General features: G+C 44.1%; 1 protein-coding gene across 1 annotated transcript; it reads right to left on the reverse strand.

Moving 5' to 3' along the window:
• Nucleotides 1-10,960: 10,960 nt before the first annotated feature.
• On the reverse strand, nt 10,961-55,371 carry setbp1 (SET binding protein 1). The gene is made up of 4 exons (XM_028996692.1): nt 55,295-55,371; nt 47,590-48,258; nt 19,533-22,797; nt 10,961-14,836 (listed from the first exon to the last, which is right to left on the reverse strand). Exons 2-4 carry the CDS (start codon nt 48,067-48,069, stop codon nt 14,328-14,330), a joined length of 4,254 nt encoding a protein of 1,417 aa, XP_028852525.1. The 5' UTR covers nt 48,070-48,258; nt 55,295-55,371; the 3' UTR covers nt 10,961-14,327.
• Between the last annotated feature and the right edge of the window lie 5,577 nt (nt 55,372-60,948).

A 60,948-nucleotide genomic window follows, 5' to 3' on the forward strand; every position in this document is an offset into this window, starting at 1 on the left:
GCATATCTGTCATATTCATTATTGGAATCTTTGAGGTTTGGCTGACCGGGGGATCCTTAACCTGATCAAGATGAAAACTGGCACCATCTTTAGTCTACAAAAAATTTATGCTAGCCTCAATGTTAATCTCATTCATTATCTTTCCCCTCGTCATTAAAGGCGTCTTGGGTCGTTTGGGCCAAACGTGAAAAGCACCCAGTTGCAGCTCTGTACCAACCCTGTCTTCACATTCCACGGCCAATAGGTTGGCTTTATATGGCCAACTGTCTTGCTCACACTGGGATGCAGACAAGCAAAACAGCAGAAGTGGTTTCCAGATGTTGACACAGACAGACAGTAAAGAGTTTGTGATGGCTTCCAGCTGCCATGGAGCGCAGCCAGTGAATTCTCAAAGGGAGAGAACGCTCTGTGCCATAACTCACACTGAAAGGTTTGCAATAATAATAATAACATTCTCCGCAGTCCTGTAAGGAAAAATCGTCTTTGTGATTGCAATAATTGGATTTTTTTTCTGTTGTCCTCTCTCATTGAGTAAAAAAATGTGACAAAATGTGCCATATTGCAGAATTTTAAGATTAATTTGATTTTAATGCATGCTTGTTATTAATACTTTGATGATATGTGACTCATTAATGTCTTTTACTTATCATTTACGGTGCGTTGGCAATACTGAGATCTGATGACATCCACATCTGTCTTGATTATTAATATAATGTAGACATAAATACAGTGCCTGGCAGGGGACACTGATGTCACCAGAGGACTGTCTGCTGCAAGAAACTACATCACCCTGGGGTCTGTTCAATCACCAGATGTCTGTTTACTGCAAGTGACTACATTACCCATGAGACACTGCTTCCTGAAAGACCAGCTGGAGCTGCAGAGAACTCTCAGGCCAGGCCTGTATGGCGATTTATCTGCAATGTGCACTTTTTCCGGCACAATTTGCTGAATCTACTTTCTGCAGTCGGCTTGGATTTCTGCTAATAAAGTTTGTGTTTAGCCTCCTGTCATGTGTGTTTGTCCGTTTCCAGCCCTGCTGACAGGCAAGGTCTCTCGGGTCTCTTAGGTAACAGCACCAGTCCTTCATAAGCCTTTTCACTTGCCTCACTGATACTTCCACCTCAAGCACCTTCAATAAACTGCAGCCCACCGTCACCAGCAAAAGCTCCTTTTAAGGACATTTTAATATATAAAAACTGGGTAATAAGTGAAATTATGTTTTTTTCATGCTCTTGTTTGCAGATGCTGCACTATAGAGAATTCAATGGACTCTAGGACTTTGTTGGATGGTGGCCCTCAACCAGTCTGCAAATTTCCCTTCTTTCATTCTGAAATTTTCATTCTATCGTTAGTGCAGATTGACACAATCTGCATTTTTCATAATAGACCATGCTTGCTTTAACTGAAGAGTGACAATAAATGACATATACCACATTTAATCAATTTAATGACTTCCCCTTTCTGATAAATCTGCAGTCTTGGCCAGAAGTTTTGAGAATGACACAACTACTGGTTTTCACAAGGTTTGCTGCTTCAGTGTTTTTAGATCTTTTTTTGTCAGTTGTTTGAAGTATAATTAAAACCATTTTATACGTTTCAAATCCTTTTATTGACAATTACATAAAGTTTATGCAAAGAGTCAATATTTGCAGTGTTGGCTCTTTTTTCAAGACCTCTGCAATTCACCCTGGCGTGCAACTTTTGGACCAAATTCTGACTGATGGCAAGCCATTCCTTCATAATCAGTGCTTGGGGTTTGTCAGAATTTGTGTTTTTTTTTTTTTTGTCTACCCGCCTCTTGAGGATCGACCTCAAGTTCTCAATTGGATTAAGCTCTGGGAGTTTTCTGGCCATGGACCCAAAATTTCAATATTTTGTTCCCCGAGCCACTTATTTCTCACTTTGGCCTTATGGTACAATGCTCCATCATGCTGGAAAGGTAACTGTTATTGGATGGTTGGGAGAAGTTGCTGTTGGAGGATGTTTTGGTATGTTGGAGGATGTTTCTTTATTCATGCCTGTGTTTATAGGTGAAATTGTGAGTGAGCCCACTCCCTTGGATGAGAAGCAGCCCCACACATGAATGGTCTCAGGATGCTTTATTGTTGGCACGAGAAACTTCATCAGAGAAATCAGAGATTTTACCCCAGTCCCCTGTACTTTTTGCAGAATATCAGTCTGTCCTTGAAGTTTTTCTTGGAGAGAAGTGGTTTCTTTGCTGCCTTTCTTGACACCAGGCCATCCTTCAAAAGTCTTCACTTCACTGTACGTGCAGATGTACTCACACCTGCCTGCTGCCGTTCCTGAGCAAGCTCTACACTGGTGGTACCCCGATCCTGCAGATGAATCATCTTTTGTTTCTGGTGCTTGCGGGACTTTCTTGGGCACCCTGAAGCCTTCTTCACAACACTTGATCCTCACTCCTTGTAGTTTTTGATGATCTGATAAATGGTTGATTTCGGAACAGCAATATCCTTCCCTGTGAAGAACTTTTTATGCAGCACAATGATGACTGCATGTGTTTCCTTGCAGGTAACCATGGTGAACAGAGGAAGAACAAGGATTTCAAGCATCACCCTCCTTTTAAAGCATCCAGTCTGCTATTCTAACTCAGCATGACAGAATGATCTCCAGCCTTGTGCTCCTGAACACTCTCACTTGTGTAGAGGATCACTGAAAAAATGTCAGCAGGTCCTTCTGTGGCAGGACTGAAATGCAGTGGAAATGTTTTTTGGGGGGAGGATTAAGTTCATTTTCATGGCAAAGAGGGACTTTGTAATTCATCTGATCACTCTTCATAACATTCTGGAGTATATGCTAATTTCCATAATAAAGACAGCACACTATGTGAAAAACAGTATTTGTAAATGTGCTTGTTTTAGCGCCACCAACTGGTGGACTTAACATTTTGGACTGTGGGAGTATGTGGACTATTCGTAATAGGTGTTCCACACAATGTCAAGGTAAGGACAAAAACAGAACTAAAAATCTAATTATAACCATAAAATGCATAAATTCCATTTATTTCCAGAAATTATAATAATATCTGGAGTACAAATCTCAGCATGTTTTGAAATATAGAAGTACACTTTCGGTGTGGGAATTCGACCTAGCCAACATCACCAAACCAAACCAAGTTCTTGTAACACTTGTGGCAAAACGGCGTTTTTGGATTTGCCCCGTAATTGCCGTTTGGGGACCCTGACCCCATTTCCCTCGCATCACAAACACTTTCATTGACGTTTTCTGGAGCCCACAAGGAAAACACAGAGTGTCACAAGTGTGCTCTTGGGTTTCCCTCTAGTGGGCTATAGGATGTCTGTCTTGAGACACATGACTCTCAACAGGGATCGCCGCAGAACATGATACCAGTTGTGGGTAAAGTGCTGTGGGTTTACCATGTGGACGACCACTGGCCTGTCACTTGTCAGCCCTTCAGAGTGCCCTCAACTTAGCCCTCCTAACGTTTAAAAAAAACATTCCATACTTGCCAGAGGGTCTTTTAAATGCCTGCTTTAGGATCATTTGGAAAAAAGGGGGCCCATTATTAATGCTACACCTTTGATTAATCACAGCAAATCTGCTTTATATCCAGTTGCTGACAGCTGAGTCCAGTTGGGTAGCCGCGTCTCGGAACCCTCGCCTGACACAGAACAGATGTTGGCAAAGTCCCCAGTTCTGCTCTAAATGAAACGGAGGCAAACAGCCAACGACCTGAACTGCTTTCGCTATGAAATTATATGTTTACAATAATGTGCTGGGGCTCGGGCGCACTTTCTGATGGGGGTGGGTGGCAGGGTTTCAGCTGAAAAACGTGAAAACACTCATAGACACTTTAGCTACAGAAAAAGAAAAAAAAAAACCTGCGGTTTTCTTGTCTTTATTAACATTACCTTTTTAGGTTACAGTTTTATTAATATTATTCATTATTGTGTATGTTTTTTTGACACATTGGCTTCTTGGTGGTGCCAAAGTGTGACTGTGGAAAAATAACTTACATAATCCAAAAAAAAAAAAAAAGAAAAGAGAAACATCATCTCTGCAGATGAAGAACACTCCCGATTCTCCACGGACAATAGGACTGGGTGACTCATCACGTAAATGGTCATTTACTGTGTGTACAAGTGAGGGTGGCAACGATGATGAAATACACACCACCCCCACCACACTTGCAAAGCTCTATGAAATTACCAGTTATACAATCCCAGGCCTGAACGAGCGTCAGGTTTCTCGGGGGCCTGAGGGGAAGAATAAAGTGTGTGAAAAGAAACAAATTTAAGGAACAACTGCGGTTTTGGAGAAATCTATTAAGGCCCGTTTTTTTTTTTTTTTTATTCTATCAATAATGCTAGTAAGGCAGGGCCCAGAAGAATAAATACTTTTTTAATACAGTGTACATACATAACTACAACCACCGGTATGAATGTAGGAGATTAATACACCATGCACTCAAATTGTTCAAATACAATTGCTGAAATACATTAATATACCAAAATGGAACTAGATTTGGGTCTAACGGTTTACTGTAATCTTTGGCATTTGCTTTATTTTGCCTGTGCACTAGTGTGTGAGTGTGTGTAATCTCGGTTGTAATCTAACATGTATACAGTATTAACCCCCCCAGGAACCTTTATTTTACCTTTTTGCTTTACACCATGCAATATGCATTAAAACCTGGACATAATAACTAGCCATTGGTATGTTTTTAATAAAATTAGACAAAGCATACTTGTGCGTGGGTGTGTGTGTGTGTGCGTGTGTGTGTGTGTGTGTGTGTGTATTTTTCAATGCGAACGATGACTCAGTGGATGCTGAGGCGAATGTGGAACACACTCTACCCATAAATGACACTGTACCCACTTAGCCAGCAGCGTGCCTGTCATGGGCTGTCAGGGTTGTACAGAGAAAAAGGGACGGACTGACCAGAGGTATAAAAAAAAAGTAAAAGTTGGAAGAGCAATTACTGCTTCTGCTTCGTCTGCGGTGTTTTTACAGCGAGAGGATCTGACTTCAGCGTCTGAGGGCTGCTCTCCTGCTCCCGCTCCCTGTTTGGAGAAACAGCTTTGCGTGCGCACATCAGGCCCTGGGTTAGGCTCACTAATTGCGAGGAATAAAAGCGCCTTTTTATTCTGCAGAAACCCGAGAGGGCTGCTGGGAAGAGTTTCCTGTAAGTAGCTCTCGGGAGCAGCAATCAAAGACTTGGTGAATAAAACACATTTCTGGGGGAAGACAGGCAAGTGGAGAAAATGTGCCACTCAAGGGAAACTTTCATATTTTTTTTACTTCCTCAAAGTGTAAGTTTTTAAAGTTTAATGAGTAAAAATTGATGTGTGTGCAAAAATGATGCTCATGTTACCCTCCTGTTGGACTAGGACTGGTCAGGGGAGAGACCAAGATGGGAGTACTGGGGCAGCAGGAGGACGGGGGCAAGCAACAAAAAAAAGTCTGGAGAAAAGTGTCCATTTATTGTTTTATCATGGAAACACTGGGCGTCGCCAAAGGAAGGAAAGAAACCTGGCGTATGCGTACCTGTCCCTCTAAAACATACAAGGGTTGGCGCCCGGCCACTACTCCAGTATAACAGTGGCGAGAACATCTCTCTTCTAGACACCGCTGCCAGACGCCACCAAGGACGATAGACAGAGATACCATAACCCCGCCCACTTGCCTGTGATAGGTCCTCATTATCGTAACGTCTAGCAGGTGCAAAGCTGCGGCACATGAAATGGGTAACACCCATCTTTCAGTGTACAGTACTGGCCAAAAGTTTGGACACACCTTCTCATTCAATGTTTCTTTATTTTCATGACCATTTACATTTGTAGATTCTCACTGAAGGCATCAAAACTATGAATGAACACATGTGGAGTTATGTAACAAAAAGTGGAGACCTGACCTCCACAGTCACCGGACCTGAACCCAATCGAAATGGTTTGGGGTGAGCTGGACCACAGAGTGAAGGCAAAGGGGCCAACAAGTGCTAAACACTTCTGGGAACTCCTTCAAGACTGTTGGAAAAGCATTTCAGGTGACGACCTCTTGAAGCTCATCGAGAGAATGACAAGAGTGTGCAAAGCAGTAATCAGAGCAAAGGGTGGATATTTTGAAGAAACTAAAATATAAAATATTTTTTCAGTCATTTCACCTTTTTTTTGTTAAGTACATAACTCCACATGTGTTCATTCAAAGTTTTGATGCCTTCAGTGAGAATCTACCAATGTAAATGGTCATGAAAAAAAAAAAACACATTGAATGAGAAGGTGTGTCCAAACGTTTGCCCTGTACTGTACATTGAATGCTTATTAGTTAACAGCTTAAACATCTAAAACATGTTTTCAATAGTTTAATAAGTGAAGTATACTAAAATGTAAAAATTATTGTGGTATTAGATGATTTAGCTGGGTGGACCACCAGATTCACCATTATAGTCTTGTTTACACCTACTGGCTCCTTGGTGTTGTTTTAATGCTAAATATTATCTATAAGCCCCATGGATACTGTGCTTCATGTTTATATGTTGTTGACATTTGTCATGTTTGCTGAGGTGTTGTGACCAAAGACACTGTAGGGAATGGGAATGGAGATGGGATTCGAACTGGCAACCTCCTGGTTACGGGGCGCTTCCTTAAAAGCTAGGCCACCACAGCACCTGCGTTTTTAAAGATTTTTTCAGCCAGTCTTACCAATACAATGAAAATCTTATATGTGACACGTGTCAAACACATGAGTGCCACAATTAGTAGATAAATACATCAATAAGGAAATAATAAAATGTCATGAATTATTTAAAATGGGAATTTAAAACATCATTAGTTAATTCCATATTTCATGAATTCTAAAAACTGGAAATAAAAACAGTATCAATTGATTAAATGTGTCATATTTAAATATTTCTATAACAGGTGTGAAGTGAAACACTGCAGCACAGCACACGGTGACACAACGAAATGTGTCCTCTGCTTTTAACCAGCACCCTTGGTGAGCAGTGGGCAGCCATGACAGGCGCCCGGGGAGCAGTGTGTGGGGATGGTGCTTTGCCCAGTGGCACCTCAGTGGCGACCTTCCGTTTTCGGGTCTGTTTCCTTACCCACTAGGCCAACCAAATAGTTCCAATATAGTTTAGTCAGTTTTGTTTGTGCTGTACATTTTTTAAATAGTTTTCTCTTAAACAATCTTGTATGTGTCAACACTGCTTGCGCTACCATTTGTGCGTGTTACATATTGACTTGAGCAGGCTTACACAGGCCCTTCCCTTTTTATACTTTGGTGTTTTAGAAAAAAATCCTGGGTGGGTAGTTCATCCTCTCCAAGATACAGAGAACAGACCCAGAGTCTCTTTTTATTTGTCTGTTTCTTGTTTTGATTTAGATTTAATTCTGTGACTAATTCCAATGATTTAGAAAGATTCTCAGATTGTTTCATTACTCTTTCAACATAGCCTAGTAAGTAACACACTTGTCTATGAACCAGAAGACCCACTTACTACCATTGTGTCCCTGAGCAAGACACTTAACCCTGTCCCCTGTAACTACTGACTGTAAGGTGTCTGATAAATGCCGTAAATGAACATTTAATTTTGTTTGCTCTCTATTAAAAAGTCTGGTCTGGAAGAAGCTATACAAATGCTGTAAAAAATGTAAAATGAAACACATAAACATTCTTATAATGCTCAGTGTTTGACTCTTAAAATGGACACATCAGTGTGCGGCTTTACAGCAGCTCTCAAAAGTGTTTCCCTATGTGAATTGTGGGTGTCGCCTTCAACTCTTCATCTCCTGGGCCACTTTGATCCCCAACTACCGTAAGCTCTGTTAACAGCCTGGTCTTTCTGTGCTCTTCCCGTGGCCTTTCGGCTGAAAGGGCTGGCGTGTCATCTTGTGACAGCTGGGCGGCAGGAGAGGCGCTGGAGCTGCCGTGAAATCATGTCTTGCCTACGGGTCACAGCCAATCTGTCCATAGCATGGGTGCAATTTGCTTTGCTTGTTTGCATGGACTTGCCACATGGATACAGAAAATGCAGAAATGCCATCACCGCTGAAAAGAAAAGTCATATGCACCCGTTTAAATTGTGACAAAATTGCATTTTAAAAACAATTTACTGAAATGCTTCCCTGGGCTAAATATGCGCTGTGCATTTTATATATACTGAACGCTATTTATTACTTGACAGCTGGAGTTACATCATCCATCAGCTCAAATTATAACTCTCTGGATGCATAAATTAATGCCACATTGTAGCAGCACCCAGCGCTGTTCACCACCCGCCAAGCCTCTCAGCCCCTGGGTGTCTGTGTGTCTAATGAGGGCACATTATGGCCCCCGCTGCAAAAGGAGGAGGCGGCGGCTGACAGGCTCCTGGGAAGCGAGTTTTTAAAAAACATATCACGCAGCCCCGCTCGGCTAACAGCTCCATTCACCAATCAAATTGCCATGAGTCAGGCCGTCGCCTTGGCAACAGCGGTTCCCACTCCAACAGTTACTCCATCTCCATAAAGAACAGAATCCTTCACATCCCCAGACATATATGCAGATTGATTGCTCAGGGTTGCCAAAATAGTAAGTGGTGCTTTGTGGGCAGGGGGCTGCTGGGTGAGAGCAGGAGTAATTGACGGGTGCTGGGTGTTGGTGAAGGGGGCCTGGGGAAGGTGGGTGGGTGGGTGGGGGTACAATTCAGTGTGGAATTTTTGCTCTTTCTGAAGTGATGCTTTGCGATACTCGTGTGCAGGTGTGACGGCCATGGCTGCCTAATGTGATGCTATATTTTAAGTCAGGCGCTCACAAAAAAAATGGTCCCAGACTAATTAATTAGTACACTTATTGCACTGTGATAACAACCTAATTGACTGCAGCACAGCTTGTTTTTGCACACACCAGAAAAGTACAACTTCACCTATGTTATTATATGTTATTTTAGGACAGTTAATGAAATGTTCATTTTAACAGGACAAGTACCTCATATAATTATCATTCTTGATAAGGGCAGTAGTGGCCTAACGGGTAAGGAAGCGGACTCGGACTAAAGGGTTGAGCGGACTGAAGGGTTGCGGGTTCAAAACTCGAGCAAGGTACCGTGCCCGCACACTGCTCCCCGGGGGCCTTTCATGGCTGCCCACTGCTCATGAAGTGATGGGTTAAGTGCAGAGGACACATTTCATTGCGTGGACTGTGTGATGTGCTGTATATCACTTTCACTTCACTTTTATAAGAATGTCTGGTAAATAAATCCTGTTTTTTTTTTTTTTAAGTAGCAGATTCCTCCCGACATTCAGAGAACAAAAATGGAGCTTTGCAGATTGCATGTAAAAAATATGCCGTTATTAAGTCGCCTGGGGTTTATAACATAAGCAACAGTTATGCAACAGTTATGTCACTACATATTAACTCATAACTAAAATGGAACAGCTTGTGCATGACGAAGTAAAGTAAATATTTGACTTTGAACTGTAGTGGGGGTTAATGTAAAAAATCTCCAGTAAAGTACAGATACAAGTACAGAATGTACAGAAAACTACTCCAGTACAGCAGCAAATTACATTTACTTTGTTACTGTCCACCACTGCATATAATGCATGTATGTTTTTGGCTAATTATTGCTGTACATAGGATACATAGGGAGATCAATGCAACCTTTTTTCATCATCTTCAATCAGAGACACAGGAAGAAGACGTTCTTGGACCAGTTCACTCCTGCACCTGAAAGGATTTTGAGAAGGCGATTCACCGGCCACTACACAAACTGAACACAATTAGAAGTATTTATACACTTAGAAGTTTAATTATAAATGAATTTACGAATAAAACTGGAAAAATCATATTGTAGTTCTTAGTCAAGGAAGAAATTCCACCACACAGAGGAAGGTTTCTGTATTATGCATTCTGTATTATGCATCACCTGTATAGCGCCTGTGTACAGTGGGGATCCACCCAAACCACATGGTGATGACCCATACTGAACAAAAAGACACCTTTCCAGCATCCAAGCCATTTCAGGAGGATGGACAAAGCATTTGCAAAATTAGAGGTCATCTGGCAGTAAGACAGCCATACTGACCTAAATCAATCTATCAGTGCCACCTTTTTCTGCACATTGTGGCTATTTTTGCCCTCATCCTAATGTATGCCCTTATACATACATTTTCTAGAAAGTTTTTTTTTTTTTTAAGAACATCTGACCTCACACAGCAACATAACTCACTGAATGGATGGAGGTCAATAAAAAGACCACAGAAGGTAGATATTACACAGAAGAGTTTGCTTGTAAAGTAAAGAGCATCGATCAGAGTGAGTCCCTCTCTATTTATTGTGGCTCTGGGGCAAAACCCCACACCACTACAGTCACGTCTGCCCTTTTTGGCAGATTATTGTGCTATTATGCAGATTTTACCCATTAAGCCTTTACACAATGCTGCAAATGAGGTGCACAATTAGGTCCCTGAGCCTTTTCAAACGTTTAAGATTTTTTTAGAACGCAAAGCAGACCTGTCCATTCAGATGGGAAGGGCCAGAGAAATCACGTATCAGTGGCCCAGTTGCACGAACCCAGTTGGAGCTAAGGTCCCCCCCCCCCCCCTTCTCCTCTCCATCAGCCATGCAGCGCGGCACACTGAAATATTTGGGCAGTTCACACAGCTGCCATGGCAACAGGAATTTTACAGGCGGCACGGGCCTATGGCAAAGCACTTCTCACTTGGCCTCCGCCAACCAACGCCTTGGATGTGATTCAATCCATTTATCAGGAGCACACACTGTTAGACTAATACAATAAATGAGAATATATGAGGGGGACAGGGAGGGGGGCTTCCCTCCTGTTACTGTGATGCGTTGATATAAATTCCATCAGCAGAGGCCAGATGCTGTCTTCAGATAGCACTTGATTTCTGTTTATTGTACATGATTTTCCAGAAAATGCTCTTCCTTATCAGCCTTCCAAAATAATAATAAAAAAGAATGAAAAACGTTTGCCTTCGATAAATTCATTTATTAATTTTTTCCCAACAATGACAAGAACAAAAAACAGCTTTTTAAGTGCTCAATACCGCTAGGCTGGGATGGTAGCAAAAGGGCGAGCTTTTCAATCAAGAGAAAAGAGAAATAAAAAAATAAAAGTACTAGATCCTGATCAACAAACATGACCAAACATGCCAGCATACAGTACATGTATATACATATGTACAGTATACGTCTATATAAACATGTGTGCGTGTTCACAGACACACCAAATATGGGTATATATTCAATATACAATATATGTATATGCATGTGTACCGCTTTCTTTGATTCATTTTGTTATCTGTCCAATATTCGGAGTTTGTACAAAAATGCTTTGCGAATTAAAAATTCATTACAAAAGAAAACATATGAAACATTGTACAAGTTTTCCAAATCTGATTTGAAATTCAACATTTCTGCTCGTCTAAAATATTTATGCATACAATCATATAGGGCAGGGGTGGCCAGTCACGGCCCCCAGGGGCCACATTCCTGCTGCTTTTCACTCCAGCTGCACGCATTGGCTACCTTTCTTTACTTAGGACTAAGTACAGAGTAACTGTGCTAGTACAGAGTGCCAGGCGTGAGCATGCAGGCAGGGCCCAGCTGAAGGGCGGGTACATCTGCAGGACTGTGGCCCCGGGGGCCCCACCAGGCAGCCCCGATGAAAGGCATGCAGATACAGGAAAAATAAAAAAAAATAAAAATAAAAAAAAACACTTTTAAAAAGGTCAAATACACAACCTATTCAAAGGAAAATATACAAACACAGCTATGTGCTCCTGCAAAGTACATTTAATAGATTTTATATGCAATACTGATCTTGCACAGTTTTTTAAATATCAGTATAGCTTAAAACTTTAGGATAAGTACTGTACATTTTGTATAAGCTAAAGATGTTTTTTTTTTAAATGTTACACCCAAATACATCACTATTATGTAACACTTTGGGCAAAAACACATCCATGAAATACTGCAGGTTTCAATGTAAGACCTCTTATTGTCTCATAGTCATAAAGAGCCTGTAAAAAAAAATAATCTTGACTTTAGAAGGCACCATTTTTTTATCCGCTGGTAGTGATAATGTATGTACATGGTGTGTTAAACCAAAAAAAAATTTAGCTGCCATATCTTGGTGCTAAATCCTCCACAGAAAACATCAAATTAATCAAGCCTAAATAAAATGGTTTTATTTTGGTTTTTCAAGAAAGAAAAAAAAAGAACTTTCAGATTCAGCTTCAGAGTTAGATCCGCTTTGGTTGGCAAAGCATTAAATACTGATAATCTGATTTCATATTTGGCATTGTGTTCTGGTGATTTTCACAGCCGCTTCCAAAATTTGAGACGTCCTACAGCCCATGTTTTAGTCCCACTGGCTAAAGGGAATAGCTGCCAGCCAATGCAAATGATTTCCCCTGGTGAGTGGAGTGTGGTCCTACTCGAGCACACTCAACCCCCCTTCCTCGACTCAACGGTGGCGCATTTCACCCCCACGCTGGACATGTTCACACACGTAAAACACAGTTTACTCCCATGCAATGTGATCTAACGTACAGTAGTTACACTATTTACAGAGAAAGTTTTGCGGAATATTCTTTTTATTTTCAATTTAAGGCTCAGCTTCTGTTAAGACAAACAATTGCAATTCAATGATAGTCACTTTTTTTTAAGCATCGTTTACAGAGCACTGGTATCGTTGATTAACACGGATTATGGTTGGAATATTGAAAAGACCACTGTGATAGGCTGGACCCTGACCCAGAGCATGTGACATAAAGGTTTGTATCTCGAAAGTCACGAGGCCTGTCAGTGGATGAACAGGTACAGCCTGATGCATAGAACAGAAAGCGGCTAAGGGTGCTCTGTACTACAACGCCCAGGGTAAATGGACTTTTTGCAGGCTGCGCAGTAAATACGGACATTCACCATTCCTAGGGCGTCGGTTATATTTAATCTGGCTGCTCGTGGGGTCCCTGCAAATCAAACAGTATGGATTGAGAAGGAAACATAAGGCACAAGTGAAGCTACTGAGAAATCAACCATAGATCTAATTAATAAAAAAAAGCCTTTCAGATCACACACAGACCAGAGTTGTCTTGATAATTCCAAGTGTTGATTGTTAACCTCTGTGCATTTCCGATTATTATCAATAAGAGACATCAATTCTAAATACAAACAAAATAATTGCACTACGGCCTCAATTCAAGTGCCACCGGATATCGGCATCCTGGCTGGAATTGAGTTTTAGTCCTAATTTTTCATTGATTTTCATTAAATAAAACTGAAATAAAAAAAAGAACATACTGTTAATAGTGACCAGATTATGCTCTACAGAACACATTCAAGAACACAAACCATCGAGATTGCAGGAAACTTTGGTTTCATTTACATCTTAAATTGATGGTTATTTTATTACTATTATTATTTTTTTCTACATGCTGCACTACAGATTTAATATTATCAATAGGCACATCATTGAGACGGATCTAGACAAGGGCAGTTACACCCACTATTATCTGCCCTCCCTGTTCTTGCTTGCATTATGTATTTCAATTTAAAATTTAATTAACCATATACTTTTCAAAAAACATTTTAATATTTATTGCGTCCTAGTCCATGATCTACATTTTTTCTTTACCCATGATGGCAAAATAAAGTTCAAATAAATACAGAAAAATCTACAATGAAAGTTTGTATAAGTGCTGAATGTTATAAAACAGTTAAGCATGTAAGTTAATATCGAAGACAAACACTTCATGTTGCATCCACGTTCCTACGCACATATGCTGTTTGTATGTATGCATGAATTGTGTTAAATGAGGCATATCTATATAAAAACTATAGAAAAAAAAAACATTCGGACTACTGTGCCTTCTGCTCTGATATAAGTCATTACTTCATATGAAAGGTAATCCATTTGCACAGGTTGTGTGTCTGGGATTGACGTTGATGTTCCGTAAGCTCGTATTTACAGTTCCTGCAACAGGTGCCTCTCCCACATATTGCCTTTAATTTCTTTATGCCCAGGACAGGCCTGAACGCTGGGAGTGCGGGTCACTGCCAATCACATGGAGAGTAAATATGCCAATGCTTCCACTCCAGCAATCTCACTTCCCACAGAGTTGCGCAGTAGCTGCTCAGCGAAGTGCCACATTTACTTGAGCCAAAACAGCAACACCTTCTGAAGTTCAGCACAATCAGGAAATACTGTTCTACATGCCCAGCTATGTCTGGAGACACATTCTTTATCGAGAATTGTGGAAAAAATGCCCATATGCGTAAAAAAAAGTTAGAAAGTATTGATGATTGGAGAGTGTCCGTTGCACTGTGTTTGGCTAATGGCCCGCCGAACTGCCGTTGTCTTTCCTGTTTCCCCGACCCCTCCTCGAGCGCTCTACACCCTCAAAAGGTGAATTCTGCCAGGGCTTGTCAGCCTGCTCGGACTGTGGCTTGGGCTGCACCCGGGCCATGTGTATCACTGACTCGATGGCGGCCGAGATGGAGTCATGGTTGGCGAACTCCAGTGGCTCTGGGGCCATCAAGCTGCTGTGGAGGCTTCGCTTCCCTGGGAGGTCCACACATTTCTCCAGGACCGGCATCTGAATGCACAACCCATCCTCCTCTGGCAGTGGCTGCTTCCTTGGCCTCCCCCGTCGCCTCTTCACAATGTTGTTCCCGGTCTTTGACTGACGCTGAAGTCGCTTCACTTTAAGGATTTTGTTGACGTGGTCCAGGTTCTTCTTGGTGGAGAGGATTTTGGAGAAGGTGTGCATCTTGCGCACCTCACTCTGGATCTCCTCAATCTCCTTGCGCTTGTACCTCCTCTTCAGTGATGAGCCGGGTTCTGTAACACAACATGTGCAAACATTACACGGGCAGCCGAGAAATCATGGAGTAATTCCAAAATTGCAGATATTTGCAAGGAAGGGTCCATAAAAGTGATCTCAGGCAAAAGAAGACCACCACTTTTTCCAAAAGAAATATATTATACACAATGGAGCCACATTGCAACAACCTACATACGTTAATGTCAAAAAATTGAATACAGTCTATATTAAAAAGATAGTTTTCAGACATTATACTCATCAAGATAAAACCAATAAAAAATTCACTTCACAAATAACTATTAAATGGACACAAAAATATTTTTTATTTTTTTATTATTAAATATGCACTACTATACGAGTATTGTATCCATTGTACTTCTCAGCCATATAAAACATACTAAAAAGATCATGCTACCATCCTCAATTGATTGATATTTGCATGCTAGTAAAATTATGTTATGTTAGAAATGCAGCTTGCACTGAAAAAAGTGAACACTAGATAAACTTAAACTTAAAGATTTAAGTAATGTCACTTAACATTGCTGTAATGTGAATAAACCAAACTGAATTATTGCAAAGTAAAAAAACAATTTTAGTTTTAAAGAGCAAACTAATATTTTTTAACTACTGTGATGACAAAAATCACATAAAACAATCAACTACAGCTACAATTTACTTGTTTCAGTACATTTGGTAAGAGTTACAAACATACAGGACACTTATCAATGAGGTGGGGGGGCTTTAACTATATTCACAAACATGATCAGGGAACAAGGGAGCTCCCTTTTCATCTGTCTACTTGTAAATGCGCTGTGCTCTGTGCTCCCCTCTAGATCTTGAGTAGATGCGCCTGTCGATGCGAGCAATAAACCACAAGGCCTGAGATACATCAGAGATTAATTTACTGCGTCTCCACTTCTCGTCTCAGCCTTGGATGGCAGCCCAGACCAGGGGAAATGTTGGGTTTCTGGCAGCCTCATTTGAAATGAGTTCAGACAGCCTAGAGCTGCCCAAAAAATGTTTTCTTCTGAGATCTTCACTGCACCTAACATTTCTCCAGAGAACAACGTTCCTGTGATTGGTGCACCATATGGTAAGGTTTCTCAGAAAATAAACAAGAATCATAATTGTGGAGGATTTCTCTGGCTGCAATGGAAGAGAGAGGAGGGTCACAGGTCAACTAACAACAAACAGCTCAGTGGTTTGGATACGTCATCTGTGGTATCAGAACTAAAGGTTTGAATTAGAGTCTAAATTAAGTCTCTGGAATGAGACTTCTTTTGTATTTTCATGTCACCAGAAAAAAAACAAAATCAAAACAAAACGTAATTATTACCAGATAACAACTCAGACAAAACAGAATTCCATTCCAAGTCCATTTCCTATACAAAATGGTTGTACTTATTGAAGTCATATTTATAATTTTTTTTAATGAGCATAATAATATGCTAATGTTAACATGCTTGCATGCAAACCTCAATAACTGTAATTGGATTGTGCTAATGTTAACATGTAGTGATGGGATTTAACGCAATTAATTTTTTTCAGTGATGGGTAGTCTAACCAATTACTATTTCCATTGTTACAGTGTAATAGTGTATACGTAAAATGTACATTATGCCCTGGAAGCCTTTATCCACGTTGGTAACGAGCAATTCAAAGCTCCGCTAAAAAGGAGGAGACGGAGCCACACCATCCACATCTTTGACATATTTGAATATATTAATTTACTTTCCCTGGTAACTAGTTACTTTGATAATGCTGTAACTTTTTGAAGTAGCAACTATAACTAATTGTTATAGTGATGTACCCAACACTGTTACCATGGTAGCATACTAACTTAACACCACCAGTGGTCACTTGAAAAAATTGTCCTAAACTTGCATTTGCATTCATGAAAAAAAGAAAATCTAAAATAATGTAAAACATATCGCCCATATGGTTATACTATATATGAATTAATATAAAGGCTGTGTTCAGCTTATCCTCTTATTTCCCAATGTGCTCATGAATACAGTGTTGAAGCTTTTAAATACTATAAAGAATAACATCAACGTTAATTGTCTTTCGCTGGAGTCAGGAACACTCCTGATTACTGTTTTTAGGTTGATTCTCAAGAAGAAATATTATAAATGAATGCTGTCAGTTGTTGAAGTTGCCCTTCAAAATGACTGAATGTTGGCACGATTAGTGTTATGGTATCATGCACATACACACACCCAACCACATTTTACAGCATAATCAGAAATAAAGATAAATGTTAGGTAAGAGCTATTTAACAAGAGAAAATCACCAACAGTTTCACGCAAGTCACCAGATTCATGCCTCTACTCATTTGGTCTTAATCAGGCTATATTTGTTTCTGTCCAAACAAGGCTTTGCTTTCCCCCCTCTTTAGCTGGCCAGTTAATCACTGAGAAACTTCCTAAGTGCCAACAAATCACTGGAAAGAGACGTTCATTTTCAAAGGGCTTGTCACAACTAATTCGTTCTCCGAAATCTCTACCTGCATCCTGTACATAATGTTTTCATTAGCGACCCCAATTTATGGACTTGCCTCTGTGTCGTCCACAACTCTACCCTTACATGTGGAGGCCTACTTCCTGCTGTCATGGCAACCAAATTCCACAGTTCAGAGGCAAAATATTCTCCAAATTCTGAGGTGTTGCAGATTTTGTGCATGAGTTGTGTTTAAAAAGGTCACAGGACACTGAAATAAGAATTATGGATGCAAAACGGCAAAATCAAATGCACTATGCAAATATTTTGATTTAGATGTGAAAATAAACTTGGTTAAAATTATTGAACACTGTACCATATAATATTTAAGCACATCCTAAGATATATTCATTCTGTTTTTCTGTGTTAAAAACAGTATATATGAAACTTTTTCATTGCCTTTACCTCCTGATGGGAATATTTTATAAATGTAAATTTCATACTGTGCTAAATTGAAAAATCCATGTGAAATTTAAATTGGCCCTAGTCTGGTCTTTGAAGCACAGTAAGTCACGGAGGTAGCAAGGGTTAGGCAAAATGTGAGTCATCTTCTGTCTCTCCCAGGGGAATGGAAATGTAATCTGACTGAGCCCAGGGCTTCCAATCCCCCCTCAGTGAAGTAGACTGGATTCATTAAACCTCTGGCTGCTCTCCAGTTCTTTTAACACAAGCAGACTTTTTTATTGCATGTCTGTAGAAAATAAATCAAAATGTGTGAATAATATATCTCCACGAAAAACCATTGGCAGGCAAAGGAGAAAAGGGAGGAAGAAAGAAAATTTGTGAATTATAGTCAGCACCGTCCATGCACTACATTTTCTTCCACAGATGCACTGGCCTTATTTACACATTACTTTGTAAAAAAAATGAAAGATTATGTTTATATGTTAATTTGTGTCTATGTTTCAAGATATAGTTATTAACAACAAAAGCATATATGTATTTAAAGCATATATGTATTTAAAATTCTGAAACTTTTTTGTCTCCACAAATATAAATTCCATAGTATAGTGTACATGTAGTTCCTGAGGTTTTGAGGATTTCCTGATTTACACGATTCTTTACAGTGGAGGGTTGGTGCTGACCAAAACAACCTTGTGGTATTATGAATATTCATTAAAACTAAAGTGAATAAAGTTTGTGGGGGAAAGTCACCATGACTTCATTTTCCTAAGCAAACTGCAACTTTGCTTTTCAGACTCACCCAATAAATCCAAGAGCAACAGAACTGACTGAAGATCAGGCGATAAATGCTGGGCCAAATGAAACCAGCTGCGTACTACTAAATCCTCTCTTCTAAGGCACCTGAATATAATGCTTATAGCAGAAAACTAGCCCAGAACGTACAATAATATACAGTCTCAAGTTGGACATGAAGATATGAAGTTACAGCAAATGTCCGTGGCATTAAACCCTTGGAGGCTCCACTTTGGAGGCTCCCCTCCAAATGACTTGGGAATTACTTCTTTGGCCTTCAGCTATTTCAAAGTTTCAAAGTGAAGTGATTGTCACATGTGATACACAGCAGCACAGCACACGGTGCACACAGTGAAATGTGTCCTCTGCATTTAACCCCCCACCCTGAGTGAGCAGTGGGCAGCCATGACAGGCGCCCGGGGAGCAGTGTGTGGGGACGGTGCTTTGCTCAGTGGCACCTCAGTGGCACCTTGGCGGATCGGGATTCGAACCGGCAACCTTCTGATTACGGGGCCGCTTCCTTAACCGCTAGGCCACCACTGCCCCTTTCAGTTACAAAAACTGAAAAAATGCCAGTTTGAGTTTGAAGTGGCTTGATGATGGTGACATTAGGGTCAGGGAGCTGGTTCTTGCTAGTGAATTGCGAATCTCTTTTAGAATCTAAATTATTTTTTTTGTCTTGTATCGAAAAATCGTTTACAAAAACCACATGAACTTGAATGTGGTTAAAAAGAGGGTGGAGCCTGCAGGCATGATTGAAATCTTTCATGCACCCTACTCCCCACTGCGGTTAACACATGCACAGTCATTTCTCATGTTCCCTGTGCTCATAATAACTCTTGCTTTAGTGGACATCATGAGCACTACAAAACCAAGCATGCATTTAGATTATCAGCACTTTATTTGAAGCATTCTGATTTGACACTCCTTAACCAATACTCTTTACTTCTATTGGGTGAGGACTGAAAAAATAAACTATCCTCAAACACATGTCCCTGTTTAAACGTTTGAACAAACCTGCTGAAGTGGGATCTGAAAACATCTGCTTTGTGTTCTCCTTTCTTGCATCCTGGAATGGCATGGTGCTTCCTGCTCCATAGCTACCAAAGCCATCTAGGCTGTGTCTTCGGCTTCGGAAACCAGACTGCTCGCTGTACACCTGTTGTTGTGAGAACAGGTCCAGTGACCGGTTTTGGTTGGGCCTTGCACGATCATGAGACTGACGAATGCAAGCATTACGGAAGCTGTCCGTAGGCTCTCCTCGAGCGTGTTTGCAGTGTTGCCCATCAGATAGAGATAGTGTAGAAAGTGGTTCAACTTCGAAAAAGCTCCGGGGGTTTCTTGAAAGAGTGTCTGTGCTTTGCTGATGCCTCTGCTTGTCTTTAAGTTTCCCTAATGAGGAGTCCTTCTCCACTCTCTCATTTAGAAGGTTGACTGTAGGATTGCTTGTTCCACTGAAAAGACCACCGAGGTCTTCACGCTGTGAGATGGAATACTGTTCCTCCTTGTGTTTGTGCTTGTGCTTATGTTTGCGTTTATGGAGACAGACGCTTGCCATGTTGCTGTTGCCACCTTTGAAAGCCACATATGCAGGTTGGGCGTCACTCCTCCCAGTTGAGGGCATCACATGAGGCATGCTTTTTGTCCTGTGTCTGGTTGGAGCCATGAGTTTGCTGTGTGTACTCGAATGGAACTTGGGTGGTGGGATTTGAGGCCTCATGAAGGGAGAGGTCGCACTTCCCAAGCCATGTGGCAGATAAAATGGAGGCGGATACTGGCCGTAATAACCCATGTTCATCATACTAGTGGCAAGAGGCATGGATGTGTAAGGCATTGTGTAGGGTGCATAGTAATTGCCACTAGGGACTGGGTAGCCAAACCCTTGAATAAAAGGCATCTTCATCATTGGCTCATTTGATTTGGCTGGTCTGCCACGCCTTCTCTTTGATTTATCAGAATTTCTGTGAAGATAGTGCACAGGATCATAAGGAAAGTATGGCATAGGGTAATAGTGGTCAAAGTTAATGCGAAAAATGCTGGGGTAGGAATTCTCTCTGTAAAAGTTGTAGCTGCGATGAGAGATTCGGAAGACCTGGAACTTGCTAATCAGTTCTTCAAGGTTGGCAAGGAACTGCAGGTCATCCCGGCTCTGGACGCCCTTGCGCTTTCGACGATGTTTCTGCTTCTTAATGCTTTCCTGAGCAAGAAAATTCCCCACAGCTGCCGTTGCTATGTGTTTTGGGTAGTGCCCTCTTGTTGCTTTGCTGGTCGCATCGAGTGCACCAGCTTCAGTCGCTTCAAAGCTGCAGAAGTCAAAAGAGTACCTGCGACGAGATGCTGAACCTTTCTCAGCCTGATCTGATGTGCTGTTGTTGTCAGTGCCAATTCCGCTATCGCTTGGGATTGTCTCTTCACTGTGGGACTCACTGACTGGGGACAGGGTGACTTCCTTGATGGACGCCACTTCTGAAAGATGAGATGGCGAGTTGGCCATAAGTCTAGGTGGGGACAACTTCCAGTTACTGCTGAGCATGCCCTTCAGGGCTTTTGTGGGCAATGCACTAATAGGCTGTAGATTTGGCATGGTTTTCAGGTCTTGCTGGTTGGTATCGGTGGCAGCAGGGTAAAGCATCCCACCTGCCCCTGGAGAAAGAGGCAGCATGGCCCTAGGAGAAGGCATCCCGGTCATTGATGATGGAATAGAAGGCACTACAAGGTTCTCAAACTGGCTAAAAACAGGCAAAGAGTGCTTATCACTCGCTTTGTGCTCATTTTGCTGAGCCTGCTGATCAACTCTAGGCTTTCTTCCCCTTTTTTTGCCAATGTAAATAGTTCCACGCTTACTCACATTGATTTGTTTGCCGAGACGGGCCTCGATTGTCGATGCCACAGTTGACATGGCATTTGAAACAGGAGCATGATTGCTAGTGCTTGCGCCAGACAAAAGTTCGTTTAGTATGCTTTGCATCTTAACCAATTTCATTTTTTTGGTGGCTGTCCTCTTTTTAAAGACACCAAGGTTGCTGGATTTGTGGACCTTCAGTTGGTGGGCAGAGTTTGGACTGTTTAAGGCCAGTTTTACTAGGTTTGATAAATCTTGTGTTCTCCTCCTTTTCTTAGACATACCAGATGACTCTTGGGAAATTGGACTTACTGGACTTGTAGCAGTTCCTTCGTGAATTGTTTCAACGGTAAGTAGTGGTTGTTTTTTTGGACGCCCTCGTTTCTTCTTAATTGGTGTGATGACTGTCAAACTGTCTGTGTTGGAGTAAAGTGGGCTTGCTGGTGTTATGGGATAAGCTGAGGGTGGTTCTTCGGTGGTTAAAACTGGACAACTGTCTTTATGCAGATTTGAGCTGTTCAAATATGACCACCTTTCTTTAATTTTGGATTTCCTCCTTTCAGTTTGTTTGTCTGAACTGATCATTGTTCTTGGTCTCCCAACAGGGTTTTTTCGTTCCTTGTTGGTCTCCACAATTGGGACAGCTGGTGAAGAATTACCTTGCCGCTCTTTAGGCTCATGGGTGCCTTCATCAGACTTTTCAACTTCCAAGATCTGTGTCATTGGTAAATCTCCCATGGAGATCTGATCATCTTGTGGTTGACGACTTCCTCTTTTACGTCCTTTCAGTTTGTCTGTCTGCTGCTTAACTGAAAAAGCCTTGGCCTCATCCTCCATCTTTTTACTGACATTATCTGCCTCTGCATTCTCTGTCTCAGGCTGGTCCACTCCACTGACATACCGCTCCTTCACAGCACTTTGAGTCGTAGCTTCAATTCCCCTTTCTGCCTTCTTAGACCACAGCACTTCTGAGTTATGAGTGTTGAGCGTCCTCATCGAGTCCCGCCTGCCATACTTCCTTTTGATGTTTCCAAATACCTGATCGATGACCCCCTGCAAATTCCGTTCTTTGTTCAAAAGATTTGATTCTGTGGTTAGAGTTGGTGATGCACTATCAGCTGCCGATGGCTGCAAGTCAGACATTTGGCCAGAAATTCCTGGAACACAGTGAGCTGACGATGGAGCCTCTGTGACCCTCTTTGCTTGTGGCTTGATAATGGTGACATTAGGGTCAGGGAGCTGGTTCTTGCTAGTGAATTGCGAATCTCTTTTAGATTCTAAATCTGGGATTCCATGAGATGACTTGGCTGCTGGTGACTTCAACCAGTCCAGTTGGTGTGTGTCACTTTTCTTCTCAGGCTTTGGTTTCGCAGGTTCCCCCATGGCATCCATCATCACCTTGTCACTTTGATCAGTCCGTTTGAAAATCCTCTCATACGTCTAAAAAAAGAGGCAGAGGACAAAAATGAAAGATTATTCATCCTCATAATTGTCTGTAATCAAGCACATTTTGTCAGGTTTCAGTTTGTCAGTTCTGTATATGAAATATTGTCAGATCAGTACTCAGTAATGTTTTGTCATGAAGCCATCCTGTTTTCTAACCCAACAGCTACAGACGGTAATGAGGTTAAACCGCAGCTTTTGTTTTTCTACAGGTCACCTCAAATATAACAGCTTTTTTCCTGTACCATGGTAACACTATAACGTTCTGTACTGTACTGCTGTTCAACTTCCTGTCGATGTCCCAGAGCCTTAACATTTGTGAGACACGTTCTGTCATATACAGGAAACACAGAGGCACATCAAAATGTCAAAATATTGATTACACCCATGAAGGGGAATTTTCTTTTAAAACCGCTACCAATGATCGGACGCACATGCTAATTGTCTGTCCTGTTTGTCACGCTAAATATGAGTCTCACGCTCCTCTAAAACTCAGTCTGTCTTCACACCCTCACTGGCCACCCTCCCATTTGCAATCAGTAGGTGATAATTCATTAGGCCTCATCAAACGTGCAGAGCAGCAGGATGTTTAATCTGCAGCACACGGCCCATGCATGCATGCACGCTCAACAGTCAATAAATGAATAGCCTTCTGAGGATAGTAAACAAGGCAAATCATAGAAAGTTTGCAAGTGATCACTTTTTTTTCCTAGTTAATCTACTCCAAAATCATATCAGTGGCTTTTAATTAAAAGAAACACAGTCAAGAGACACGTTAACCAATGTACTTCCCTCTGCCAGCCCCCTTTTCGTTTCATTTCCCCCCATCTGGGAAAATGCATCACCTTTCCCGTTCCTAATCCTGTAATCCTTCAAGGAATTTGAGGTCTCCCCACGGCTTGAGGGATACAGTCTCATGCATGACGTGCCATGTCTCCAAACCGCTAAATGGCATTCAGTTTCCCACTGTCTTCAAAAACAATATCCCAGCAATCGGACAGCATTCGTACTGAGGCATTTTTTACTTGCATGAAGAAATGATGAAATTGATAGTCTCATTAAACTCTTCTCACAGTCCACATGCAAGCATTAACAAGGACTTACATCAGAGGTCTGACAGCAACAGAAAAAAAGAAGAACTTCAAAAGTCCTTTGGTTAAATGTTAATAAATAATAGATTGTAGAATACACTCGGAGGCAGGTTAACTTCACGTTCGTTTATTGTTCAGACTCACACTTAGATTTTTGGAAACTCGACTATAAAACCTGGGGAAAACTCCCCCAGCCCCAAACACGACCGGTTCAACCTCGAAAGCCAACCCCCCGACAGACAGCTGAATTTCTTTAACACAGTACAAGATGTTTGTTACAGACTGCGGAGATGAAAAATAGGGTGGGTGTCCGAGCTTTGAATATTCTGTTGCTGTGGGATAATATAAATCTCTGCAGTCATAAATGACTGATGTCTCCCCTAATGAGTGCGTCTTATCTGCTAAAAACAGAGCCCGCTTTTGGCAGGGCTACTGGGCAGTTGGCTCAGCAAATCCAAATCCCGGTGGGTTCAAATCGACTTGCATCCCAGATTCGGTAGGAAGGCGCTGCATTCAGAGCTGCAGATGAATTAGCATCCACAGCTATAGAGCTGCTGCGATCCCCGAGAATGGGCTCAGTCTGTGGTCAGTAAATACTTTAACGTAAACTTGATCGTACGTTTATCTAGAAAAAAGGTATGCATAATAATTTTGGCACAATTGTGTTGATGGGTTATGAGTTTTTGCTATATAATTTTTTTGCTATATAATTTTGCAGCGCCTACGAAAAGACAAAGAAAACCATACAACAAAAAAAATTGTAGCTAAAAGCAGCTTCTATTATTCACGGCACCGGAGTTTATATTTTGCATCGGTCTCTTAAGTAAGGCTGCTGCATGTTAACAGTGCTACAGAAGCCTGCCGCCTGCCAGTTAAATAGCGCTGTTATGACTGTCCCTTGTAAGATTTTATGCCGCTGTTTTACTGAATGGCAGAGCTGGCTTGTTAAACATCTCTTTGTATACCAGTGGCACAGGGTAACATGAGACACAAACGGAGACAATGTAAGGCAGGATAGGGTGTCATCTACATGAAATGGATACATTATCTCCAGTTACGCAGAGCACTTCTCACATGCTGAGACAAAAGCCCCAAGAGGGCATTTTCAGGACCCGGGCTGAACAATACAGCTTCAAAAAGCAAGTCGGGCCCTAAATTACACAAATACTCTGTATATCCATGAAGTTTTATCTCTAATCCTTTGTTAAAAAAAAAATCATATTTTAACTATAAATAGTCTCATGTTCAAATTCAGTAGTTACAATTCCCCAAGTATCCATTTAATTTAGTTCTATCCTGTGTAACTGTGTTCACATATTCATTGTCACTGATTATTTGACTATAAACATGTCATCGCTTTGGTATCAAGTGTGTAGCTTGTGCAAAAAGCACAGCAGCACATAACATACATAACGTTAATTTATGTAGTTGTTGTTTTATATAACCCAGCTTCAGTTTTTGCATGAAGACGTGGCTTCTATTGTTGGCAGGTCCTGTATAGGTCCCAGTATCAAATTACAGCAGCCATTTATGTTTCATACACTCCAGGACTGACCCGCATTTTACTATTTCCATATGGCTAATCGATTAAGCAGAAACACTTGGAATGGTTTTTAGGCTTCTTGTAAAGATAACTCAATAGCTGTGACATATGTAAGCAGTTAAAAAGTGGTTTTAAGCTCACCAAAGTCCAAGTATTATTTCTCAAGTTATAACTTTGACCAAAGAAATGAAGCTAGAACTGTGGGCTTATCAAAACTTTCCCAGAACCAATCATGTAATACTAAGGAAACAAAAACACTAGAAAGCGAGGACGCAACTGCACCCCTGTCCAATCTTCACCTCTTCAGCTTCTGCAGAGAACATTTTGACACCAATCATTGGTTATTAGGCGTGTAATGACACACCAAAGCTTGGTAAAACCGCTTCCTGGTTTAACTCTATGGTCCAGTACTAAAGAGCTCACAGTGTAATAAAAAGACATTTTATTTGTAATGCACTTTATATTTTCTACTGAAAAGCTGCTAAAAGTGTTCACAGTGTTTAGAAACAAACCTCTCAATTTACTTTACCTGGTAAAGCAAATGTGATGCAGCTACCACCAAAGACAGCAGGATCCCCCTGCAGCACAGCGTGGCTAGATAAAAAGATCCAGCAGGATAATGAAACAGTGCCAGAGCAGGAAAGAAATACAGCTCCTATAATTCCCTAACATGATCTTCATTAGGTTGCTCAAAGTTTGGCTGACACCGAGCCTGAGGGAAGACCAGGAAGGATTCCAAGATGGGTTGTCCTGAAGAAATCCGAACAGGACCTCCTCCTTGCGTCCTCGTACAGCAGACCCATCAGCAGTCACTCCATAAAAGCATTTCACACCGTGTTCACGGGACAATAATGTGGAGAATCCAGCATCACAGTGTCAAGTCAACGCTACCTAACTAAAGTGCCATTTATAGTCAAAGTGGAAGCAAGACATCTCCAAAAAGCTGCTAATTACTCAAACTCATTCAGTTTTCATCAGCTGGGGGCGTACAGAACACATCGTCTTCCATGCTTTTAAAAATTGTTCCTTTAATAATGTTGAATTTTGGAAAATAATGAATTCTCTTTTAACATGCTGCATTGACTGCTATTTATATCGCAGGGAAACATTTACATTAATTTAAGTTGGTCAGATTGTAATAGAAAATGCTGGTCGTTGACTGACACGTCGGAATGATTTTGCTCACTAATTCTTTGAATTGTGATGCTAAAGTATCAATAGTTAATTGACGGGAAAAAATTGGCAGAACCACACCCATACCACCAGAAAAAAAAAATCACCAAGACAGAAAAAAAAAAAATTGGAAAAAAAAAAAAATCACCATCCCATCCACAACCAGAATGGAATAATTGCATCACATAAGATACTTTGGACCAGAACCGACAGGCAAAATGTACAGATTAAATATCACATATTTAAATTTGTCTAATTTTGTCAGTTATTAAAATGCTAAAGACTGTCCTCTCTAATAATCTCTGACTGGTTTAAGGAGGGTCAATGATAAATAAACCTTCATTACCCACCCACAGCCCCGCTGTTTAAACACCTCAGCTCAGCGTTTAATAGTATTAACCTCCATAATTGAACCAATTTGCTTTTAAAACTGCATTCACGCTGTGCATTTGTTGTCATTTTGACTAATTAATTATGCATAGTCCCACCAGGCCCTCCAAAGCCATCCATCCTTTTGAACTCAAAGACTAACAGATTGTGGACAGGAGCGTCGCCTGCTAGCCGCAAACTCACCAGAGCACTTTGAAGCTGAGATAATAGAGGAAAACATCATGACTGCACCCCTCTTTCCTGTACACCTCCTTCATTAAATCATTCTGCTGAAACGCATGTCAGACTGGAGTCTGTCTTCGTGACGGTTGCTTCTTGTCACAATATGTGCAAGGACTCTTTCCTGAAACGCGCAGGACATCTGGATGCTAAAAAGGAGGACGGGGGGGTTGGACAGGAAAGGAAACTTGTGTCTTATTAGAAACGTCTCAGATGAGAGAGTTAGTGTGAAGACTCCGACTGCAACAATATGTCTGGCACAAACAAAATGGAGTGGCCTTATTTGGAACAGGAGGGCTGCATGAGGACGTGCTCGGATAATAAAACATCTGTGGTGCTTCACCCTCGAACGGAGCGCAATATGAATAAGAATCGCCTCTCCGATGCCACTCTGCCATGAAAAAGGGGGCACACGCCACTCCACGTTTTCCGGGGAAATGTCAATGAGAAACCCCCACTTTGTGCACCATTGTTAAGAAGCCTGAAGACGAGCAGCGCCGTGCAATCGGAAATCCAAGGTTTCATCATTTAAAGCTCCCCGTACCACCACCGCCGCCGCCACATCTCCACCATTCGGCTCGCTCGGAGATTCAAACCGAACCAGCAGCTGTCGGGACCCTGCCATCTCACCCACTTCCTGTTTGCTTCCACGCGCCCGCCAAACGACCGCGTGCACATCCACGCACCGATGACCAGAGCCGACTTTCACAGGAGATGGTGGCTAAAATAATGCAATGCAGTACCACCGGCAGCCTGCAGGCGCCACCCCAGCCAGGGTGCGGAACAGAAAGGTGTCCCTTTGACACTAATGCTGCTAAGTGGAGGTGACAGCTTGGCAGAAACATGTTGATAACAGCGCGGGGGAGATGATGCCCAATCCCAAGGACACGTCTGGAATTAGAGAGGGGTGCAACCGCACTTGGTTTCACACTTGTCATTACCCCCCTGTCAAGAGGCGAAGGCTTGATCCACAGGGAAAGGAACTGAGAAAGCTTAACAGATTAGATTGGCTGGTGCATTGCAAAATACCCTCTCGTCAGATGCATTATGAAATTTGTAACAGTAATCCTGAATATGGATTTTTTTTTTGTTTTCTGCAAGTATTTATTTGTCCCCACCGACCTGCACTAACCCTATCAGTCAGCAGGGGTCATTAGATCCAGTGATGCAGCTCTGTTAACTGCTGCTGATTTATGAGCCATGACATGCATATCAGAGCCACCGGGAGAAAAAACATTTTCATATGAATTTTTTAAACCACAGAAACCTGGTATAATGCATAACATTACTTTAGGCAAGCAATTTTGTACCTGCACATTCAAAGAGTAGTTTTATGTAACGGCCACTGAAAGGCCACTTAATTACTGCACATCAGCAGCAGGTTTCTCAGGGTTGTCTCACGTCTCATATTTAAACAGGGCCAGGATTTTTAATCTTAAATTGAATAATTTTAAGACCTTCTTAAGACCGCTTTGAATTAAATTTAAGACAAACGTCGCACCTTTCCTGGCATATGAAGGAAATAATCGAAAATGTATTGATTAAATTGTATCATAAAAATAACTTTATTTAACAAAGTCCTCTGAGGCCTACAGTCTTCAAAGGTCTGCTGCAATAGCAGTGAAGTGGCTGCCTGATCTGAGTACAGCACCACTCTGGATAGGAGTTACTACCGTAGTGACACTAATATCACCGGAAAGTGCAGCTTCTTTGCCTTCAGAGACCGTTGGTATTTTTTCAGTTTCGCAAACGGTTGAAGAGTTACGATCATTTTTAAGAATCCAGACGGCAGCGAAAGCAGCGCTTTCAAAGGGAACGAAATTTAGGAGCTGTGAACTTTTCAAGGACTGAAATTACGAATACAAAATTTAAGCCTTTTCCAAGTTTTTAAGCCCCCGTGGGTACCCTGTTTAAAGCTCCTTTCACACGTCCCCTTGTGACCTTCTGAGCGAACAGTCTGACCTTTACATGCAAAATATATACAATGCATAGGACCAAGCGGGGAAAATCTGGATGTGCATGTCACTCAAACGTCTCTCTCTCTCTCTCTCTCTCTCTCTCTCTCTCTCTCTCTCACACACTCCCCTTCGTTCGCTCAGCCCAGTTAGTGTTGTATCTGCGTGGGGGCGGCTTTCACTTTCACCTGCTGGGGCCGACAGCACCAAGCAGCCCTGTGAATGGGGGGAGGGCAGGGGGCCCGTTAACAAGACCAGCCTCCAGACAATACCCACCCTGGGAGCAAACGCCAGAGGGCTTCGTGTGATTGATCCCCCCCACGCCACCCCACCCCTCCGGCCTTTACAATTCACCCGTCGCTGTGATTGTTCGAAAAAGATGTCCGGATTCAGCTCGGGTCACACATTCGCCTGCAAAAATTGTAAACAAAGCCTTTGTTCAATGTCGGGATTAATAAAATTAAGAGAGACGCGATGAATGCACGCTTGTCTTCTCAAAATAAGGTTTCCACTTTCCAGGGCTTTTCACTGTTTGCTTTACTTCCAGCTGGTTTTGAGTTCAAACTGTGTTCTATCCAAAGGAAAAAAAACAAATCTCCAGCATATGATCTTCTCATACTGCCTAGTCCAAAATGTTACCACCATCTCATGCAAAGCACAAAGACGTGCACACATACTGGTACTGGGAGGCGACACACACACACACACACACACACACACACACACACACACTGAGCCCTTCAAATAGTTTTCTGCAGCCCTGTATTTGGCAAAGGGCCTGGCGGCTTGAGTGTTTCATTTTTCCCAGTGCAGAGGGCTGGGCAGATGTCCAGAAAGGCCCCGGCGCAAAAGACCAGAGAGGCGAAGCAAAAGGAAACCAGAGAAAGAGGGGGGACACTGGGAGAGGAGAACCCCCCCCCTCCCAGTGTCCCAAAGCCCCAGCCCTTTCATAACAATTCCCTCCAAAAAAAGTGATTGATATGATCCTCACACGACTCCCTTGGCTTTGAGACAACATTGTCCCTACCCGTTTCTGCCCCGCCACCCCTGCCCTTCCGCCCCCCTCCTCTTCGTTTTTTCCCCCTTTTTCCCTTTCGGGGTGTGGAGGAGAGGACCACCCTCCCCTGTGGGAACCGTGCTCGGCGGCGCTAACCCCCCGGGACCCCCTCGGGTTCCATTGAGCGCCGGGTTCTTCTCTGATCAGTCCAGGCTTTGTGCGCCCGGTTGACAGGACCAGAGCAAACAAACAAAATGAATACTAACACAGCTTTGTGTCCGCATCCTGACGAGGAGCACTTAAGGGGGGGTGGGGGGGTAAAAGGGAGGACTGGGACTGGTAAGTGTTGATGGGAGGGGTTACAACAAGAGAAAGGGAGGGGGGGGGGGGAGGACGAGGAAAGAAAATAAGAGCTGATCCCCTGACCACTCACACGCACTGAAGCCCCGCCCCGCCCCCGTAAGCCCTACTGGGAATAAAGGCCGCCATTCACCCTGGAAGAAAACACTGGAAACGGGGACGACGTCTCAAGGTGCGTCTGGCCTGAGGTTCGTCTCCGCCTGGGTGGCGCTGCGCCTTTCGGGGAGGCCACACCCCCCCCCCCGCCGGCAGGCTTCAGGCCGCTACATACGGCATAATCTGGTAGCAGACAGCTAAATACAGAACACAAGACACCCGGTGTGGTCTACAATAAAAAAAAAAAAAAAAAAGGTAAATACATCTGAAGCATGCAGAGACCCCCCACCTGCCCAAAACAAGCCGTACGATCTACACACCCATTCAAAAACGAATCACTTACCGCGAGCAGCCTATAATTAAAAAACTCAATTACTTTTCTTAAATGCCACAGCCATTAACGGTTCAGGGCAATTTACTCAAAAGAATCCAACGACAGCTGCCCGTCAGACAGATGCACAGAGGTCAATCATTTCTTTAAATTATGAAATTGTTGTGTTTTTTTGTGTTTTTTTTTTTAATTAAAGCTATTGATCTTTCTTTTTGTCTGCCAGGCTTCAATGACTTGGTGACCTTGGCAGGTGTTTGGAGAAACGGCACACAGGAGCGTTGATGAAAGCAAATGAATTGCATGACATCAGCCGACATGCACCGTCCTCGGACCATCTGTACAGACAACCACGCGGCAGCACCACAGGCCGGGTTTATAAAGATAAGATTTTACTGATATGGATGCCATTATCTATCGCTCCTTATCTTTATTGATGGCCTTAATTATTCCAGAACAGTCTCTTTTTCCAAAACATGTTTTCAGTGGGAGCAGAGCTGAGTGTGAGCAGAGTTATGACCTGAACCCAGTGTGTAATGCTTTCATAATAATATATGATGGATATATGAATAATAATAAATGAATATACAAGCACTTGAACTTGTGCCTAGAGCATTTAACAATATGCCTGGGTGTTACGACAAAGGTGAAAGGTCATCCGAGGTGAGAGGGCATGTTAATAAGAAATCTACAATTTATAATAATAATTTTGAAATGCACTGTTGTTATCTTTCTCTAAGTCTGGTGTCACATCTCATGAGTTTTTACAAGGAATTCATTCAACTCTAATGACATCTACGTATATATAGGTATATATGCACTGGTGGAGACATTTCCATATTTTCAGCCCCCTCAAAGGCCAAGTACAGTTTAAGGAGCGTAAATGATTCCAGACTTGAAACACTCTGCGTTATTTCAGTTCGTGGAAGTGCTCTGGGCTCTAAAATTTCAAGATGGGAAAAAAACACAACAAAGTTGGGGAGGAATCTGCTGGCCACCGCGAGCTCGGCTTCTGTGTAATTAACACAATGTGATTGCGAGAGTCTTGCAGGAAGCAATTTGCTGCTAGCGGCTCATTTTTTACAGAGGTCTCTGGGGATTATTGCCACTTAGCCTCTAGGCTTCAGATTTATGTGAGTGTACTACTTTCTACTGTGGGTATATTTTTTGAAATGTTTTGTTTTAATGGTCCATATAGGTCGTTTTAATTCTATGCTGGTTTCATGTACTGGTCAGAAATGTAAAGAATGTCCCCAATAGACAATTTTTCCTCTTATTCGCAGAATGTTTTCCTTGCCTGTCCTCGGAGAGTTGGGGGGAATCAAGTGATGGCGCTCCCTAACCCCCGCTCATTGTTTTTTAATTCCGAATACCCTGCTGTTACGACTCAGGTCGTGTTCACACCATTGTTGCAACTGATCAGTCATTTCATATGTTGCTGACTTCATCCAGAAGTGAATCGGAGGGTGAGTGGGTGTGTGACACGTTCCACTCATTCGGTGAGTGGTTAGTTGCAGCAAGAAACTTGTCTTGGTTCTGCAAGAACATTGTTCAAACACTCAATGGTTCCTTACTTCACCGGCTTATGGGTTGTTGCATTGCCTACCATATGAATTATTGTTCCAGTCCCAGAAAAATGAGTATCATTACCGTCGGGATCATTAAAAAATTGTGTAATGCAGTACTGAGTTAGTGATGCTATTCATATATATTTTTCGGGATTCTATTAAGATCAAACCTAGCCTCTGGTCAAAGAAAACATGGACAACGGGGACCACTCCATCGGATACCATTAACCATAGAGCTGTTGAGGTCTGTAAGCAGTATGGTATTCTCAGGACAGAGGAGAGGATTCCCCTCCAGTCTTCAAGTTTCAAAGCTCTCTGAAGAGACCTGTGCAAGTCAGACACTCAAGCCACAAAGCAACCCACAGAGACGCATCAGGGGACCAAATGTTCCACGGCAGAACACCCTGTACAGTGGACCACTTGTGTCTTGGCCCTGTTTCCAGCCTACCACTTTATATTTAGCTCACGACGCTGGATGAGTCAATATTAGTTACCCGCCACGGGGCGCCAGGTCACAAAAACAGCTCAGGCTCATTTCAAGGTTGGTGCAAACACAAGCGACACAAGGCACTTCTGTGCTGATGAACGCAGAAATGAGCCCCAATGTGCCACAACCAAAACATTACAACATTGTCATTAATAGTGCTGACAAGAGCATACCAGTGTTAACATTTCTAAGAGTGTTGACCTAAATGAATATCAGATATCTCATAATAAATCTCCCTTTTTAGGGTTGTCAAAAATGTTTAATTAATTTGATAGTTTTGACAGTTTGCATTGCTAGTGCCAACTTTGTCTCGCAGCTTTTCGTCTGCTGTTGGCAATCATTAGCAATCAGCCAACTGACACATTAGCCTACTGTTAGGTTAGCGGTAGCAGTTATGGCTAATAATAAAACAATAATGTCAAGGTGGGAGCTAGGCAGCTAACATTATCAGTCCTGCCTGTCTCTTAATTTAACAAGGTAACGCAGCTCAGTCAACTCAGATCTACCTCAGACAATCTACTAATATTGTTGTCCTATTTTGCACTACTTAAGAGAATCTTTTCAATACCTTAGTAATGTTGCTTTAAAGGTTTGCACTGTTAACTGAAAAGGTGTGTTGTTCCATGATGTTGTTTGTATTGCACTAAAACTATCAATTATTATCATTTTTATCATTTATCAAATTCTAGCATCATGACAACTTTACTTCTACCTGCTCTGCTTTGCCACCACATTTGAATGCACAGCAGAACATGGCAATGCAACACTGAACCAGTAAATATTTCTGTAACGTGGTCCACCATGAATGACCACCTGGGCTTGTTGAAGGACAGTAGTGGAATAATGTATTTATTTTATATGCTTATGTAATGTTATAGAGACTATATTTACTTCCTCATCCTAAGGTGTTTAGGGTACACATACCATAGCTATTCATGACGCTTTCATCACATGTAACAGGGCGCCATGCAGATTAGTGCAAAAAAGGGTCACTACAACATGTTTTTTGTTTGTGCCTGCAGCCTGTTATAAAAGCTCTGCTGTCTGTACTCACCTTCTTCTTTTTTCTCTCATGTCATTCTCTCATATATATATGTAATTTTTTTTTCTTCTTGATAAAGTTGAGTGATAAAGTGATTCTACACACCTATTTATTCCTCTCCAATTGCCAGAATAATCTGGTGGCCTGTTGCCCAGGATGACTCAAGGATAAATGTAGCTTGTGCCACCCTGGAGCACAAAATGCCTGTTCAATCTCTACCTCCCAGTGGATGCCATGTGTATACATGGCATCTTAGAGTCTAAATAAAAGTGAGATATTCAAATATCAATACTGCCAGTAAAAAACAGGAGTTGATATTTGTTATGTTGCTGGTGCATTCTTGTTGGTCCATTTCAACCAGAAAATCAATTTTGTTCTGACTCCTCATTTATTGTGAATCCCCTATCATTTACGCTGAAAAAGCCAAAAAGCTCAAAGCCACAGCAACTGAAGATAGCTTTTAGAATATGTGGTTGATCTACGTATCTGCACTCCAAACAAAGGAATGTGTGAAAAGGACACGATGGCTCTGCTACAACATTTAACACAAGAAGCCAGACAAGGCCTTCAAATAGCACTCACACTGGGGTTATCTAAAAAAAAAAAAAAAACGTTCACCCAGATGGTTGATGAGAAGGGATGACCTCTGCCCTACTCCTAGAAAATGGAAATAAATTATGGCCTGTAGCAAGCGTACCTAAACTGGGCCTAGTAGTTACATGCTTAAGAGCTGAAAAGGCTGTGATGGCCTAAAGGAACACAGTAGGCTATGCTAATCACACCCTATAAGTTGCCTAAAGCAAGATGGTTAAGATGCAACACGCTTTTACAGTACATAACCATGGGGTTAAGAACTGTGCTTAACCCTGCCACTCTTCTTCCAATTGCAGCTGATGGAGAAGAACACAACCGCAACATTGCTGTAACCAAAGCCTGTTCCAGGCATGACTGTTCACTACAGAAGACACAGTTGAAACTGTTGTTTGTTGATGGACCTGAATTGCACACTTCCGAAACGAAGTGTGCTAAAACCAAGTGGGATAGTCTGTGTTTTCTCACCATGACACCCTAGTGGCTAAACCTCTTCCAAATTCATTGTCTGCTGAAGAAGCACAAGCTAACTGTATGAACAGAATCGTGCAAATGGGCAAAAGGTAAAATAGCAAGTACCACACTCTTCTGCCCCACCTACGTAATGCAATATCGCTGTCCAGGAAACGAGTGGGCACGAAAAGAAAAGATCTTCCACACCCCCACCTTCGATCTCAGTAGTAATTAACAAAAGAGTAAACTGCAAGCCAATTAGGTCGGTCTGTTGCCAGTACTGTATATTTTTGTACTACAACCAATTTTGGAGAGCTAAAAATTGATCAAGCATTTACATTTTACATTTTACAGCATTTATCAGACGCCCTTATCCAGAGCGACTTACAATTAGTAGTTACAGGGACGGTCCCCCTGGAGCAACTTAGGGTTAAGTGTCTTGCTCAGGGACACAATGGTAGTAAGTGAGATTTGAACCTGGATCTTCTGGTTCATAGGCGAGTGTGTTACCCACTAGGCTACTACCACTAGGCAGGGCACCAAATGACTGTACAACTAAAGCATTTGCAAATGCATTTTAATGAGCTGATCCAAAGTGAGAAAAATAGATAATAATTACCCAGCCAATTTTGTCTAACAGCATTTCAAACATCCACACAAGACCCTAGCACATCAAATGCCCTAGTGCAAGAAATGACAGCAACATGGGGCCTTCATATAAATGATTGGTAATGACACTACTTGTAAATGTTGTTGAATGGGTTTTTGTTTTTTCTAATGTAACTAAAAGTAATGGCCATTTGGTGTGTGTGTGTGTGTGTTTGTCTTTAAATTATCTTTAAGCCTGACTGCCCTACTATCTTGATGCTCTGAGCTCCCTTTATCCATCTTCTCTCACATCAGACTCTATTCTCCATTCTTACATTTACCAAATTCCAATAAGAGTACGGACAAAATAAATCCCAACCTTTTTCTGATGTGATAACTGATAAATGACTGACCCTTTACGAAAACCCTGTCCATGTTTCAACCAATCCAACAATACTGGCCACTGCTGGAGCATGTTCATTATACATGATTGCCAATAAGACACTGTTTTCTCTGAGAAAAGTCTAAGGCAATCTTTTCTCAGATGCTCATGAGTGTTGCTCTTGACCAGCATGTTGTGGTCTATCCTATGCCACATCCCAGTTGACCCATAGTTGAATGGAATCCATGAGATATATCCCAAAACAGCCCGCCGTATCCGATGTCTGAATTCTCTGATGAATAATGGTCTGGAGACCACAGAATAATGACATATCCTCAATGTCTCAGTGAGAAAACATTTTGATGGCAGCTCGGACTGGAAGAATGAGAAGAACCAGGGCACAATGGTTTAAACCAATAAAAATGATTGCTTAGCTCCAGTCCTTGAGTGACTGAACAATGGTGCCTTTGTAAGGGGCAGCGCTTGGCTCTCAGGCAGCTGTTTTTCCACTCGTTATCGATCTTACCCAAAAAGACAGAGCCGCAAAAAGCACCTGAGCACAGCTGAAAGACGGGGCACACCAGTTCAATACAAAAACAAACCGTGTCTTAGATCTGGGGCGGATAACTGGCCATAATTGATGGGGGGGGAATCACAGGGAACAAAATAAAGGACAGTGCACGCATTCATTGGCGGGCAGATCGATTCTCACTTTGCGCTTTGTCATTGCCCAAGATGATGAGTCAGAGCATATCTAAAGCCAATCTGAGAATAACCTTTTTTAGACTTCCAGCTTGGCGTAAGAGGAGACATCTGACCTTTGGGACACTCTAAAACAGAAGGCTAATCATGCCAAATTAATCTGTCTCATCGTTCTAGTTCTAACATTTCTAAAACCCAGTTACTTTGAACTGGTTCTCCCTGAACAGTGATGGACAGATTATATGATTCATTTCAGAGTATACTATTACACCATGGTCTATTACCTGTTATTTGTCACATAGTTTAAGGGTGACAAGACATATTAAGCGCTATATGAAATGTAGTGCCTTAGTGTTAGCAGATTGGGAGGGTCCGAATTTGATATTCCAAGAAAAATTATTTGAGGAGAATCCAGGAGATGCCAGTAAGAAGTCACAGCAGCCAAGTATTTGTCAGATGGTTTCGACAGAGTTGAGTGTTCTGGAGCATTTAAACAGTCAAGAATCTGGCAACATTGCAGCATGAGAGCTGTCAATCATGACTAAGGGCTCATCCCATTTTTTAAACTTGTTTTTATATAAACCATCAAATAATGACACTCAAACCATTTCTTAAATCCTGAAGACATTAGACAACATGCACCAAGCTCTATGTTTAAAAACCCATTGATTACTTTACTGTAAAAGAAAAATGTGAAAATTGGTGTAAATACGTAATAAAACTACTTTTTATTTTTAAATGGTATAATTTTTGATGATAATTTTTGGTAGTCCTTTACGACTTTTAACAACTGGTTACAGTCTTCAAAATGTATTCTTTTATCCCACAATGGGTTTGTTTATTCTTCGCTTTCATAAAGATTGAGGTCTTAAGGGATGTTTTGAACTTAATTGGGTTTTCTAAATGTTTTAAAGCATGTTTCTCACGTAAAAAGGGAGCAACTGTAACTATGAACACAAAACACACCAAAAAAAAAAAAAAGAAAAAGAAACAGCTGAAACAGCAGCCTTTGGTTAATTTGTAGTCTGTCTCTGCGGCTCGGAATGCCAAGGAAAGCTCTTAGTGGCTGCTCAGCTGCAGGCCCCAGTATTTCTCCATTTGAAAGCAACAGTATTTGCTTTCACCTGGGCACATGACTGCGAGTGACTGCCAACCCTTCAACTAACCACCAGCCCCGCCTTCCCCAACCCCTGCCCCAACACACTCCCCTCCACCCGCAGCACATTCATGGCTGTGTGGGTGAAAGGTCACAGTAAAGTAGCATTCCACAGAGTCTGAGGTGAGGTGAGCGGAGCGGCGCAGCAGAAAGAGGAGAGCGGGGGGGGGCTTGGTGTCCGTAATCCCACCAGAGGTCCTGGGATTTGTTGAAACGCTCCGCGTAACGGTCCGTCTCTGGCTCCCGGCGAGAGCTGGCAGCGACCCAGCTGTTTACAGCGTGTCAACATTGCCGGTATTGTGCGCACCCTTTAGCTGCGGGGCTGCTTCAGACCGTCGCTGACCACTGACTTCCAGTGTTTATGGTTTCGCGCGAAGCCTGAGAAATGCGACGTCCACCTTTCTTGACCGTGGTTGACCATTGAGACCAGTTTTAAGAACTGGACATTCGGCCAAGCACCAATCCAACTCAGTGTTCCTCACAAGCCAAGCTGTGCTCTCCAGGTTTCAGTCAGGCCCCATTCTCCCTTCGAGGCCTCAGCGCTGAAGTGACTCATTCTTGAAGTATGCACAACTTGTCCAATTAAAGATATCTTGCGCTCTCCCAGCTCTCCCAGCGAGAACATGTGTGCCGCAGACTTTGTGGCCGTATCCACCTTGAATTACTAACTGCAATTAAACAAGTACTTATTGTACCATTGTGCGCGTTCACCTTTTTTAGTCCAAATTGCTTCAAGATGCCCTGTCGCATGAACGGCTCCAGATAAATGACGTTTACTAATGTTGTACGCACGTCGTCTGCCGCGGTCGGCCTGCTTGTTATGAGCTGGCTGCATAAATTCAAATATGAACAAGTTGTAAACAAACATTTCTCTGGAGCCCTGTTCTAATTAAGACTACGTTTAAACCACGCTGCCTCATTCGTTTCAGTAACAGAACTCTAAACCCCCCCCTTCCAAACTGGACTCTTTAACGCATCCTTTGTGTCTGCCGCAATTAATTACTGGCTTTTCAATGGGCGCATGGGGAAAAGGAGCTTCAGCGGAAAGGTATCTGGGGCTGCTGACATCTTGGCAGCTGTGTCAGGAGCATCTCCGGGAGACAGCTGATGGGGCCTGGTCACATTTCACTGACAAACTCAATTGCGCTTGAAGTGAGATCTAGTGAAAGTCAATATGCCACATGGCCCCTGTGGCACCATCATCGTCCTAGTGAGACCAGATATCCAGGCCGAGGCATTGGCACTCATTTATTCATTATATTTCCAGAGTATCCTGTGGAGTTTTGAGTTCCCCGTTGCAAAACCGGGACACGTGACGGGGACTCGCCATCCCCGGGGTTTTGTTAAGTTTGTTGAAGAAACACGCTTTGCATCATTAACTGCATTTGCAGACAATAAAGGCTAAAATAGACTGCACCCGACCAGGTGCCAAGCCCGAATAGACAGCATTGCCAGGCATAAGTGGCTTTGTGTTGCCTGTGCGTTTTTTCCCCCCTCTGTTTTGATCCCTTAAGCCCTTTGTGGGGTGAGGTTTCACAGACACAAATAAAACTAACCACCAAAGGCGCTATGAAACCGTCTGCAGTCCACTGCTGGCCTCTCGACACGACCAGCGCGGCGTCCCTCTCAGGAGGGAGTGTGGTTACTAATAGCACGAGGCCTCCAGGCCTCACCGCGGGCCGGAAATGCAGTTACGCAACCTACAGAGGTTAGCGGCTTACCAGGGAATCAATTAAAGCCACTGCAGGCACGACGAGGAAGTTCACCTCAATCCCAACGTGGGCTGAAAGGAAATAGAAAATGCCTCAATGGTCTATGATCACTCACTACACTTGGCATGAGCCGCTTGTAACCATCACCCTTCCACTTAACCTGCCATTTTCGCCACCCGCGTCTGCTGCAGTATTTGTCAGAGCAACTGTTTGACTGAACCCGAGCGCCTATATATACTGTCTGTGAAAGCAGCTGTGCGTCTGAGTGGCATGTGAGTCGCATCCACTTGGGTCTGGTGAAGGTTAGTGAAACAGGAGCCCTTGCGGTCCTCAGGCTTAGCGATGAATTCATCCTGCGCTACCACTCTAGCGCAAACGCAGGCTGGGGTGATGACTGCCACAGCACCTACACGACGGGCGACCATTAGCAGCTGAAGGTCACACTTGAGATGGGACCTGGGATGCCAGGGCGGTTTCGCTTTTCAAATGCTATCTTGAGGCCAAACGTGCTGAGCCACGAGTTATGTACACTGTCACACAGCGTCTGATGCCTGAGTGATAAATGAAGAATGTTTACAGCGTCCAGTTCAGCTCCTCTGCATACAGCACCAGGTCTTCCACGGGGATCCACACCCTCTGCACGTTCTGAGGGCCTCCAATGAAGTCTTGGCTGCCAACCAACCCAGACGACTGTAGTAGCTTTTACACTCTGCTTGGCTGTCACGGGTGGGAAGGATCCTAATCCCGCTATTCCCAACTCCAGTGTAATGGCTGCACAGATCCACGCGCCACTCAGGCAAAGGTCCCCCGAGCAAAGTCCAATTTGGAAAGGCTGATAAGCTGTCTGACATCGAAAGATTACAGGGTTCAAGACAGGATCTGGACAGACGAGGAGGGACTTAGGAAGCCAAGAGTGAAAGATGCAGACAGGACATTTGGAGGAGGAGGGATTCTAGAGTTTAAGTGACTCTCCACCTGGACTTAAGCAGTGGAACAGAACCCAGTAATTAAGAATAAATGGGTCATGTCCATACACAAACAACAATGTGCTCCAGAGAAAGTACACCGTTCGCTAAAAGCACTAAAAGGACCCTCTTTATCAGTTTGATAACTGGGAAATTCTTTTCCATTCGGTCTTGGAGAAGTACAGAGAAATGTGCTATTATCATAATTCACCCTACGAATACACGGAATGGCTCTCTAACCTCATATGCCAGACTTGTTTTGATTTATGACAGGCATGTTTTTATCCTAACGCACAGTTCAGCAGAACATAATATTCCACATTTAATATAAAAAAAAACTATTTATCCCAAAGCAGTCAGTTTATTTTAAAGAGTATCTCAGAACAGTCATTTGTTTGTATTTATCTTTTTTTAAATGTAATATCATTAATATTAAAATGATTGAATTAAATATTATTTTGAAGCCTTTCTGAAACGTCATAAATCACAACAATTATTTCTGCTCCATCGGCTAATGTCAGGGTTGCATGTGCAGACATGATGGGTTGGCTGGAGACAGTCAGTGAGGGAGAGGCCCGGGACGCTGTGGTGGGGAGAACAGGACCTGGCGAATGGCGAACGCGGCTGAATGGGCAGAGCGTGGGCAAAAGACACTCTGTCCGTCCGAGGGATGAAGTTCCACTTTCGTGGGGCTCAGGGGCTTCGATGCTTTTGATGAAATTGTCTGCGGTGTGCCACAAGGCCTCCGAGTGGCGCACTGCAGCGAGCACAGTGCAAGTGTGGCACAGCGCGCCTATCACCAGTCTTGGGCGGAAGAAACCGCTCTTGCGCCACGCAAACCATAGCAAATAATGGGTTTCAGGGCAAAACAAAGCGCGTGCCGCGTTCGGTCTGAAAGCGGCTGTAGCGCGCCAGGCAGGAGGGCGACACACGCCACGCCCTGCATGAGTGAGGGACGCAACTTGCGCTCAAACTGTTCAGCCCCTTTTTCTGATGCTTGTAAAACTGCGTTCAGTCAAGTCCTCAAAAGCCTCAAGAGGCTTGACAGAGCCCCTTAACTAAAGACTATGAGGTCACAATTTGGATCTCAGGAGCTGGGGCCCACCACTGCTGCTAGTTGCTATATTTATTATCGCTGTTGTTACTTTTGTTTGCCCTTTATTACTTACATATTCGGTTATGCTGCTTTTAACAATAGTGAACAGAACGGAGTGGAAGATTAATCTTCAGTCAACTCAGAGATGTCGAACAAATGGCCACTCGGTAATGGCTGGAAGGAAATGGGGAAAGAGGGGAAAAAAAACATCTTGCAACCGCGAGGACCCCCCTCATCAGGGGAGGCGATTTTAGTTGTCTAAACTCTGACCCTGTCCTGTGTAAGCGCACCCAACACACAGACACACACACACACAAAATCCCCAAAGCGCAATTTCCACCATCGGCACTGTAGTGCACCTAAGGTCAAAATGTGGTTCTCCAATTATCTTTGAGACATGGATAAGACTGTTCTTTGAGCACAAGGGGTGGAGGGAAAGCATTTCAGGAACGGCTATGCTGGATTTGTATAGCAATAAATGAATACTCCTTAAAATACATTTGCTAGGCAAATATGTGCGAACACAAAATATTTGCCAGAAATCAATACAAGCGGATTACCAATGGCTGTCTGGCCCCGGCGCAGCCCTACCCTGTTGAGTATCACATGTGGTGGCTGTCTGCCTCGCCAGTCTGGGGGTGGTGGCTTGGGCACACAGAGAGACGGACACAGAAGGACAGCTGGTGTTTCAGGGGTAGTAAATCACATAGACATAACCTCTGAACACCCCCCCCCCTCCAGCCCTCCCAAATCCTCCCTTACCACCCCCCACACCTCCCAGAAAGAAGAAGAAAAGAGGGAAGAGGAGGAGGGAAGCTTTCAGCTCAGTGGCACACAAAACAAAAGCAGTCACAGCTTGCAGCCAGTCAGCGGCCCTGAGACCCAACAGAGATGGCTTCATTTGGGGCCCTGCAAATGCAGGAAAAATTGCAGGCTGGGCAGGCAAATGCATCTAATGGCTTCCATTTCCCCCGTTTTTGGCACCATAAACTGATAGTATATACCATCCCCCCTCACACCAAAAAGCTCAATTATATCTACTGTGCCTCATCTCCAGGCATTCATTCGGAGATCTTTAGAGTCCTAAATGAACAGGAGACATTTATAGAGGCCATTCAGTACCTCGCCGCCAAGCGAAGTTACTCTCTCTGACCTCTCAACTGTCCACAATTTCCTCCTAGTCACCAACTGCCGTCTCCACTTGACAAATAGCTTGTTCTAAATATTCCGTGTGTAGAGGTTGAGGAAGTGCCTCTCATCTTGACAACCATAGGCAAGTTAATTTTCTGGTGAATACACTAGACTAGTGGCAAACGATCACACCCATCCATTAAATACGGCTTACGGGAGGCCGTAATAAAAAAAAGGGGGCTTGTGGGACTGAGAGATAACTGTGTGTCCAATGCCATTAGGACATCAAATTCAAAACCGGGCCCCCCCATCACTCCATACTACTCCATATGTGAATTCTAAGTGGGATTTGGCCCCTCCTTATCATTAAACAGACGTATTAGCGAAGAAAAAAAAATTCACTCGTTAACAACCGTTAAAGCCTGAGAGTCTCCATAAAAGAAAAAATATAGTATGCCTATTACCCAGTACTGAATAGAGCGATGTCTGTGCCATCGGTGATGTCATCATCAAGCAGTCAAAACGACAACACAAGCATGCCTCTTTTATTGGATCTCTTCATCCCCTGCAACACTGAATAAATTCTATAACTGTCCAACATAATATTACACAAAAATGCAAAGAAGCACAACACCAGTTTGTAACTACATTCCGGTAATGGTTACTGGCCCAATGGGGTTTGCATGTTCTGAAAAGTAAGTGCCACACTTCTAGCATCTTCTCTCTTGGAAATACACAGTGAAAGGGCGGCGCCTCCATAACAGCCTGCATTCAGCCTGATATCACATGACCTGTCATAATTGCATGCAGGTGGACTCCATTGAAAAAGGTAATTATGTGACTTTTATAGCAGGCCTGCAGATGAGCATGTTCAACGATGCTCAACGCTTTTTATGCATCAGTACTTCTGTCTAGCTTTTGTAGACTATTTGGAAATGACACGTGATAAAAAAAATTTACTTGATTGAGCCTGGCTCCGGGTTCTGTAAAATAAAAAGTGCCAATGACAGCAGCAGATCATCTGGAAGGGCCTGATAAGTGATAATGGCAGATGGTCGGAAACTGTATGGAGAGGGGGCGGGCCATCGCAAAAAAAAAACAGCAACCAATCAGCTCCCATATACAATGTTGTGCCACTCAGCAGTAGCTATATTGCATACAGTAATTAACAATAAGCTTTGCCCAGTGTGTCCACAAATGTGTCCAAATGCAGAACCATCAGGGAAAAAAACGAATGCAATAAACACGGCAGGTCCCTCTTGATCCCTCTGAACATAGTCTTAATATTCAACGTATTCTGGCCTTTACGGCTGACTGCTCTATCCTTCAGTGTCCTTCTGGAGGGGAGAAAAATCAATATGTATCCCGGTAATGCCATGGGTTTTTCAGAAGCTTACACTCAGACATGAGTTTGAGTGAGTAAGTTGTTCTTTCAAAGCTTGCTGCACAAAACCCCTGCAATGTTTCCAGTGGGGGAATCATCTTACGAATAATAATATCATCCGGCGTGGCCGAATCATTCCACAAAATGTTTAATGCTGCACAAAAAGGGCTCGGCGGCCAAGTCAAGTCCTTTCCTTAATTACCTGCTATTGTATCATCCTTCCCTCCCCCAGCCCCCCGACAGCGGGGTCCCGTTTTAAACAGGCTCCCCATATGCCGAGCCTTACTTGTTGGCCTTTCCTCTTTGCCACCATCTGGCATATTAGTTCAGCCAAGATAGAAAAAAGGAGACACCCAGACACAAAAAGCCGTAGAGGTACCCATCTGCTCCACGCCAGGCTTCCCAATCATTACGGCACAAAAGCAGCATTTAACCCAAACACAATCCTTCATTTATTTAACCTGTTCCTCCCAGGCGACTCACTTTCGCTCTCTGGGCCAGTCGGATGCGCCACGAGCCCGACGTCTACCCAAGGTTAGGACACCGCTCTCAAACAGTGGCATGTCGGGGGGCCAGGTCCCTGACATCAGCAGTGCAAAGTGCACCCCAGGGCCATCGATTGGCCCTTCTATCTGCGCTGTCATCGCGGTGAACATGCACCTTCGCACCACGCGCAGCAACATCCGAGACAGATGGGACACTAAAACCGCCGCTTCCTCTCGTCCTCCCCATCAAATTTTCATGAGCCGTTTAATGAAACCCTGTCATTTCCATAATGCGTTGTAATGGAAATAAATATGCAGTAAATTACAGACAGAGAAATTGATGATTATTCAAAGCAGAGTCTATTTACACACGCTGCTAATGGCAATGGATGAATATTAAAAATGTGCTCAACAGAAATAGAACTATTTACCAGATTCATTTCTAATCTGCAACGACACAACCGACGCGTGCCAAGGACATTTGTGAGTGATGCACAGAGATCAATCTAATAGATCAGAGTGGTCGGTGGTTTTAAGAGCCGCTCTGAGCTGTGATTTCATTACGGGAAGGAAAAGGCACCGTTCGTGCAAATGGGAGCAGAGACACCAGCTGTCACAGTCCGGACGCTTGATGTAATCCCCTTTCTCAGCAAGCCCCGACCGGTTTCAATTACACCGTGACCCTTGACCTTGCGCTGCCTGGAACTGAGGAGATCTAAAGAGGTGCTAGGTTTGATTGCTAAGCCCAGGACTGTGGGGAGAGGATGATCTTCATTTTCATTCTCGTTTTTGAAAAAAAACGAGAATGAGCGCAAAAAAACGTCGCTCTCATTTCTAATTAACGGGACGCTGCGTTCTATGAGGGCCACACTTGGGCAGTCATGTAAAATGTAACAAATTGTCTATGGATGAGTGTGTGTGTGTGTGTGTGTGTGTGTGTGTGTGAGGGGGATGGGTTTTACATGAGGTGTGTCTGTGTTGGGGGTGGGTTTAGAAGATTAGAGTGTGTGTGTGTGTGTGTGTGTGTTTTTGTGTGTGCTGGAAAGGGAGGGGGGGTTTTGACATTTCTCCAAACTTGGGGGCGGCTGTATAGAGACCCATCCTTCGCCGAAATGCTTTGAGGCCACCCCCACCGTCCTTCTTAAAGCCCCTTTTGACCTTCTGTCTGTGGTCAGTGTGGAGATGCCAAAAAAGAGACAGCTGCACTTCATACCCACCGACCCCCTCCCTAACGCCACCCCAACCAAAAAGAACTAACCCAGAGCCACTCCATTCTTCATAATGAGATGAGAGCACAGCGCCTAAATTCTACACAAAAGCTCATCGAACAAAACCGGGTCTCCTGTAATTATCTGCTATTGCTTTTCATGGCCACTTAATACATTTAGCCAATAATGTTGATAATATTATTGATAATTTGACCCTATGATATTGTCATCAGCCCCAACATTCAGAGAATTGCGATTCGGGTCAAATGCCATTACCTTGTAAGCATATTAGCGCTACAGGTTTCTTATTTGAATTAATTTATACATGAGCCATGTACACATATAAAGAAATACAGCTGGCAGCAAGGCAAATCTTCTTTATTTTTTCACAAACTAGTATCAATTGAATCAATGCTAACAGTGCTAACTGTTGCCTTAATGCTAACAGTGTCTGTCAGCCTGTCCTCCACAGCAAGAGGCCATTTTATCTTAAAAATGACAATACTGTGGCATCGTCTGGCACCATATTATCTAAATTAAACCGGTGAAATTACCTCAAACTAGCGCTAAACCCCGAACTGTTGACTTACGCAAAACTCCAATGAATCACCATGCAGGCTTTTTTTTTTTCTTTCAATTTAAGATTCGCTGCTCTTACAGAAAGATGCTGATGCTGGCAGTTCCACTTTTTCTCCCTAATTATTGTAAATTACAGGGTCAGATTGTGGCATCAAAAGACTGCTTTCATTCTCTCCCAGAAGCCGCCAAGTTCTTCTTTCCTGCCTTCACTTCAACAAAAAAGGGAAAAATGTGTCTCTTTTGGGAAATTCTGTACTGTATTTGCTCATTTCTTGTTAAACTGTGAGATCTCCTTGACAGGAAAGGGTAATTACCAACTATCAGCAGAGGTCAAAAGAACCCAACTGAGCTACAGGCCCATGAATGCCAACCGACTGCAATGATAAATGGTGAATGCAAGACCTTCATTGAGAATTCCATTCGCCACTTTCATTTCATTGTTTTAACTCATCCTTGCTGGCTTTGTGCTTTTCCTTTTATGCTGAACTTCAGAAGGTATTGAGGAAACCGGGATACAGTAGAGTGTCGAATCAGTTATTGTAGTAAATGCCAACAAAAAAAGGTGAATGGCAGAAAAAGGCGCTCGGCAAGACAGCCATCATTGGCAGGGTAAGCAGCTGGCACCAAAATAGATGGCAAGTGTCGGGAATTTCTATCAGGCTGGCGAGACTCCAGCTGAAATAAAGCTCATTTTAAATGACGAGTCACGACAGAACATCTGAAACGATCAGGATTAAAGGCGTGAAAGGTAACCACAGACAAATCTGCACCGAGAAGAATGTCGACTTTGTCGAAAAGTAATTATTTACAGAACAAAAGTTCCCGTTTTTCCTTTCTGACGCATCTGATTGTTTTTTTTCCCCCACAGTCATTGTCAGAGCTGCAGTATTTATTTAAACAATGCATGAAACGAATCTGCTGCAACACAGGTTTGAAATGAAACAAGATAGAACGTAGGAATTAACTGCGTGTTTGGATAAGACGAAGTTCGCTTCCACTACACTACACAATGATGGACAGTGATCTCTCAAAAATATCTCCTGGATACAGGTTAGGTACAAAGGGTCTGCTTTATGTCTAAGCAGTGGAGAAGTACTGTAAAACATACCTTCTTTTTAGAGGAAGCTTTGTCGTCCTCTTTAGCAACTTTGCTGCTCTTGCCAAGCTTGGCAATCTTGTGCTCTCCTGGTGGCTTGATGGTGATGCGAATCTCGGGGGGACAGATGTAGTTCTCTAGGTTTTTGGGTGGCTTCTTGGCCCGTTTTGTGGTCTGGATCTTCAACTTGAGGCTTCCCTCGGAAAAGCTGGCCTCTTTGATGGAGAACTCTTGCTCTTCCAGCCCATCAGGCTGGATCCACTTCTCGCTGTCTGCGTTCGAGTTCGCATCCACGTCCCTCCCCGGCCCCAGCTCCTCGTCCTCTTCATGATCCGCTCTCTTTTCTGAGACCAGGAGGCCTTTCGCAGGAGAGGGCAGATGCATGCCAGGGTTCTCACAGAGGCCAGCCCTGGTGACAGTGCTCCCAATTGGGAAGAACTCAGCTTCGCCCACCTTGGGCCGCGCCATCCGAGAAATATCCTTCTGCTCCATCAGTGATGCCGAACTGCGTTTCCAGAATCAATCAGCGAAAGAAACAAAATGCAGGCAAACCACGAGGAAAAACAGGCTCACGCCTGCGATGTAGTTTGCTCTCAGTCAGTGGGAATTATGGTGAGTCTAAATGTTATTGCTTTCTGGATCTTGTAGATTTCACAAGGACACAGACTTCCCAAGATGAAACTGGAGAGGAGAGAAAATGGAAAAAAAATCTCAGTAATTATCTTCAAAATTGAAAATGTTGTATATTTGATAATAGTAATATCTACTGCATATAAATCTCACTGAGACTGAGGCTTCAAATCATCTACCACAGATGAGCTGGATACCCTTGACACTGCCCTCGTTGCATGAGGCACGATAGTGCGCCTTGAGACAGCTGTCCCAAAATAGCCGGTTGAAGCCTTTCGGATCTTGAACATGTGACCCAAACTGCAGGACCGGCATCTGTGTTTACAGTCAACACTGTAACTGGACATGTCACCCGACCACCCCGTTGGTGCCATAAGGGTGGACTTTGCTCTATCAAACCCAGGTACTTTCTAGAATCAACACTGTTTCTACAAGCCGGAACTTGCACATTAAGATATCTGACCTTATGACCATCCAACACATGTCTGTCGTTTGTAGCTGCTGGATGGTTCGTGCACCTCTATTAGTTTGATTAATCCACTGTGAGTTGTACAATGATGCCATATGTGGGACCACGCTATTGGCTTGTAAGACTTGTTGTACACCACGATAATAGGTTCTTGCTTAATTTGATATTATCCGTCCTTGAGCTGTTTTATTGAAAAGTAATAAACAGGTACTCCAATATCAGCACTACCCCAGCTGTAGATGTACGTACCATGTTTGCTAGTGCAAGGTAAGACGTCCTCAGGATTTACATAAATAGATAAAACAAGAAAGAACTGCTTGGTGGTTATCTGTATCTTGAAGAAGAGAAACCAAATACCATTTTGTTGGTGTGTAATAATTTGTCAATCGATCTCTTTTTGTGTTTTTAAATTAGACCCAATGAAAGTCATCCCGGATTCAAACCCGCACATTGATACGTCACACGTATAAACATAATTAAACAAGTCCTTCTTGTTGTCCTTCAAGTGTCTTTGACCTTACAGTTTAGTACATTTCCCATCAAATTGCATTAAAACTGACAAGCTCCCATAGGTGGCGTGGCCTGACCGAACTGAGAACATGCAGTAAACACGTCCGAATACGGATCACCTGTCAACTTTACTCAACCCACTTGTCAACAGTGGCTCAATCTGCAGCTGTCAAGCGAATCCTCGAGGGTGACTGATCTCCGAACGCAGATCACCGGAGTCAAAGGTTCAAAGGTTTCCAACGTTCTTACACTCTGAATATCCACACATTGTATAATGCAGGATTCCGTTTGATATCAGATGGAATGCGGAATGCATCACTCTGTGCGGTGCGTGACCTATATAGGACTCTCCTTTTCCTTAAATATCTCAAGACTGGATTAAGCAGGACAGCGTTTCTCCACCACCCTCAACCCACTTACTCTGCAGTCCACCCCACTGTAAATGCTGAATTAAGCATTCGGGCCCTGGAGTAACGGAAGAAACCCCATGACGATTACGAAGAAAAAAAAAAAAAAAAAAGGACTGATAGTTTCTCAAAGGAAACCTTCTGGGACTCTGGCTGAAAACTGAAGCAGATTTAGTTACACGCGGTTTACAATGTGCCAGTTGCGCAACGTGCTGAATGCATATGAGCGGGTCCAAAAGCAATATTTTTACAGCGCTGTACCGTGCAAGTTCCTCTGAGCATTACCATTCAAACGAGAATGTAAAATAGGCTACTGCCACTGGGTAACCATCATTACCATTTCCCACAGTCTTCCCCACTACTCTGCACAAGCAGGACCACCGAACACTATGGCTGAACGTCCCAGACAGAAGCAAACAGCTTTCAGACGAAGCATTCACATCCTGGTCACGAATGGCTGCAGACAGATCCATTTGCTATCCGCTGATAATAAAACTAATTACAAACATTGGTTCAGTGTTGTCGTGCCAACTTTCTTGATAATTAGACAACATAATGAATAGTAACACTAATTGGCCACAAGATGCAGCCTTTTGGAAGCTGGTATGGAAATAAGCAACATAAAACCGTGTGACTCTGTGAATTAGGGCAGGGCATCGCATGTATAAAACATATTCGTACTGTCACCAATTCCAATACTGTGACAGGACACTAATTATCCAGCACAATTAACAGTTCCTTGAAATATTTTACCCCAATTGCTAAAAATTACTGTCTAACAAGGAGATAATGTATCATTATAGCCATTGATTGCTCCATAATTATCCTTATTATCATTTTATTATGTCTAAACCATGTTTTATTACCTACTGAATACAGGCAGCTCTTTCATTTCAGTACATAATCTTGCAGTACATATTCTGGCTGATTATGAGTTAGTGAACAATGGTACATTATAACTGTTAACAAGAGTCTATGGTATATCACAATACTCGCCATGTGAATGTGAAGTGATTGTCATTGTGAAACACTGCAGCACAGCACGCGGTGACACAACAAAATGTGTCCTCTGCTTTTAACCATCACCCTTGGTGAGCAGTGGGCAGCAGTGGGCAGCCGTGACAGCGTGTGGGGACGGTGCTTTGCTCAGTGGCACCTCATCGGGATCAGGGTTCAAACCGGCAACCTTTCGATTACGGGTCTGTTTTCTTACCCCCTGGGCCACCGCTGTCACCCTAACCCATCCAAAGATCTTCCTGGCAGGTTAAACCGACAGCACATTTACAGAAGAGAAACGGGGTAATGAAAGGGATCACTAGTCTCTTGTCCTCCTCTGGCAGTCGTCTCGTGTCAGCACTGATTGACTGGTTCTACGTAGGGGAGCGTGGGTGGGTTTCTGCTCAGCGTCCCTTCACTCAGCCTGTTTACTGTAAACGCCCGCCGCCGACGTTGGCCTATGGTCATGCGGCTGTCAGTCTCGTTCGGTTTCAACCGTCTAGCGAGTGACAGATGAGGGTCCACTCTCACCTGCTGAAACGTGGTTTGCTGTGTCAACAGCAGCAAAGCAAAGGCGTTGCAGCATCGGGATCAGGCAGCACGAAAGTGCCGTGTGCGTGGATGATCCGGCCGATAAACCGAATATCAACTCCAGCTCTAACCCAGAAGACACATCTAAACCCAGACAGCAGTGACATCAATTAATGACAAGTCTGAAGCCCCCCACCACAACCTACACAGAAGAGATGAGTGAATCGATGCGACGGTCAACGTTAATGACGTAACGTGCACAGCAAACCCAAGAATCCATAACCTATAGACTGCGGTTGACAGGAAAACAAGGCGGAAGATGCTCCAAAAGGATGCGAGCGTGTCCTGTCATCCACAAGAGGTGACCAATCAGCAGCCTTCAGGGGTTTTGTAACCATGGTCACGTTTTAACACTTTTAACACGACTAATCTGTAAAAGACCAGGGTCGGAGCCAAAAGTGCGTTTATTATTCTCCGAATCGTGCCGCAGGCAAATCCAGAGGATTCCTCCTCTTCCCTCTGATCGGCCTCACAGGGAATTTTCAGAAGTTTATCTTTAAAAGGCTCCCCCGTCCCCCGCCAACCTCCGTCTGGTTGCGTCTCAATTAGAAAGATCGGCGTCTCTGTACCAAATCAAACGCATCTCTAACAAGCAGCGGCCCGTCGATCTGGTCCGGCCCCCTCGCAACAACCAGGGCGGCGTCAGTAAACAGAGCGCACCTCTTCACGCCCGGCGCGTGTTGGCCGTCCAGGTCCATCCATTCGTCCCGCAGCGAGCGCCCATGTGGCCGGCGTTAAAGCCGCGGCATCACACGCGGCGCGCTGTCACGCAGCCCCTTTTATGGCGATGAGCGGGGAAGCTCACGAGGTGGACTCATAAATAGCTCAGGCCGAGGGTCGATGCGCGTGACGTTTCACGCGCGTGGACAGATCGTCCACCGTAAATCCCCGCTCCTCTCGGGCCATGCATTACATGCGTAATGCGGACTGTAGGACAGAATGGGGCAGACGTTTGTTGCTTCTGAATTTCTTCTGAATCACAACAGAATCACGTTTTTGGACTTTGGAGTGAAGTGATTGTCATTGTGATACACAGCAGCACAGCACGCGGTGCACACAGTGAAATGCGTCCTCTGCATTTAACCCATCACCCTTGGTGAGCAGTGGGCAGCCATGACAGGCGCCCAGGGAGCGGTGTGTGGGGACGGTGCTTTACTCAGTGGCACCTCAATTCGAACCGCCAACCTTCTGTTTATGGGGCCACTTCCTTAACCGCTAGGCCACCACTGGCGCCTGTCATCCACAAGAGATGACCAATCAGTCGTCTTCAGGGGTTTTGTAACCATGGTCATGTTTAAAATGCTTAAAAAGCTGAAGCTTCTGCATTTTTAACACGACTAGTCTGCTCTCCTTCCAACATAAAGCTCTGATTTGGAGAGTCCCAGTTCTGGACAGGCAGCTTTCAGGGCGACTTGCAGCAGAACCTTGTCTAATGAGCTTGATGGAATCGCATCACGCCCCCTGGGTCGAGGGTCAGTCATTATGTCCCTCTTCTGGAGTGACGGTCAAGGCAAAGAAAATGCTTGGAGGTCGTCCATGCCCTGTTCGGACATGGCGATCGGCCACAACTCCCCCGGCCCGGCGCTAAAACGTGCCGTCTCCGGAGCGTGTGCAACACAGATGGAATACTTTATTGCACCAATAAATAATAAACTCAGCTGCATTATGAATACTTCCCCACATAGCTAGATCACACACTTGGACAAAAGTGTGCCAAGATGAAACGACTGGGACCACGAGCAGCATGTTTAAAACATCACCTCATGTTTCATTAAGCCTCCGATCTGAAATTAATTCATCCCGTCAACTACGACGATAAATTAAATGCGGCCTCACAAACCCAACAGTTGTTTCAGGGTTTAATTCGCTTTCGCAAAATTGTGCCTGTATTAAAAAAGGAACTACTGAGCACGGTGAGCAACATTACTTCATATAGAAAGGAATATATTGCAGGTGAAGGGCCATATTTGGACCCATGTTAAAAATATCCCAGATTTAAGTGACATGTCGGTCTCAGGACGATGCAGTGCATGTTGTCTTCACTCTTCGACTGGTGAACCGGGTGAAGGCGACGCGTCCCAATAAAATATCTATTATCCCAGCGGTGTCCTGGAGATCTGGTTCTCTGGTGGACAATATGTCCCAGGCAGAATTCTAAAAAGTCTGCGAATTTCACCTTGCCAAAAAGTCTTCCGGGTATAATAACATGCAAATTACACGTGTAATTACAACGCGGCAGCGGGTACGAGAACGCGAGGCGGATTTATCCGCGCGCGTTGTCATTTGGAAGTCAGACGCGTTCGGCTGCGGAGCGGAAAACAAAATGGCTGTGGGCGAAGGAGGAAAAGAAAGAAAGTGTTCGCCCGCCGCTGCCAAAAAGGTGTTCTCGTCCTGATATTCTGTCCGGTGCCGCTGCCAACAATTAGATTTGTCCTTGGCCATCTCGACCCCCACCCCACGTCTCCTGTCAGGGCCTGGCAGACCTCCACCGAACCTCGCCGTAGCTCGGGGAAGAAGAGAATAATAATCATTTTTTAAAAAAGCCTGCCGTCAACACCTGGTGAGAAAGTACCGGGCCGCGGGGCGCGTCCTTTATTATTCCACGCTCCGAACAGCGAGGCAAGAGAAGCGCGGGCGCCCCTCGCCGTGTCCCCGCCACCGCGCCGGACGTCCGCCCGGCCCTTCGGCGACCACCTTGTGTTTACATTTGCCGGGAAAAGGGACGTTCTGACTGAGGGCCGACTGACGCCGGTTACGTAATCAGCATTTTTTTTTTTATCCAACCATATTCAGGCTTTTCCCTGAACGTGGGCTCAACGTCCAGCGGGACATCAGTCTCGGGTGCGGACGCGGTGTTTAGATCGTGTTTAGACGGGGTGCTCGCTTCACGGTCTGGACGGTAACGCCAACCGCCTGTGCTGTGAGGAAAATCGCGGCGTGTTTGTTGTGCGCCGTGTGTGGTGGTCTGCGGTTCCCACAAGCCGGTGCCACTACGTGGCCAGTCACAGCGCTACGGTGTCGGGTACGTGGGACCGATCGGCCAGTCGCCTGCTCGACAACTAGAGTTCCAGGTTCGAACCCCAGTTTCCCTGAGCAAGACACTTAACCCCCGAGTGTCTCCGGGGGGGGGAATTTTACATTTACAGCATTTACAATCAGTATTTACAGGGACAGTCCCCCCCCCAGGAGCAACTTAGGGTTAAGTGTCTTGCTCAGGGACACGATGGTAGTAAGTGGGGTTTGAACCTGGGTCTTCTGGTTCATAGGCGAGTGTGTTACCCGCTAGGCTACTACCACCCTGTCCCTGGCACATGTTTGTATGAAAGCCCAGCGGAATTACTAAAAGGCTCTTGGCACATTTGTCATGGCCCTTCGGTTACTTCCTTCGTTTAAACCTCTTTGAGCGAGTTTACCATCAAGAAATTAATAGCCGGAGGCCACATCGCCCTGCGAGATCACCGCTGACCCAGAACGCGCTGCGGTTCTTCTGGACCTCCAAGCCGAGGCTGCCGTAGTTCCGGCCCTCCCACCTCACCGACCCGCCTCCGTACGGAGCATATTTCGGTGGGGAGCTTCTGCACGGAAGGCCGGGCGTCGTTCCCGACATCAGGCCACCGAGCACAGGAGGCGTGACCGCAGGAGCCCCAGCGTCATTTCATAAACCGAAATATGAAAACACACACACACACACACACACACACACACCACCGCCTCCCAGTGCGCATGCTCCGTCTTCCCAGTTGCGTGGTGCGCGTGACCTGCCTCCTCATTAATGAAATTAGCGGGAAAGACGCATGTTGTTGTTTTTTTTTTTTTCCACGTCGGGCGGCGTGACCTCTGACCTACAGCGACTAACCTCCCCAAAAACAGACGTGCATTAGAAATGAGAATGTCATATTTAATGCGTGTTTTTTTTTTTTTTGCTTCATAAAACTCTTCCCCAGGTAGGGCTGAGATTGAGCCTGAAGCGGGTTTTTTTTTTTTAATAGTTTAGTGCAAGTTTGCACAGAGTTGCATCTTTACCCATCTGGTGCGCGCAGCACAAGCGTACACCGGTTCGGTCGCAGAAAATAAGAATTATTATCATTGTGGATTAAAAAAACAGAACACTCACCCATGTCCGCCGCTGCGCTGGCTCTCGCGGACAAAACCCGGATCAATTAAAATCCACGGAGGCGATTTAAAAAAAAAAAAAAAAAAAAATCAAAAACACCTCACGGAGTGTCGCGCGCTCCGTAATCTGTCAAATCGGTAAAATGGCGTCAGGCGGGCGCCGGGAAGAGACGGGAAACGTCGAGACGGCGGCCGGCTCTCGCCGGAGGGGCCCGCGGGTGGAAGTGCGCAGTTCGTGACGCTCGGGCGCCGCGGCACCCGCATCGTCTTCTCGCTCTCAAACCGGAGGCTCGGGCGCAGGAGCGGACCGCCTCACTGCGGCGAGGATCTCTGCCCCCCCCCCTCCCCCTCCCGAAGGGGAGAAAAAAAAAAAGATTAATTACCGAAAAAAAAAAAAAATAATAATAATAATAATAATATTTCGGCCCCTCGAGGTCCCGTGACGGACGGACGGACGGCGGCGAGGCGCGGACGTCTGGTGCTGCTTCTCCGCGCTCCTCCTCTGAGCGGCCGGTCCCGCGGCAGCAGCTGGTGATAATGATCCGAGCGCCGCGCTGGACACGCCGTGCGCCGCGCCGCGCCGCGCCTCCGCGGCTCGATGCCGCCTCTACCTGTCAGCGGCGGCGCGCCCGCGGACCTGAGTGGACGCAGCGTCGCCGCGCACACGCCGTGCCCGCTCGAGGCCTGACAAAATGCTATAATAATCATCATCATAATAATAACAACAGGCTAACTGGGCTGATAATAAATAAAAATGTAAAAACAAAAAAAAATCCACATATGCATGTCAGGTAGTTATACATATTAGTTACTTTTTTATTATTTTTTTTAAATGGTTTATTTCATGGGATGCATCTTGCAGAAGGTTTACCAAAAAAAGAGTCAAATAAACCTGTCTGGACTGTTGGCATGGCGATGTGTCGCACTCCCCCCTAGTGGAAGACTTGTCCACTTGCCTCTGTAGCACCTTTCAGGAGTGGACAGCCTGTGTGTGCTTGTGGACATCCACCCATCCATGGACGCATCCTCGCACCACAGCAGACATTGTGATGGACCTTTCCTTCTAGCACTCAGGCCACCAGCCTCCAACATGCGCCTCCAGATCGAACAAACAAGCAGGAGTGCCACAAGGTTGAGGGGTTGAATGCCAGTGCTCTCTGGCTTCTCCGGTTTCCTCCTACCGTCCAAAAGCATGTACACTGCATTTACATTTACAGCATTTATCAGACGCCCTTATCCAGAGCGCCCATGAGTAACAGGACTAAGCGGTTCAGGATAGTGACTGACAACAGTGACATTTTTATAGGCAAATCGACCTGTTAGTGGTATTATAACAACATGGAAGCATGTTGGGAACAACAGTGGCTCAGCCTGGAAGGGGCAGGGCACGTAAAATCACAGTGCACAGTACGCACAAGTCACCACCTTTCTGCCAGAGTCAGGAGCTAACAGACTTTCAAACTCGGGTGGCCTTCAGATGAGCTCAAGATCAGCATGTAGGGAGCTTGGCGGAGCAGCTGCATGTGCAGCTGCATCTTATGGAGACGTGTTCTCTGAACTGATGAATCGCTGTTCTCTGTCCTGGAAAACCGATGGACAAGTCTGGGTTTGCCAAGAGAATGGTGGAGGGTGGAGGGGTTACTAATGGTGTCTGAATTCTTCATTTTGGCCATTTTCATGCTCCCGACTTTGTGAGTCCTGCGCACCAGTGCACGCAGCAAGGTCCATAAAGACCTGGATGAGCAGGCTTGGTGTGGGGGAACTGGACTGACCTGCACAGGGACTGGACCTCAACCTGACTCCAAGCCAAACTTCACTGCCTAACCTCAAAAATGCTCAAACAATACCCATAAACACTCATAAACCATGTTGAAATCCCAGCCAGAGGAGCTGAAGCTGTTGTAGCTGCAAAGGGTGGGCCCACTTCATCATAAAAGGGCACTATTGATTCAGACCATGGTGTCATTAAAATGTATTTATGTGTATAGATGGGTGTCCCAATACTTTTGACAAAATAGTTTGCCAATAAGTGCCCTCATAGTACAAAAGACATGATGCCATTGATGCCATTATGTGTTGATGCCATTTTAAATGCTCTACATACATCTAATTAAATGGGTGGAAGTACACACTCGCCTATGAACCAGAAGACATAGGTTCAAATCCCACTTACTACCATTGTGTCCCTGAGCAAGTCACTTAACCCTAAATTGCTCCAGTAACTACTGATTGTACGTCGCTCTGGATAAGGGCGTCTGATAAATGCTGTGTATGTGTGTGTGTGTGTGTATATATATACTCCTAATCCCTTGTTTAGGTTCTGTCTTTAATTCGTGTTTCAACAGAAGTGAAAGTGAAAGTGAAGTCATTGTGAAACACTGCAGCACAGCACACGGTGACACAACGAAATGTGTCCTCTGCTTTTAACCATCACCCTTGGTGAACAGTGGGCAGCCATGACAGGCGCCCTGGGAGCAGTATTGGGGGACGGTGCTTTGCTATGGTGGCACCTCAGTGGCCGGCAACCTCCTGATTACAGGGCTGCTTCCTTAACCCACTTGGCCACCACCGCCCCAGAAGGTGATAGAGCACCGTTACCGTGGCGCTTTTACTGACGTCACTGCTCAGTGTCAGGATCCACTGAGGCTGCGTTGATAAAGGTTGCCCAGGATACGCCGGATACACCAACAAACAACGAGGGAACAGGCAGAGCGCGGCGACCCGGTTGGTACATTTACCTGAAGGCAAAAAATAATCAGAATTGGGGTGCATGCACACACACACACACACACACACACACACACACACACACACACACAGTGCTAGAACTTTCTTCTGCGTTTTTACAGTGACCCGGCAGGGGACCGCAGACCTTACTCGTACTCCAGACACGCCAGATAACGGAAGATCTGATGAAGGGGCTTTTCATTTTATTCTTCTTTACTGAAATGATTCGTCAGGAGATGACTAAGGCCGCTCGGGTGGCCTGGTGGTCTTTGTTTCTTTCTTAGTTTCACGTTATCTACTTGTGTGATGTTAGATGTTATCACACCTCCACTGATGTCCGAGCGAGCTGCGGTAGTGAGAGGTTTTTAACGATTATATAGGAAAAGGAAGTAAATAAAATGCTCAGGTGACCTTTAATGGGCTTGACGCAGTAGAAGGTAAAAGTTCAGCCATTTTTCTGTTAGAAGGAGAACCATCGTGCACAAAACAAAACACGAAGTGAGGAACAGGAAGGGGACTCGAATCATGTTTCTCCCCTGACACAGACAAGAGAGCCTGCTTCAGACGTTCGGTTTGTTCAGTAAAACAAAAAGTTTCCAGTTTCAGTTCCCGCCGTTTAAGATCTCCAGGTATGTGAGTCGGGTTCGTTGCGACGCAGACTCTACGGTTTCTGAGTTTTCGTTCTTACTCAACAAATAGGTCATAACGACACCCACACGGCATGAAGAGATTCGGTTGAGTAATGACTCGTCTGATGTTCCACCACAATGAGACGATTAAAAAAGTAAAGAAGGTGGAGTGCATGAAACGGTGATATTTCGGCAGACTTACTGGCCCGTTTCTAATTCTCATCAGCCCCACTTGTACTGGGAACGTTGTGCTGAACCGACGTGTGAAACGTCCCGCTGTGCGAGACTGACGAAATGGGGGTCTCCTGGTAAGTTAACAGGGGACCTCCTTTATTACACTTCAGTCTCTGACCACCATCTTGGGTGGTTGTAGCCTAGTGAGTAACACATTCGCCTATGAACCAGAAGGCCAGAAGACCCAGGTTCAAATCCCACTTACTACTATTGTGTCCCTGAGCAAGACACTTAACCCTAGGTTGCTCCAGGGGGACTGTCCCTGTAAATACTGATAGTCGTTCTGGATAAGGGCGTCTGATAAATGCTGTAAATGTAAATGTATCTTAGTTCATCTATTTAGGCCTTACTGAAACCTTTCAATAACTTCCACACGTCTGTTATACGACATGAATCCATCCACACATCCTTCTCTCCATTTAATCAACCATAAATTCATCCATCCGTCTGATTTTTTAAATAAACGTGTGCGTGACGCGATGTCGAGCGACCTGCAGGCCGGGTGCAGCGCTGATTTCCTGCCTGATAGAGGTGTAACCCGGGGATTTTTCTTCTCGCCCTTCCTTCGTCACAGATCAGAAATGGCTGGGCGTGGGTAACGTCTCCGACATTTAGAGGGGTCAAAGGTCGCGCCCTCTGTTACATTAACGTAATATCTTGCTCTGTCAAGCACAATTCATCTGTCAGTCTGGCTTCATCCGGGATGATGATTATAAGCCAGTGTGTAATAATATTGTCACCGTAATACAGCAGCATTGTGTTTTTGCCACCGGTGACTGTTGGGGACGCACAGATCTGCACGATTTGGCTTCAGGGTCGTTTCAGCAGCGTCTCAGAAGATTTATCTGATGGGGTTAGCGAGCTCAAAAACCACAAGTGTGTTTATCAAAGTGACAGGAAGTAGGCGTTTTTATAAGAAGAGAGCCCGAGCCAAACCACTTCCTGTTGAAGTGGGAAACATTTGATGGTGCTGCTGCGCATACAGTAAACAGGTAACAGAAGAGCATGTTCACCATGCAGAGCACATGGGGACAGATAACGCGACTGTGACAACGTCCACGCGCTGATTCGACTGTGACGGCTGAAGTGGATGGGGACGCTGTTGTTCTGCGGTTGTTCGGGGCGACCGTGGCCAGATTCAACAGGGCCGTTGGCCTGAGTTCCCACCAGAAGGGGAAGATGAGAGTTCAGTACCAGCGGTTTAGCAAAAACAGGAAAGGAGGAACCTCAAACAGATGGATCCACGGCGAAAATGCGAATGTGGTCTGATGAAGAGAGATGAGAGAGATGTGCGGTTTATAAAAGAAAAGGCAGGCAGACATTTCTCCGTTTTAATGAAGTGTAGTTAAATGTCACGTGGGTCAGATGCTGGATGGAAAACACACTTAAAATGAACCAGATGAGCTGGAAAGCATCTTCATTCTCCGTGCTGAACTCTGACCCCTGCCCTGGTCTGCTCTGCTCCGCTGTCAGGGAAGAAATACTGTGCCACAAAGTGACGCAAATGCCCGTCCCCTCATCTTTAGCATGTGAAACACCGTAGCATGGGCCTGTTTAACTACTTCTCACAGGTGAACGTTACATGAAGTGAAAGTGGAGCGATTGTCATTGTGAAACACTGCAGCACAGCACACGGTGAGACTGTGAAACGTGTCCTCTGCGTTTAACCCATGACCTTAGTGAGCAGTGTGCAGCCGTCTGGCACCATAGGTTCAGGATTTGACGCCGCGGCCTACTGATTAGCATCCTTACCTGCTAGGCCACCACTGCCACTGTTATTAATATTATTTATGAATTAAATTATCGTCATCCACCGTCAACACTGTAAACACACTGCAAGTGAGGATACTGCATTTAAACCCACAGCAGCTGTGAATATTATTAATAACCTCAGCGGCTACAATTTAAGATCTAAAGGTCTAGACAGGGCCGGCCTGTGGCATAGGCAGTATAGGCAAATGCTAAGTGCCCCATCCATCCAGGGGGGTGGAGGAAGAGGAAGAACAGAGGAAGAAAAAAGAACGTTTCTTAGCATTAACGTAGCTTAATGTAGCTACATTAGTTC

Source organism: Denticeps clupeoides, chromosome 11 (genome assembly GCF_900700375.1).
Source record: "Denticeps clupeoides chromosome 11, fDenClu1.1, whole genome shotgun sequence".
NCBI lineage: Eukaryota > Metazoa > Chordata > Actinopteri > Clupeiformes > Denticipitidae > Denticeps > Denticeps clupeoides.

Coding starts and splice junctions, on each gene's coding strand:
- setbp1 (XM_028996692.1), bottom strand. CDS start 48,069: ATGGAGCAGAAGGATATTTCTCGGATGGCGCGGCCCAAGGTGGGCGAA. Junction 22,798..47,589: donor AAGCTTCCTCTAAAAAGAAG/GTATGTTTTACA, acceptor CTCTTTTTTTAG/ACGTATGAGAGGATTTTCAA. Junction 14,837..19,532: donor TTCAGATCCCACTTCAGCAG/GTTTGTTCAAAC, acceptor GTTGTGTTACAG/AACCCGGCTCATCACTGAAG.